At 45.3% G+C, this 71,016-nt stretch overlaps 5 protein-coding genes and 1 pseudogene across 14 annotated transcripts; 3 read left to right on the top strand and 3 right to left on the bottom strand.

The window, feature by feature from the left end:
- The first annotated feature begins 4,702 nt into the window (after window positions 1-4,702).
- On the top strand, window positions 4,703-8,564 carry LOC139836183 (putative disease resistance protein At3g14460). Its single transcript, XM_071826773.1, has one exon. It carries the CDS (start codon window positions 4,839-4,841, stop codon window positions 8,172-8,174), a length of 3,336 nt encoding a protein of 1,111 aa, XP_071682874.1. The 5' UTR covers window positions 4,703-4,838; the 3' UTR covers window positions 8,175-8,564.
- A 5,105-nt stretch (window positions 8,565-13,669) lies between these two features.
- On the bottom strand, window positions 13,670-15,858 carry LOC139835858 (uncharacterized). Its single transcript, XM_071825741.1, is given in 5 exon segments — window positions 13,670-14,007; window positions 14,082-14,838; window positions 14,840-15,058; window positions 15,159-15,219; window positions 15,647-15,858. Coding segments are annotated over 4 exon segments (1,026 nt in total). The 3' UTR covers window positions 13,670-14,007; window positions 14,082-14,304.
- Window positions 15,859-16,848: 990 nt separating this feature from the next.
- On the top strand, window positions 16,849-24,307 carry LOC127337057 (uncharacterized; annotated as a pseudogene).
- Window positions 24,308-33,476: 9,169 nt separating this feature from the next.
- On the top strand, window positions 33,477-46,378 carry LOC127337056 (uncharacterized). Its single transcript, XM_051363941.2, has 3 exons — window positions 33,477-33,896; window positions 34,140-34,419; window positions 41,784-46,378. Exons 1-3 carry the CDS (start codon window positions 33,593-33,595, stop codon window positions 45,964-45,966), a joined length of 4,767 nt encoding a protein of 1,588 aa, XP_051219901.1. The 5' UTR covers window positions 33,477-33,592; the 3' UTR covers window positions 45,967-46,378.
- Window positions 35,046-48,877, bottom strand: LOC127337059 (transcription factor GTE7). Of its 10 annotated transcripts, XR_007873639.2 has the most exons (10): window positions 47,697-48,877; window positions 47,437-47,605; window positions 47,267-47,362; window positions 46,657-46,760; window positions 46,476-46,568; window positions 40,303-40,654; window positions 39,089-40,229; window positions 38,166-38,212; window positions 37,872-38,029; window positions 36,683-37,284 (listed from the first exon to the last, which is right to left on the bottom strand). XR_007873639.2 is itself a non-coding variant. In XM_051363943.2 (3 exons), exons 1-3 carry the CDS (start codon window positions 48,792-48,794, stop codon window positions 47,298-47,300), a joined length of 1,332 nt encoding a protein of 443 aa, XP_051219903.1. In that variant the 5' UTR covers window positions 48,795-48,876; the 3' UTR covers window positions 47,056-47,297. The 10 variants fall into 10 exon arrangements, 1 of the variants encoding a protein (XP_051219903.1); XR_007873642.2 differs by adding an exon at window positions 35,046-35,512 and having other exon boundaries at window positions 37,115-37,284; window positions 37,872-40,229; XR_007873644.2 differs by adding an exon at window positions 35,046-35,497 and having other exon boundaries at window positions 37,115-37,284; window positions 37,872-40,229.
- Window positions 48,878-52,442: 3,565 nt separating this feature from the next.
- LOC127337065 (polyamine oxidase 3) lies at window positions 52,443-56,970 on the bottom strand. The gene is made up of 10 exons (XM_051363950.2): window positions 56,812-56,970; window positions 54,873-54,985; window positions 54,683-54,771; window positions 54,456-54,569; window positions 54,281-54,368; window positions 54,107-54,192; window positions 53,922-54,024; window positions 53,717-53,814; window positions 53,200-53,629; window positions 52,443-53,111 (listed from the first exon to the last, which is right to left on the bottom strand). Exons 1-10 carry the CDS (start codon window positions 56,822-56,824, stop codon window positions 52,794-52,796), a joined length of 1,452 nt encoding a protein of 483 aa, XP_051219910.1. The 5' UTR covers window positions 56,825-56,970; the 3' UTR covers window positions 52,443-52,793.
- Window positions 56,971-71,016: the final 14,046 nt, after the last annotated feature.

Raw genomic sequence — 71,016 nt, 5'->3', positions numbered from 1 at the left:
GATGAATAGGCGACTAACATTTTTTTAGTATTTTTCAATATAGGATTGGCAGAAAGGTAAATTCTCTAGATATGCAACTAGGCGAATTTTCCTTATATGACAAGAAAGCAAGTAAATCAAGATAGAAGTAGTAAATGATAGAAATAACATCAACGGAGAGACGATGATACATTATTATGATTCATATTGTTCCTTTTGAGAAAAAGTACATCTATGTTGGAGTGGTGTGGCTCCACAAAGGACTCACCATATTCTCTGGTGAACAAACCACAAAGGTTAGTCCACGCTCCAATATGCGGTGGCCTTGGAGGCGGCAACCAAATCCTTTACAAGAAGGATGGGGCAATGCCCAAAACTCAATTGCATGCTCCCATTGATGACCATGAAGCTTCAGAAAAACATTAGCGAGCTTCGGGGTGACTTCTTCTGTCTAGAGTTACAAGAACCCAATAATTACAAGTTCCTTAATGGAGTGGGTGGGAAAATAAAATTCCTTTGGTGGAAGTATAGATCTAGGTATTCTCCCTTGATTGCTAAGAGGGTGACAAGATTGAGTGGCTAGGGAGGGAGATCTACTGATTTTGAGCTCAACAATAATGGAGGGGGGGGGGGGGGGAGGGGGGGGGGGTGAGTGGAAGTCGTTGTCTTCACTTGGGGAAGAAGGGCCCATTTGTAGGTCCCCAAAGTGCGTACAAGCATGTGCTAGATGTAGCTTTTGCATGAAAGCCCACTTCTCGTATCTCATCTTCTTTCTCATCCAACTCATCACAATTATATTTTAAATCAGTGTAGCCTGCTTACATTACATTACCTTATTGTACTTGCTCTGAGTGCTACTAGGTCCACTTACATCATTTTTCTAATTTACCATCTTTCTCTTCCGTGACTTCCCTTTCCACGAAAAAATAGTATTCTTACTACACTCTTTTATTCCTTTTTCTCGTTACGTTATAAGGTAGAATGAGGTTTTAGTTTTTAAATATTCATTGCATCCTTCAAAAAGTATCCCGGTGATGAAAGGGTGGGCACCCCATTGTTCCAATAAAATGGTAGAAGGAGCACGAGCAATAGAAACTTTGTGTTGGCTCGGCACATCCATCTATGTATGGAAAGATGGGGCTATAGCTAATATTTTTCATATCCGAAACTAACAACTATTGCTTGGCATGTGATGAGCTGACCCAAACACATGTGACCGTCTCTCTTCCCTCGTTTTCCCTCTCTCTTTACACTTTCTTTCTTTCCTTTCTCTTGTGAAGGAGCGGCCTCCTCTGTAGGGTACAACTTTAATTTTAAGGCTACTACTTTTGTAACGTAGGAACATCCGACATGTGGGGTAGTAAGTTGAAGCATACCGTTGGACATGTCCTAAGCTTGCCAAAATAAAGTTCCTATCCTTGTCCAAGTAAAACACTGTTAAGTTTCTATAGGCAATGTCTTGTTTAAACGAGGGAAGCAAATCAAGTGACTCACGAGATAGCTAGGTCTTGTTTTTCGAGTAAATTTTTTTGTAATTGGGTCGATGGGCCCTCTAGCTTTCTTTTAGATAAACTCATAAAAGATGTAACTCTTGTTTGAAATTAGTAAAGCTCACAACAAAGCTCGCAGCAGAGTCCCGTTGCTTCCCTAAAAAACACTGTTAAATTTCTAGCCTTTTCCAAATGCCATGTTGACTCAGTGGGTTAGTTCCGTGCGTGGGATATCAACATGAACCTAACTTCTCTCTTCCCTATTTTGTACATTATGTCGGTCAGATTCTCCCATACCACACTATTAGATCTAGATCTAAAATTTGAAATCTTCATAAACTTTTGAACCACAATTTAAGTATGCAAACTATATCCTCGCAAAAAAAGGTATGCAAACTATATGAATATTTGAGTTCCTAGTGAAAAGAGCTACTAAACCAGACTAATTCTGAAGACATTTTATAATTTTCGAAAAATGACTTCTAAAATTTACGAAATATTTGACAATTTCTTAGAGTTTAGTAATTTGGAAATACTTTTTTTGCATCACCTTTTATCAAGTATTATTGTGTATCATCAAGTTTGATTGTGTTTCAGAATTCAAATTTTAAATTTTATATAAAAATAGGCTTGTTTAATAGATATTGTTGAAAGAAATGAGCAGACTGGTAATCTAATTTTTTTTTCGAAAAAGGGAATATGACCTCTGCATCATATTGATGCACACAACCTTTTATTATAAAGTTTCAGAATTTATCAGGTTAATATCTCAAGGATCACATAGGGTCGATACAAAAATCAACCATCATATTATATATTCCAACATATATGGATCTTTCAAATTTAATCCTAAAATTTAAATCCATGTATTAAAAAATAAGAGAGTACTAGCCATGGGTATGCTATGCATACAATCGACTGGAGTGTACATGCGTGCACGGGAGAACACATGCTGCTCTCCTCTTTCGACGAGTAGTCCACGGCCGAAGCTTTTTCTGCATCATGGCAAGGACGATAATTGTGGGAGATACGTCCCCAAATCCCCCCCTCTCTCTAATTGGCTACGACTGCGCAGCACCATTGACGCGTGGCTCGTTGATTTCGGTCCGGCCAACGCTTAGTGATGCTGTGAGGCATCTTCCACGAGGTGACCCAGACCGGCGCGCCCAACGCGTCCGGTTTTGATCGTTTGGTGGCCGCGTGGACAAGCTCTCGTGTCTGATCGCACGATACGCCTAAGAGCAAGAATAATAGTGTACCCGGCAGCCAGCTAGAGTAGTTTGCTATATTATCTATAGTTAATATGTAGCTAGCAGGTACAATAATAAGCTATAAATTGTAGTACTTTGACAAAATATGGTTCACATTTTAGTCTCACAAAGTGCCTAGGAGCACGTGCTAGAGCTGGCTCGAGCCCACTTCCCTTCTCTCTCCTAATCTCTCTTCCAACTAAGCAAAAATGTAATATTTTATCTGTTATAGCCAGCTGACTGTACCTTATTGTACTTGCTCTAACGCGGCTATTTAAAAAGGTGCCACATGGCTCGTCTTCCTTGGGCGATCTTGCGCCATGGCAGGCCTCGACGAGCAGCAATGCCGGGCGGGAGAATGCGCGGGAAAGTTCCCGTGCGCACCGCCTGCATGCGCGAAAAGGCACTAGGGCACACGCTCACGCCCAAGTTTCCCGCCAAGTCCGACGGCCATAAAAGGCGCCGCGCGGGGCCTCGCAGAGCTCACGGCCGCCTCCGGCACCCTGTCTCCCTCTTTCTTCTCCGGCGCCCTCTCCTCCTCCATCACCATGCCGGGCAACCTGCATACCACGTGGGCGAAGCTCTCACTCGCCGCACGCGCTAGGTTTCCGCAATGGCGGAGGAGGAGCGGCAGGACGCGCGCTGGGTCGCCGACGACGAGGCGATCTGCGTCATGGCCGTGGGGGGCGACGAAGGAGGCAGAGGACGCGGAGCAGATGGAGGGGAACATGGGTGGCTGGTACGAGGCCGCCGAAGGCTGGTACGAGACCGCGGAGGAGGCGCACGACCCCAGGAGGACCGCGGCCGAGGAGGAGGCGGACGCTGTCCACCACCGTGAGATGGCGCAGCTCAATGCCGCCATCGAGGAGCGTCTCACCGAGCTCACGCACGACAGCAGGGAGCACGAGGCCTCTGTCCGGGCCGGTCGCCGCTGTTTAGACGACCTTATCGAGCGGAAGAACGAGCTCATTGCCCAGGAGGCTGCCCGCCGCCTCCTCCTCCAGATGCCCTCACCCGACCGGTGCGCCCACGAGGTGGGTGTGGAGGCGGAGCTAGGCCGGCACGCAAGAGCGTCAGCGTCGCCAGTAGGGGAACAAGGAGGCCCGGGACGCTGGCCTCGTCCCCTCGAGGCACGGGAAGCTGTGGAACGCGCCGCCGCGCACGAGCGCAAGCTGAGTGGCAAGCGGACCATCACGCCGAAGGAGGCCGAGCGCGCCCGCGCCCTCGCAACAAGGACGGACAGGAGGAGGGTGGCCACGGAGGAACACCGGCGGGCCACCAAGCTGGTAAGCTGGAGTGGAATCCTCACGCATAGAGGCCACCGGCGTCGAGTGAAATCCACGACGGCGACGACAAGTCCTGGGTAGCTAGACTATGTAGTAGTATTAAGAAATATGTAATCTTTTTTATTTTCATACAAAATAAAATTATCATCCTATGACACACGGGCCAGGCAAGGACAAGGGGAGAACGCGAGCCTCGGCGTTCGTGGCCATGCAAACGAGGCCCAGATTTGAGTCGGTTTTAGATTGTCCCGGACGCCGCGGGCAATCGATTTTTACGATACGTCCGTGCGCTGGGCATCCGGATGCGCAGACGTGGGATGGGTCGCCCGAGACGGCTCGATGGGTCCTGTGGCCGCCGACGAGGTCGTTCACCTGATTCACCTAGAGTGCCCTCCATCTAGACTACCATGACGTGCCGTCTCCGTCCACTAAATAAGTAAACAGTCCCGTCGTGGTTCTAATACTAGCTAATTCAAGCAGTTTTTTCTTATTGCAGCACCAATGACGCTATTACAGATGCGGTACCTGTTGTAATTGGTGACTCATGTAGCAGAAAAAGAAGGAGAGGGGATGAGGATTCAACACAAATCATTGCGTCGAACACACAAACCCCTTGGGATAAGGATATATTATCCAGTAGGATACAAAAAATTGCCAGTCAATTACAAGACATCCGAGGGGACCTGGGCGAGTTTCTCAAGCTACACGGATCGGACTTAGCTTCCAGCTCAAATCACCATCCGACTACGGACTTTGATCAGCACCTAAGGACATCAAGTATTGTTCCAAGAAAAGTTTATGGAAGAGTTGCAGAAAAGGACTACATTGTAAAGATGATAACAGAAGAAATATCTGATGGAGTAGTTGTTCTTCCTATTGTAGGAATTGCAGGTGTTGGGAAAACAACTCTTGCTCAACTTGTATACAATGATACAAATGCTCAATTTGACCAAAGGATATGGGTTTGGGTGTCTCACAACTTCGACGAAGTGAGACTGACAAGGGACATATTAGACTCTTTTTCTGGAGAAAGGCATCCAGAAATAAACTGCTTTGCCAAGCTTCAGGAAATGTTGAGGAGTTATGCGAACTCAAAGAGATTTTTACTTATTTTAGATAATGTATGGGATGGCATGAACAAAGTACTGGCTCCTCTAGTATCAAGTCATGTGAATGGTAATGTTATTCTAGTCACAACTAGAAATATGTCTGTTGCACAAAGCTTAGGCACTCTCAAACCGGTCAAGTTAGATGCTCTGGCAAATGATGACTTTTGGTTATTGTTCAAATCACATGCATTTGGTTATGAGAACTATGATGAGCATCAAAGTATAAGTAATATCGGGCGGAAAATAGCTGAGAAGTTAAGGGGCAGCCCATTAGCAGCTGTATCTACGGGAGATCTATTAAGGAAGAAACTTAACACTGCTCATTGGAGAGACATTCTGACGAATGAAGACTGGAAATCCATGCAGCTCAGTAGAGGAATCATGTCTGCTCTAAAGCTTAGCTATGATCAACTTCCCTACCATTTACAACTGTGTTTCTCGTATTGTTCTATATTCCCTTACAGTTATCAGTTTCTTGGTGAGGAGTTGGTCAGTTTTTGGATAGCACAGAGATTTGTAAAGTGCAACAACTCTAGTCAGAGTGTGCAGGGGATAGGACGGTGCTATCTGATTGATTTGGTTAACCTGGGCTTCCTTCAAGAAGTTAAAAGAGAAGAATCCTATCTAGGTAGTCAAACTCTATATGCTCTGTGCGGAATCATGTATGATTTTGCGATGATGGTTTCAAAGGTGGACTGTGCAAGTATAGATGGTCTGCAGTGCAATAAAATGCCTCAAACTCTACGGCATTTGTCAATAGTTACTGAATCTGCATACAACAAAGATCTGGCTGGGAACATTCCTGGTAATAAGAATTTTGAAGAAAATCTGAGAAGTGTAGTTATATCAGTTAGAAAATTGAGGACATTGGTGTTACTTGGGCACTATGACTCTTGCTTCTTACTATTGTTCCAAGAGATATTTCAAAATGCACATAATTTACGTGTTCTGCACATGTCTGCAACATCCACTGATTTTCTAAAACGTGGTTATGATGAGGTGGATGGAGCTATCCCGCAAGTTTTGAGTAAGCTGTACCATCTTCAAGTACTAAACGTCGGCTCATACACTGATCCTACCATATATAACCAGATTAATAATCTTGTTAGCCTGCAACATCTTATTGTACACAAGGGAGTGTACTCTTCCATTGGTAGCATTGCAGCATTCCAGGAGCCAGATGGTTATAAGTTTCAAATTTCTAGTGGCTTTGAGATAGCACAACTCCAATCAACAGACGAGTTTGTACAGCATTGGATGCATGTTAAAACTCTGGAAGAGGCTTGTGAGGCAGTACTGAGAAACTGCGAACTGTCAGAAAAGCTGATCTTGTTCTGTAAGGAAACTTATGCAGACATAGGCATGGAGCTTGTGTGTCCCCATCCGGGCATAAAGGATCTCCAGATATCTGGGTTATTCAGCAATACCTTTGCCGCCTTCCAGACGGTGCATATAGGTGGTTGTGCAGAATGGAGAATACTTCCATCTCTGGGAAGGTTTCCGTTTCTGACAAAGCTGAAGTTGAGCGGCCTGGTAGAAATAAAAGAAGTGCTGGTTCCTTCACTGGAGGAGCTAGTTTTAGATCGAATGCCAAAGTTGGAGATATGTTCATGCACTTCTGTGGAGGGTCTGAACACTAGATTAAGAGCACTGCAGATTGAGGAATGTAAAGCACTGAAGGAGTTTGATCTGTTCGAGAGCGGTGATAAATTCAGAATGGAGCAGAGGCCATGGTTGCCTGGTCTTAGGGAACTCGTTCTCAGTGATTGCCCTCATTTGAGTGTGTCGAAGCCTCTTCCACCTTCAACCATCTCATGTGAGTTACATATCAGTGGAGTTTCAATACTTCCAAGTATGAAGGGATTATCCAGTGAAAAGTTATATATTGGTAATTTGTCTGAGGAAGAGGATTTAGAAGATGAAATTGATGTACCTTCCAATGATTTGACAATACTGAATGACCAAATTTTGGCATTCGATAATCTCAGAAACCTCAAATCGATGAGAATAGCAGGCTGCAGAAATCTAATGTCTTTTTCGTTGGAAGGTTTTAGTCATCTCGTCTCTTTAAAGAGTTTGGAAATAAGCATGTGCAGTCAACTTTTCTGTTCAGATATGATGTCAGATGCTACCCTAGAAGATTTGACAGCTGCGAATTGGAAGGCCTTCCCGTGTCTAGAAAGTCTCAGTATAGAGTCATCTGGAATAGGAGGGAAGTGGCTATCTCTATTGCTACGACATGCACCTGACCTAGAGGAATTGTATTTAGCGGGTATATATGACTTATCATCAGGGGAGGAAGATGACGCATTGACAGGGTTAGCTCAAGAGGGGCTCGTGCACATTCCATTAAATCTGACCTCCTCTCTCAAGAAGCTAACTTGTAAGGTCTGCCGTCATCTAACATTTAACTGCAGCGAGGAAGGCTTCTCTGGATTTACCTCCCTTCAGGAGCTAATCATTTCGTGGGGATGCGCCGAGCTGTTCTCGTGTTTGCTGCATAAAGACGGAAATGATCTCACCAGCCTTAAGGAGTTGGTGATAGAGTGGTCCCCAGGTTTGGAATCTCTACAGCTGCACTCATGCACGGCACTAGAAGAACTGACAATTAAATACTGTGGGGGACTCACCACACTTGAGGGCATGGAATCCCTTGGCAGGCTCAGGCATTTGGCAGTATCCAGCTGCCCTGGCTTGGGTCCATGTTTGGAGGGCTTTTCAAGGCAGGGATGTGAGCTGTTCCCTCAGCTGGAAACACTCGAGACCGATGATCCGTCTGTTCTTACCATGTCATTCTGCAACCACCTCACATCCCTACAAGAGCTCAAAATTAATCATTGCCCTATTCTACTATTAGATCTTCCTGCGAGGCTGCACCTCCTTACTTCCCTCAAGAGGTTGAAACTATATAATTGTCGGGGAATCTTAAGGCTTCCAGAAACAGGCCTCCCACTTTCGCTGGAAGAACTGGAAATCGAGCATTGCAGCAAGGAGCTAGCTGATCAATGCACGCGTCTAGAAACGAGCAAGCTAAGGGTCAAAAATTTTCGATGCTGGTAGGTTTTATGAAGCCTTCCCAAAATTGTCTTCTTAAACATGTACATGCACGCATGCTCTGCAAGCTATATACATGTACTTCTGACATCGGAAATCGGAATGCTAGCTCTTGTGTGATAAACAAGACCAGACGGATATGTTGGGGTTGACTAAACCCACGTGTCCCAGTTGGAAAAAAAAAGAGGGAGGCTAAACACATGTCTCGATCAGCCAGAAGAACTCCCAGACAGGATGGCCTCACCAGCAAACACCCAGTCTGCGCATAAATTGTTGTTAGAACCGAATATGCAAACATGCAACCTGTTTTGTCTGTCACTGGTTACTAGTTTCCTCTGCTGTGATAGGAGTGACGTAAATATGTCGATAAGATGTGTATGTATTAGGCCATTTTGGTACTGTTTTTTTTTTCGAAATGGGTGTACCCCGGCTTCTGCATCATGACGATGCACACGGTCATTTATTAAAAAATGAGTTCCAAAAGGTATTGTTTACAACTCACGCATAACCGAAAATTAATACAAGAATCAACCATCAAAAAAATGACACGCTAGGACTACAACTCAACATAGTCTACTAGTATGCCGCCAACCAGCCTGGCACAAGATATCCTGAGCGACCGCCAGGAGCCGTGTGCAACCAGAAACCATGGTATCCCGCAAGCCCTCCGGAGACAGTAGAGCCCACAGCTGGACCCAATGGGAGACCATATGAATAACCTGCAAGAAATGAAAAGATGCTTTTTAATTAAAAATTATATCATTTCTGACCCTCCAATAGACCAACATAAAGCAGAAACCCCAATCCGGATAAAAGCCTTAGATTGTCTATCTACTCCATTTAACCAATTACCAAACATATTGGTAATGTTGGTGGGAGGTGGAAGATCATAAGTGAAATTAACAGTACGCCATAAGAGTTTAGCTAACGGACATTCAATAAAAAGGTGTTGAATAGTCTCATGCTCCCCACAGAAGACACAATTCGTACACCCATTCCAATTACGTTTAGCTAGATTATCTTTAGTTAACAAGACTTTATTACTCAAGAACCACATGAAAATCTTAATCTTAAGCGGTATTTTAACCTTCCATAGATACTTTCGCAAAAAAGGTGTATGGTCACACATGAGATCTTCGTACATGGACTTGACAGTAAACACCTTGTTAGAAGTCAAATTCCAAATAAAACGATCCTCTTCATCATTCAACGTAACCATCATGAGTTTACGACATAATTGTAACCATGAACTCCATTTACTACCATTCAACACTCTTCGGAAGGTAATATTTAACGGTGGTTGAGCAATTACCTGCGCGACAGTGACATTTTTATGGTGTACAATGTTATACAAAGACGGATACTGATGAGCCAAAGAAGTAGTTCCCAACCAGATATCGTCCCAGAAGCGGATGGTCATACCATTCAACCTCTTGAAAAAAACTCCTGTTTAACCTCCATCAATCCTTTCCAAAAAGGTGAATCATTGGGCTTGGCTTCTACCTCTGACAACGTCTTATGTCCCAGGTATTTGTTATGTAGCAATTCTTGCCACACCCCATCTTCATTAAGAATTTTAAAAAGCCATTTACTCAATAAGCATATGTTCTTGATTTCGTGTACCTCAATACCCAAACCCCCCTGATCTTTGGGACGACACACAATATTCCATTTTGTGAGGCGATATTTCTTTTTGTTGTCATCGGACTGCCAAAAGAACCTGGATCTATAGAAGTCCAAACGTTTTCTTACCCCAACAGGTATTTGTAGGAAAGACAACATAAACATCGGTAAGCTAGTTAATACTGAATTAATAAGAACCAACCTATCACCATAGGATAGTAACTTCCCTTTCCAGCATGCTAATTTACTCTCAAACCGTGTTTCTACCGGATACCAATCCGAGTTCTTGAGTTTTTTGAAATGAATTGGAATACCTAAGTATCTAAAGGGGAGTTGTCCAGCATCACATCCAAAGATGTGTTTATACTGAGCCTCTTCCTCCTTTGCCTTTCCAAAACAAAAAATCTCACTCTTATGAAAATTAATCTTAAGCCCCGATAACTCTTCAAAGAGGCATAAAATTAGTTTCATATTAACCGCTTTATCAAGATCATGCTCTAGAAAAATGATAGTATCATCTGCGTATTGTAATATAGAGAGCCCTCCCTCAACTAAATGTGGAATTAACCCCCCAACTTGACCATCCTCTTTAGCTTTTTCAATTAATATGGCAAGCATATCCACTACAATATTAAACAGCATTGGGGATAAAGGGTCCCCTTGCCTTAGACCTTTCTTCGTTTGAAAATAATGACCAATGTCATCATTCACTTTTACACCAACACTTCCTCCTTGAACAAACTGTTGTACTAAATTTCCTCATTCTGGAGCAAAGCCCTTCATCCTCAAAGTTTGTTGCAAAAAAGGCCATTTAACCTTATCGTAAGCTTTCTCAAAATCAATTTTAAATAAAACACCATCCAATTTTTTAGAATGAAGCTCATGGATAGTTTCATGAAGAATAACAACTCCTTCCAAAATGTTTCTACCTGGCATAAAAGCAGATTGGGTTGGTTTAATGACTCTTGGGGCAATCCCCGAGATACGATTAGTGCCAACTTTGGTAAATATCTTGAAACAAACATTAAACAAGCAAATAGGTCTGTATTGTTGAATTTGAACAACATTCTCCTTCTTAGGTAACAAAGTAATCACACCAAAATTCAGTTTGTAAAGGGGCAAATCCCCATTACTAAACTGAGAAAACAAAGCCATCAAATCCTTTTTTATTACTTCCCAAAATTTTTGATAAAACTCAGCTGGAAAGCCATCTGGTCCAGGAGCTTTATTCAGTTCCATTTGAGAAATTGCCTCAAAAACCTCCTTTTCAGTAAAAGGTGCCGTCAAAATCTCATTCTCCAATGGTGAAATATGTGTAATATCCTGAAATTCCTCTGGAACTAGAGAAATATTGGTTGGTGCCGGCGCACCAAACAATTTTTTGTAGAATTCAGTAATATACACCTTCAAATTGTCTTCCCCAACAATAGTTCCCTCTTGCTGTTCTAATTGAAAAAAATTCTTTTTTTGATGCTTGCCATTTGCTATTAGATAGAAATACTTTGTATTATTTCCCCCTTCTTGAATATGTTTAACTTTCGCTCTTTGTGCCCATTTAGACTCCTCTTCTCTTCTTAATTTATTCAAATTATCGTTGGCTTTTTTGAATTCCTCCCTTTCATTTGTATTCAGCAAAGTTGTTTCCGCTTTCAAATCAAGCCTCTCAATAATATTTAAAAGTCTCTCTTTTTCTTTTTTATACTTGCCACTTTGATTTTTTGCCCAACCCTTGAGGAATCTTCTTAAGTGTCTTAACTTATTTAACCAAATCTCCATTGGGGTAACTCCACCTATCGCTGAATTTCACTCCTTTACTATCATGTCAAAAAAAAACCCTCTTGTCGCAACCAATGTAGCTCAAAAGAGAATTTTGCTTGGTTACCCAGGTGTGCTTTCACCACTGAGTCAATAAGTATTGGAGTATGATCAGACTCAACTCTAGTTAAAGCTCTTACCGTGACCAAAGGAAATTTCTGTTCCCACGATATAGATGCTAGAACTCTATCTAGCTTCTCATATGTAGGTTCTTCTCTCCTACTTGCCCACGTATATTGTCTTCCTGTTAGAGCAATTTCCTTTAAATTCAAATGCTCAATGATTGCATTAAAAATAAAGGGCCAACGCGCTTTGAAATTAGCATTATTCTTTTCCTCCCTGGTTCGTATAATATTGAAATCACCCCCTACCAACATAGGTAATGTTTCAGACTCGCAAGTGCGCACCAATTCCAATAAGAATTCTGCATTGTGCATATCTTGGGCAGCCCCATAGACCATAGACCGGCACCAGAATCCATTCGAAACCATCTCTCTTACATTTAATATGCATCTTAACACAGAAATCTCCTGTGGTAACTTTTAAAACTTGTAGGTTTTCAGAGTTTATTCCCACTAGAATACCCCCTGAACGACCATGCGGTGGCAAACAAAACCATGAGAAATTATACCCCGCAGCTAATTGATTCAAAAAAGGAATAGAGAAATTAGATCTTCCAGTCTCCAATAAGGCTATGAAATCTAACTTATGCTCCCTAATCGCCTCTTTCACAAACAAATGCTTCGCAGTGTCACCAAAACCCCCTGAATTCCAATTAATTCCTTTTATATTCTGCATCATGAAAATTGTTTTTTAATTCTTTTCCTAGAACTTTTACGAATATTACTTGTATCATAAACTTTCCTCTGTCTAGTTTTCTTTGCCTTGACCACTGGTTTGAGATGTTCCAATTGATCATCAAAATCCAATGGGATGTCATCATCCTCACATAAATCCTCACACAGGGTGGATACTTTTGACAATACAAGAGTCTCCAGCCCTTCCTCTCTTTTTTCAATTTCACTCTCATTTTTCTTTAAAATAGTTAAAATTCTCTCCTCTTCCACCATTTTAATCCCTCTAATAGACCGAGCAATCTCAGCTTTAGAAGCTCCTAATGACACACCTAACCTATCAGCTCTCTTAACTATGTCAACATCCGAAATATTAATGATGGAGTACTTGGAGTTTGTACACTTATCTGTATTGAGAGTATCATCAAGTAGCTACACATTCTTCATAGCCTTCTCCATTAGAGGCATATCCGCATTAGATTGGCCACCCAACCTAGTACTTGACCTCAACCCAGCCGAAGGCTTCGGAATACCCCCAAACGCAATAACCTCCTCTGTAGACGGACAATGTGCCATAGTGTCATTTTCTAAAAATGTCAGCGAGCAAGGAGGTGCAAAAATAGGCGACTCACCATCAGGTTTCGGAGATGAGGCAATCCCCATCACTCCCTGAAGACCTACCCCTTGTTCATTTGTTACATTTATCTTCATATTATCCATCATATCCTCCCTGATATTCTTGGTACTGTATATCCTATTGGGTTCATTTTTCTTCGTTTTGGGTATTTGTGATGCTGGCAATTAAGCAAACATATTGCAGTTAAACAACCAAGTTGTTCTTGGTTCTTCAGGGAGGACACAATTTTGCTACTGACGTGGAGATTGGAGTCATTCTGTCACTGGTAGTTTTCTTTGTCCACTTGAGGTCGCCGATTATATCAAGCTCTTCGAGCCCACGTTCATCTTGCTGGAGCAGTGGTCAGTTGTGTGAAATACAAGCTGAATTCTCATTAAATTTAAGAAATTAGAGGCCAGGATAAGTTACCCGAGTGAACGTTTAGATCAACGCGGAAGTACAAGCATCAATATTTGTTCTCAATTTGTGGAGAACAAACTTATCACCTCGTCCCACACTGTCATTTTTTCGATAAAGGACGCTTTATTACTCGAAGTTTGAAACATTACACCCAGTCTCTGCATAACTAAGATGCACACTGTCGTTTAAGAATCCGTTTAAGAATCCAGTATCCAACCAGAATCCAGTATCCAACCAAAAAGGAGTACACAAATAAATGAAAGGAAAAAAGCTAACTAGTTGACAGCTCCATTGACTTCTATCCTACGGCTAGCCACCTATGTTGAGAAATAAACTATCGCATGACTCAGTACACTCTAATTTTGACCTATATATACATTGTCCAGCTTAGCTACCAGAGCCATCCACTAGGAACTACGTTAACTAAATCCAACCCAACACGCACATCCCAGAAACAAGTACCCATATTACCCAACTACTCAAATCTACTGTCAGAACAACCTTCTCTACACCAGAGAACGAGCATTGCTAGCTTCCGACGCGCTGTCCCCTGAGCTCCCTGACCCCGATCCTGCAAACAAAGCCAAATGAGAAATGATGCAAGACCTTCAGTTCATGACAAATAAACCGGGGTTTTGACAGTACCACTGGATGATGAGGAGCCGCTGCCTGACCCAACAGAGGCACTCACGACCTCAGAACCCTTCTCGATCTCCATTGATTGGTAAGTCGCAGTTGGCATCTCATCATCAATATCTACATACTCATCCACCTGCTCAGCCACTACACTCGTCTTATCAGGATTGTCGATCTCCTGTAAATAATAACAAGCAAAACAACACACATGAGAGTCCAGTTTGCATATCCACTAATGCAAACAAGAAAAATACATGTTGTTTTCTACGGCCACTACCACAACATCAGCATTGTCAACCAATGTAGGCACAGCACCATTCACAGCTTCAGCACCAGCAGTATCACCAACCTCAGCACTGCCCCCATTCATCACCGCACCTCGTCGGCTCTTGTTGAGTGCACTGTTAAAGTTGGTGACGAATCGATCAAGCTCCCACTGCGTCTCGAGGTCCATTTCGTCGATATCCAGCTGAATCGCATCCCCAAGCAGCTCCGGATTGCTGGCACTCCTCTTCTGCACAATCTGCATCACATTAGGCATCTTCTTTTCAGGCAAGCTCTCCAGCCCCACCTTAAGCATGTTCTTCTCCTCCGAGCTCACCCCCCTCTTCGGCACGTTGGCCTTTGGTTTCCGCTCCTTCCCCGCTCTCGGCTTCACCTGTGCCGGCCGGTACCACCGTAGTGGCAGTTCCGCCGGCACCGACACTGGTATAGGCGGCGCTAGGCGCTCGCATTCTTCCTAGAAACAAGAGAACTCCGCCATGTACCATCTTCTGGAACGAGACAAGGAGGTTGCCGGAGAAGGTGTGGACGTCACGCCCGGTGGGGTTGTACCGCAGCCACTGCGAGTCTGGTGTGAGGGCTAGGTGCGGGGAGGGGGGTGGGGGCACAGGCGCGAATGTGGCGCAGTTCTGGCCCCAATGGTGGAGCGGCCGGTGCCGGCCGGCGAGGATGGCGGGGGCGGGGGACGGGGAGGGGTTCGCGTGCTGGAGTTGGTATTGAACGGCTGTGAATCCGGCCTGCGGCAGGGGGCTGAGGGGATAGTGGTCGCCTGGTCGGTGGGGATCTCTGACATGTGGGCCATACCTGGCCAACGGGCCGGGCTTTGGCTACATTGATGTTGTTGTGGTCGGATATTTTCGCTCCACTGAAATGACCGTGGGACTTTGTTGCTTCAATGAAGCAATTGCAAGACTTTGGCGGGATAAAAATGTGTTAGAGCATCTCTAACTGATACCACCCTAAACTCGTACGGACGGGTTAACCGCATCGCTCGTTTTTGCATCAGAAACTGAAGCGGCAGAACAGACCCCCCATCTGAACCCTAAACTTGATTTCTTATAAATTTGGCGCAAGGTTGAAACTAGACCATCCACGATTCATTTACAAACAAATGCAAAATAATATTCCTAAAAACCGCAATTAAGCTAGCGCATGATTCATCACTACATCATCGGAACTTGGGGTGTCTTCTTCGGCAACGGCGGCAGCGGAGAAGCTTCACTCGTCCTCGTTGTCGGTGTCGTTGTCGGAGAAGTCCAACTCATCATCGGAGTAGTAAACGATGATGTAACCGTGACGCGCGTTTCGCCCTCCGGATGCCGCGCGCCTCCTCCTCATTGGTGTCGCAGGCCCGCTTGGACTTCTCCCACACGTCAATGATGACTGTCGTGAGGGAGTTGTGCCGTGCCATCACGAGGTGGTGCGCCTCCCGAGCGGCCTCTTCAGCCTCGTCCGGGCTCGACTCGAGCACGATCGATGAGAGTGGGGGAAGCCCGCGCGACATCGGCAACCGAACCCATTCCGCCGCCTATCGACGATGGCCCCGCCATGCCGTCATGCATTCTTAGGAGTAGGCCAACCCACGAGGGGAGGGCGAGTTGCGACAGGAGAGCGCATTGCGCCCATGCGCTTGCCCGGAAATGCGTGCGGCACGCTCGGCTAGCGTCTTCAACGCTCGCCTCGCCGACCCGAAGCCGCGGCCGTGTTCCGGATTAGTGTGGGTGCCTCGCGCCGAATTGGGTGCCGCCATCGGGGATGGAGAGGAGGCTACCGGTGGTGGCGATTTGGTTTTGGCGGACGGAGGCGCAATCAATCGGGGTTGGGGTGACGGCGGTAGCAAGAGGAGGAAGAGGAGAAAATGGATGCGGGTGCCATATCAAACGTGGAACCCTGCTTATATAAGGTGCGAGGACTACTTTTTTGAGCTAAAACCTGAAAAACATGATGCGAGATGGAATGGGTACTGCGTGCAACCGGGGTCGAGATTATTCTCGGGTGCTCTCAACAATATCTATACGATCTTGTTTGGTACAAGAGTTTTTGTTAGGATTAGTCCAAATAGTATTCAGTATTAATGATCCTCTACCGTTATCTAAATCCCACAAAATTCCATCCCCAATTTACTAGGTAGAATAGCATTGAAGATTAAGAAAAATACACTAAAATTTGTAAAAAAAAGTGAGGTTAAGTGAAGATTAAACTCACTCGATACTCTAGGAATAAGCGGGCTTGGGTGCCGAAATGGTTGTCCACCATTAGAAAGGCTCAAACCTGGTCCCTCACTCCTTTTTCTTCTGTGTTAAAATATTGAGAGAAGTTCATTTTACCCCTAAACTTGTTATAGAGTTTAGAATACAACCTTTAACTTTTCTTTGGTGCCGAAATTTTTTTTTTAAAATTGTCACCGGGGGGAGAGAGTCCCCACCTGAATTTCATTGAATGCCGAAATGGCTGTCCACCGTTAGAAAGGCTCAAACGTCTCACTCCTTTTTCTTCGGTGTTAAAATATTTTCCCCGCTGCGCGCTCACAAGGTGAAAAAGGGGGAAAGTCGCCGCTGCATTGTATATTGCTCTTCTCTGCTCGGCTGTTGCGTTCTTCCCTCCACTGACCATCGCCGGAGAAGCGAACTCAACTGCTTCGCCCGATCTGATGGAGTCCGCGATTGAATGGCTGGCGGACACAATCCTTGCTACCCTCCAAATCGGCAAGCTGGGTGCGTGGATCCGCCGAGCCGGGCTTGCCGATGACACCGAGAAGCTCAGGCGCGAGGTGGAGCGAGTTGAGTTGTTGGTCCGTGCCGCCAGGAGTGGGGCGCCCGGGAACGCGCCGCCGGCCCGATCTCTAGCTCGCCTCAGGGAGTTGCTCTATGAAGCCGACGACGTGGTCGACGACCTCGACTACTGCAGGCTCCAACAGCAGGTCCAAGGAGGTACGCCCGCTATCTCTGTAGATCCATCCGAGTGTTCTGATTTGGGTAGACTGCGACAGGAACAGGGAGCTGATTATATGCCCCAAAACAGTTTGGGCTCGAATCATATGCCCACTTTACCATGGCAATGGATAGTGTAGCCTATTTTTCGCTGTAACTTTGTTGAGATGCATTATTTGAACAAATATTGCAACTGTCTCCAGATAGTATCGGAGAAGACCAAACTGCCACTGGACAAAACATCAGCTCTTCTGCTCTTATTTCTGCCCCGGGTAACTCAACTACCCAAAAAATACAAATGTCATCCTACAACCCCAAATGACGGGTCACATGATCATCTTTCATTCTTTTTCACCGATGCACCCAATAGCAGTGAAACAAAAATAGGCCAAAATGTCATTCAATAGTCAATTATCTGGAAAAAAAAGCACGAGGGGGCACTGGATGCTGTGTCGTGCAAGTGTTATGTTGGGTTGAAGCAACATGTAGCATGTGTACGTCTTTATTTCTCTCTTTCGGTTTGGTTCGGGTGAGCTGAGTTGCTCATTTGCCCAGGGGTATTTAGGTTTTTCCTCCTGTTCCTTAAGTTTTGTTATGATGAAGTATTATTTATATTCAAATAGGGTATTGTTTAAAAAGTGGCAAAGAAATTTATGGCATATTAACAGTTATCATGGAAATGCCCAGCTAATATTTGCTTTACCCAGTCAAAATTACAAATGGAAAGCGGCATATGATCAAAGATCCAAAGTCCAAACTTTTGTGGCTGCATATGATCAAATCGCTGGTAGCTCCCCCTACCATACACGCAGCATGGCACCCTCACCAACGATTTTTTTTTTCCGTCGAGTCATCTGAATGTCTTCTACTCTTCTCCTTCACACTCTACTTTCTCACCGTCTACCTCCCTCAAAAATTTTGAGGTTTGCAATTAGGTTTTTGGATATAGAATTCAAATGTTACTGGTAGCTAGGTCAAACATGATCATACTAATTTGTCTTTTCCTCTGAAGTTACATGGGACGATACTGAAGGGATGCATGAAGAAGCACAAGTAGCTCAGAGATCAAGGGGCAATGATGCTGATATATCTAGTAGCAGTCGTGGCAAGAAACAATCCAAGGCATGGGATGATTTTGATATTACAGAAGACACCGGAAAGCCTGTGAAAGCCAAGTGTAAACACTATCAACAAGTGGTTGAGTGCAGGACTGACAAATGGACATCAGTTTTGCACAACCATGTCAAGAGTGAGGGTTATAAAAAGAAACTTGGAGCAACTGACCAGACACCAAACCCTTCAAGGTACATTTTTTTGTATCGTATGTTTTCCCCCGGATCCTAAATTACTCATATTTGTGCACCTCTTTTTAGTGTTAAAGTTTGTTTGTATGTATCTAATATATGCCCCACTGTTATTTTAATAACAGAATATATTTTATCACTCGCATGGATGTCCACCTAACATTCAAAATTCATTTTGTCATAAAAAGATATGGATAGTTTTTAAATTGTTTGTAGATACAAAACATTTCTATAGCCAGTAATCATGGAAAATTTGGTGCCAAAATGTGACTATATTCATCTTGCACAAAAAAGACAAACCTGTACAGCTTGAAGAGTGCAGAGTGTACGTGTTCAGGTTGCACAAACTTTTCTTTTTTTGTACAGAATGCATATTGTCATATACTTGTTTTTTATACCAATTTTCTCTAAGATACATGTGATGGTGTGGTATATATCTGAATTTCACATTTTTTACAACATTTTGAAATGGAAATGAAAACTTGTATTTTGTATGGTGGAGAAATAATTGCATTTCTAATAGGCAATCTAAATCTCTTTCATATTGCAGCACCAATGATTCTACTGAAAATGCTGCCCCTATTGTAACTGGTGATTCATTTGGCAGAAAAAGGAGAAGAGATGAGGATTTGGCACAAATCACCGCAACTAGCATACACAGTTGGCACAAGGCTGAATTTTCCAACAGGATACAGGAAATAACTTGTCAGTTACAAGACATCCGAGAGGACGTGAGCGACACTCTAAAGATGAATGGATCATCCTATGATGCAAGTTCAAACCACTGCCGCGGTACAGGCAAAGACGATGTGTGCGCAACATCAAGTCTTAATCAGCAAAAAATATATGGAAGAGATTCAGAAAAGAACACCATCATAAAGACGATTACAGCTGAGAAACATGAAAGTATATCTGTACTTTCTATTGTAGGCATTGGAGGAGTTGGCAAGACAGCTCTCACACAACTCATATACAATGATCCACTAGTGAAAGAACAGTTTGAGCGGATATGGTTATCGGTGTCTAACAACTTGGACGAAGTAAGACTTACCAGAGAGATTTTAGACTTCGTTTCTCAAGAAAGACATGAAGGTATAAGAAGCTTTGCAAAGCTTCAGGAGATCTTGCAGATACACATGGAGTTCCAATCAAAAAGGTTTCTGCTCATTTTAGATGATGTCTGGGAAAACCTAGATGCTTACCTATGGAACAAACTGTTGTCTCCAATGATGTCAAGTAATGTGAAGGGTAATGTTATTGTAGTCACAACTAGAAATTTTTATGTTGCAAAAAGGATAGGCACACTCGAACCAATCAATTTATGTGCTTTGGCAAATGATGATTTTTGGTTATTGTTCAAATCATGTGCATTTGGCGATGAGAACTATGAAGGGCATCAAAGTCTAAGCATCATCGGACATCAAGTAGCAGAGAAGTTAATGGGGAACCCGTTAGCAGCTGTATCTACTGGAGAACTATTGAGAAAGCAACTCACCATTGATCATTGGAGTAACATTTTGAAGAATGAACATTGGAAATCCCTACAACTAAGTAGAGGCATCATGTCCGCTTTAAAGTTTAGCTATGATCAACTACCCTACTATCTACAACAATGTTTCTCATACATTTCTATATTTCCTTGCAATCATCAGTTTCTTGGTGATGAGTTGGTCCGCATTTGGATTTCACAAGGATTTGTGAAGTGCAACGATTCGGGTGAGAAACTGGAGGAGACAGGACAGTGTTATCTGACTGATTTGGTGAACCTAGGCTTCTTTCAGCAAGTTGAAAGCAAAGACAGGAGAGTCCTTTTTCAAGCTGAAATTTTTTCCATGAGACTCATGAATCCAGTTGCAAGAGAAGAGTCATTTACAGGCAATCAAACTTGCTATGCTATGGGTGGCCTTATGCATGATCTTGCGCGGATTGTTTCAAGAAGTGAATGTGCAGTTATAGATGATCTACAGTGCAATGAAATGTTGCCAACTGTACAACATTTGTCTGTGGTAACTGATTCTGCATACTGCAAAGATCAAAATGGAAGCATACCTCGTAATTACAAGTTTGAAGAAAATCTGCGAAATACAGTTACATCAGTAAGAAGATTGAGGACCCTGGTATTAATTGGGCAGTATGACTCTTTCTTCTTCCAATCCTTTCAAGATATATTAAGAAAGGCACAGAATTTGCGTCTCACGTAAATGTCTGCATCATCTTCTGATTTCAATTCCTTCATGTGCACTTTGATAAATCCTACCCATCTTCGCTATCTGAAGGCCCTTAAGCCGGGGATGGTTTTACCTCAAGTTTTGAGCAAGTTATTCCATCTTCAAGTATTAGATATGGGCTCATCCACTTATCCAACTATATCTAATGGTATCAATAATCTTGTTAGCCTGCGGCATATTGTTGCACAAGGACTGTCGGCCATTGCTGGGATTGGTAACATGACATCCCTTCTGGAACTACATGATTTTAGGGTCCAAAATTCGAAGCTTTCGAGATAACACAACTTCAATCCATGAACAAGCTTCTACAACTTGGTATCTCACAACTTGACAATGTTACCACTACGTATGAGGCTGCTGGAGCAAAATTGAGGGACAAAATACACTTAAAAAACTGTGCTTGTCGTGGAAGTATACTTATCACAGTGACATAGCAAGAGAGGTGCTTGATGGTCTTGAACCACATCAAGGCTTAAAGCATCTGCGGATATTTGGGTACAATGGTGCTACCTCCCCAACTTGGCTTGCCACCAATATCGCAGTTACCTCTTTACAGACACTTCATCTAGAGGATTGTGGAGAATGGCAAATACTTCCATCTCTAGAAATGCTTCCGTTTCTTACGAAGTTGAAGTTGTGCAAAATGCAGAAAGTAACAGAAGCAACATTTCCTTCATTGGCGGAGCTGATTTTAATTGAAATGCCAAAGTTGGAGAAATGTTCCTGCACTTCTATGTCGGATTTGAACTCTAGTTTAAGAGTACTGCAAATCAAGATGTGCCGTGCACTGAAGGTGTTTGATTTGTTTGAGAATTGCAATAATTTCGGCAGCAAAATGAAGTCATGGCTGCCCGGTCTTAGAAAGCTAATTATCTACGATTGTCCTCATTTGCAAGTAATGCACCCTCTTCCACCTTCAACCAACTGTTATGAATTATTTATCAGCAGAGTTTCAACATTTCCAAAGATGGAGAGATCATCCAGAGAAACATTAGAAATTGGGTGTCTATTTGCCTCTCATGATGTGCCTTCTTATGAGATGAGGGCATTGGATGACAGAAGATTAGCATTCCATAATCTAAGGGACCTTAAATACTTGTGCATCACATATTTCAGAAATCTGATGTCTATTCCATTCAAAGGATTTAGTCAGCTAGTCTCCTTAAAGAGTTTGAAAATAAGCGATTGTGAAAAGCTTTTTTCTTCAGATATACCAGAGTATACCTATGAAGATGTGGTAGCTGCAAATTGCATTGCCCTCCCTTATCTTGAACATCTCCACATTCATTCATGTGGTATAACGGGGAAGTGGCTTTCTCTGATGCTGCGACATGCGCCGGCTCTATTGGTATTGAAATTAGGGGCCTGCCCACAGATAACCCAGTTATCAATAGAAGAGGAAGAAAACAGTCAGTCAAATCTTATCTCAACCCTGCAAGCTTCGTCATCAGGAAATCGAGACTATGCATTGGCAAGCTCAGTTCCAGAAGGGCTCTTGCGCATTCCATTAACTCTACTCTCTACTCTCCAAGAGATGGACATTGCAGTATTCCCTCATTTAACATTTAAGCGTAGCATGGGAGGCTTATCTGGATTTACCTCCCTTGAGAAGCTAACAATTTGGTATTGCCCCGAGCTCCTCTCATCTTTGGTGCATATTGTCAGAACTGATGGCCAGATGAATGGAAGATGTCTCCTCCCTCAATCACTTGGTCATCTTGTGATTGGCGATTATTCCGGAGTAATGCTGCAGCCATGCTTTCCAAGGAATCTTACCTGCCTCAAAATTTTTCAAATATGGAGCAATGAAAGTTTGGAATCTCTACAGCTGCATTCATGCACGGCACTGGAGGAGTTGAATATTTTGTGATGTCCCTCGCTCACCTCACTAGAGGGCATCCAGTCCGTTAGGCATTTGAGCGTATTCAGCTCACCCAGTTTGCCTCCATATTTGGAGCATTTTTCCAGGCAAGGTTATGCTTTGTACCCTCAACTGGAAAAACTTGTGACTGATGACCCATGTATCCTTACCACACCGTTCTGCAAGCAGCTCACATCCCTACAACGCTTAGAACTACGGACTTGCGAGAGTAAAGCAATACGGTTGACAGATGAGCAAGAGAGAGCGCTTCTGCTCGTCACGTCCCTGCAAGAGCTCCAATTCTGGAAATGCAGTTATCTCATGGATCTTCCTGGGGAGCTGCGCAGACTTCCTTTCCTCAAGAAGTTGGAGATTGGGAATTGTCAGCGCATACTGTGGCTGCCAGAAAAGGGCCTCCCACCATCACTGGAAGAACTGAATGTAAGCTGTCATGGCGGTTGCAGCAAGATGCTGGCTGCACAAAGTAGGGCGCTAGCAACAAGCAAGCTAAAGGTCAAAATTGATGGGAAATATGTGAATTAATTGCTGGTTGGCTTGTTAAGCAAACATTTCTATCAGCACAACACATCTCGCTGAGTTGTTTTAAGGTATATGATTTTACTATGGATCAGGATCCTCACAGAGTTTACTATTTAACATAAATTCAGTTTAGTGTCATGCTGAAGTATACATGGTTGCTGCTGCAGGGTCTGTCTTCTGTATAGTGGAATAATAAGCTGGTGCATCTCTGTTTTTCATGGATCACAAGCTTATGTTCAGAAGACCAACGCCTAAATGCATATGAAAAGCAATAGAGTTCAACAGGACTTGAACTCTTGAAGAATGGGCTTCCTCTCATATCAACTGAATGCAGTCAACGGGTAAACCAATCTGTTCCATTTTTTGTTCTGCATCTCATCCTATGAGCTCAAGTGCATGACTAATTTTCGTTTCCCTTTACTGAAGAAGGAACTGTGTAAGATGAATTTTGATCGCTCGTTACAAGTTGGTGTCTTGGAGCTCACCAAAGGATTCCTTGCTACATCATGCAGATGCTTTTCCGTGGGTAGAGAAAAACACTTTTCTCTACCCGTCAGGCCAGAGATGCCTCGTCAGAAGAATAAGCTATTCGAATATGCAATCCTGCAACATGTTGCGTTTTATTGCTTATTTTATCAGGGTACACCGTAGTATATCATATGCTTTTAACGCATTTAAGCTTCGGGAGGACTGTAATTTCATCACCGAATACTGGAGTCTCAGCAGCCACGTTGGGAGACTAATGTTTTCGAAGACGATGCATTTGACTCGGGTATCTACTATCTAGGGCAGGCGACGGAGAGAAAGCCGAGAGGGCAGAAGAGGATCGGTTACGAGCTTCCAGCTTACGACACGGACAGGTCGTTGCTTGGGTCCTCTACTAAAAAGATCTGGCCATTCTTAGTTCGTTAAATGACAGGGTACAGCTGAATGCTCATCAAGTCATGATGCTATCGAATCCCAATGCTGAAGCACGAACAAGTTCACTCATATCCTATCGACTGCACCTGCGTCGTTGGCTGATGACAAAAGAACAGATCAGCTCGTCGTCGTCGGTGCGCTTTGACATAAACAGAACTTTAACTGCACATATTAACCTTTTGCCCTCTTCTATATATGTCTATCTGAACTTTTGTCTGACGCAACTATCTGACACCGCCTAGGGTGTTCCTTAGGGCATCTCCAGCGGCGCGACGCAAACGGACGCTGAGCGACCGTTTTCGTCCGCCGTGACCGGAAATGCGTCTGGCACCACCTCCAGCGGGGCGATGCAAAGTGACCGGGCCGTCCGCGGAGACGCAAACCTGACCCAATTACCAATTATGCGTCAGGTTTGCGTCTCCGCGGACGCTCGGCGGTCGCGGAAACTGTCCGCGTTGGGTGCATCCGGGCTCGGTCGGCAGTGAGAAGGTAAACAAAAGATATTTTTTATTACTATTGATTGGCCAAAAGGACCATCTTTATAGAGATGGTTAGTCGAGTTAACCTAAAACTACAACGGCCGTACCTACTCGCCGTCGCGCGGCCTACACCGGCCTCGGTTACTCACAGTCGCGCGGCCTACTACTGGCCGCCGGAAGGGCTGGCGCCGTCGTCGAAGCGGGAGCGCTTCGCGCACGCGCGTCACGCACGCCGGTGAACGGACATCTCGTCCTGCCGTCTGCGCCGTTCGAGGGCCTCGGCCAGGGAGCTGTCCGATAGGGCCTCCGCCTGGGCGAACGCCACCTGGGTAGCCGCCGCCAACGCCGCCGCCTGGGCCTCCTCCTCCTTCGCCGCCGCCTGGACCGCCGCGTCCTCGTTCGCTGGGCGGCCGCCGGACAGCCGCCACCGCGTCCTCGTTCGCCTGGGCCGCCGCCTGGATCGTCGCCATGTCGGCGGGGGCCCTGTCCCTAGCCGCCTCCGCCACCGCTTCGTCTCTGGCGGCGATGGCGGCCTCCAGCTCCCGGTTCTCCTGCTCGACCCGCGCGGGAGAAGGGCCCTACGCTGGAGCGATTCTAGGTCGGAGCACATTAACCCCCGAGCCATGGCCATCGCATAGCTGTGGGCTTCCTCCTCCGCCACCCAAGCTCGACGGCGCCGGGCGTCCCCGCCCGGGACTCGAAAGACGCGAGCGTAACTCGCTGGTCGCCAGCGCACTCGAAGCGGCTGGGCAAGGGGGGGGTCGTTGTTCGCGATGTCGTGGATGACGGCGTCCGCCGGAGGGGCCGCGATTGCCGCCCGCGCCTCCGCGAGCTCGGCCCTGGCATCGGCGAGCTCGGCCATGGCGTTGGCGATCTCCGCCCTGGTCGCCGCGAGGCGCCCTTCCGCGCGCTCTGCCGCCTCCGCCACCGCCTCCGCAACCTCCGCCTCCGCCGCCTCCAGGTCCAGCTACTGGGCCTCAACGTCGGCGGCGGCTACCTCCTCCTCCTCCTCCGGGAGGAGCTGGCGGCACATGTGAACAACGTGCTCCCACTTAATGTGGTCGGCCATGGATGGATGGATTAGCTTGAGGTGTGCCCGTCGTCCCCGCCGGTGTCCACCATATATAGCCACGGCGGGGCGGGAAACGGCGTTCGCGCGCAGGTCGTTTACCGCGCGCGTGAAACGCCAGCGAACCTTACCAATGTATTGGGCACGCGCGGGAACGAACGTCGTCGCGCGGGAACAGTTAATCGTCGGCGGCAGTCCTCGATGGGACGTAAAACGCCATTAGCGAGCTTGACGCTGTCCCCGGTTAAAAAATGTGTCCACACCGCTGGAGGTACCCCAGACGCAAACGGTCGCCTTGGGCCACATTGCGTCCGCGGGCCGACGCAAACGGACATTTCGGACGTCCGAAATGCGTCGGCCCTTGCCCTTAGAGGAAGGGCGGCACCAAAATACTGCACCCTCATATAAAAGTGGCGGGGGGGGGGGGGGCCTTGTTGGGCCGTTCACGGCCCAAGAAGTCGCGGCGGCCATCAACTCTCTCGACCGTGCGAGCGCTCCAGGTCCTGATGGGCTTGGGCCCAGTTTCTACCGTGCCGCTTGGAGCAGCGTCGGGCAGGCCCTCCTTCGCCTTTTTGAACAATTCCACTCCCGCGCAGCTGATCTCCTTCGCATCAACATGGCGCACATCGCCCTTCTCCCCAAGCTCGTCGGCGTCCTTGCCTCTGCCTCGTTCTGGCCGGTGTCCTTGCAGAATTGCTCCATCAAAAGCATTTGCAAGGCTCTCACCTCACGGCTGCAGGGGCGGATCGGCGCCATCATCGACGTGGATCAGACTGGCTTCCTCTCCGGCCGGAACATATCGGAGAATTTCGTCTACGCCACCGAGCTCGTTCAGACATGCTACCGCCGCCGCGTCTCGTGTATCGTCCTCAAGCTGGACTTCGCCAAGGCCTTCGATTCGGTCAGCTGGGCCAGTCTGCGGTGAATCATGCTCGCCCGCGGCTTCCCCGTCCTTTGGTGCGACTGGATGGACGACATTTTCTCTTCCCCGCGCTTCGCCGTCCTTCTCAATGGCGTTCCAGGGAAGTGGGTCCGCTGCATGTGCGGGCTGCGGCAGGGCGACCCCCTCTCTCCATACCTCTTCCTCATCACGGCGGATGTTCTCCAACATCTAATCCGCCGCGACGATGTGCTCCAGCACCCTCTCATGGACGGAGCTCCGTGCCCCGTGCTCCAGTACGCCGACGACACGCTGATTATGCTCCAAGCTGAGGTTGGAGCGGCGCAACAGCTTCATCATCTTCTTCGCCGATTCGAGCACGCCACCGGTCTGTCCATCAACTACTCGAAGAGCACCATCGTCCCCATGCATGTGGCGCCCGAGGTCATCGACGGTATCAGGGAGTTGCTCCAATGCCGCGTCGAGGGTTTTTCCTAGACGTATCTGGGGCTGCCCCTCTCTGCTGAAAAGCTCCGCCTCGCCGCGTTTGCTCCGCTCATCTCGAAAGCGAACAAGTACCTCTCGGGCTGAAGGGCTCTCCTCCTCTCCTCTGTGGTTGGTCCTCCTGAACGTCGTCCTCGACGCTCTCCCCACATTTACCATGGGCGCCATGTTGCTGCCCCTTGGTGTGGTCGTCGCTCTCGATCGTCTTCGACGTGCCTTCCTTTGGGCAAGATCGGACCACGTGTCCGGAGCCCAGTGTCTCGTTGCATGGGACCTGGTGTGCAGGGCTAAAGAGGAGGGAGGCCTGGGCGTGCGCTCTCTGCCAGAGCAGAACGCTTGTCTCCAGATCAAGCTCCTTCATCGGCTTCACTCCGCGCCGAGCGCGTCTTGGCCACGTTGGGTTTGGGCCGCTGTCGGTGACGCGTCGCTGGACTCGTTGGGACGCAATGCCCTCCTCAGCGGCTCCCACTGGGCCTCCCTCCTTCGGCTTCTCCCGCTCTACCGCAGCATCTCGCGGGTTAGGCTCGGCGACGGAGCCTGCACCGCTTTCTGGTTGGACACTTGTTCGTCGGCAGGCCCTCTTGCAACGGCGATGCCCGAGCCGTTCTCCCATTGCACGTCTCCGTGTGCCACGGTTCGCCAGATGGTCACCAGCGGGCTCGACAACAGCCAGGTGCCTCGCCTCTCCGTCACCGTCGCTGCTCAACGGGGCGCGCTTCAACTCATGCTCCACGGCATCCAGCTCGGCGGCTCTCCAGACTGACGCTCTCTCCCTCTCTGTGCCAAAGGTGACGACGCCCTGCGCACCTCCGACCTCTACAAACTCTGCGTCTTTGGAGGTGTGCGGGACGCCAACTTCGAGTTCGTCTGGCAGAATCGGGCGCCGTCCAGAGTACGCTTCTTCGGATGGCTCCTTGTCCGGGGCGCATCCAGTGCCGTGCTAACCTCCATTGAAAAGGGATCTTGGACCCGCCGGCGAGCGGCTGCCCTCTCTGCCCTGCTCCTCTGGAGACCGCCACCCATATCATGTTCGGCTGCCCCTTTGCTCAGCGATTTTGGTCCGCCATGGGTGCTCGTCCGGACCCCGATCTTCCTATGGCCGACGCTGCTCGGTGCGCGCTCCCTCCATCTGCGCCATCGGCCACTACTGCTACGCTGCGCCTCTGAAAGATCATATCTCATTTTATATGTGTTTTGGTGTTGATGACAATGATAATATATGAATATTTCGGTTTATAAGATTTGTAGGTTATTACATTCTCTAGATGCTTAAAGAGTGAAGAGTATACAAGATATTGGAAGAAAAAGGAAAGAGAAGAAGAAAGAAAGAAAAGAGAAGGAGAAGAGAAAGAGAAAAGCAAAGGAGAGAAGAAGGAGCGGGGGTCCTGGGCGGTACCGCCGGCCTGGCCGCGGCCGGAGGCTCCGGCCTTGGTACCGCCCATGGTACTGGGCGGGCGGCGAGCAGCACTGGATGTTTCCAGGGGGGTTGGGGCACCCGGCGGTACCACGGCCGGTACCCCGGGCCGGAGGCTCCGGCCTCCCCCCCCGGACCGGGCCCTCCTGGCCACGTGGCCGCCCCGGCGGCCTCGCGCGCGCGGCTAAGTCCGGTAGTACCGGCCCAAACTCGCCGGTACTACCGGCCACCCCTCCCCTGCTCTCCAACGGCCGAATCAGCTGCCCCTTTTTAAGGGCTTCTTCTCCATTGAGCTAGGGTTGCTCATTCCCCTTCTAAAAAAGAGATACACCATTGTTGAGCCACCAAGAACTTCAAATCCATCGGATCTACTTCCTCAACCACCCAAATCCCTTGTGCTTTGGAGAATCGACGGAGAAGACCCCGATCTACATCCTCACCGAAGCGTTTTTCATTTCCCCCTCTTATGCTTGAGGGCCCCCTTGCTAGTGTTCCTCTTTGGATCCCTAGTGGTTGTTGTTGATGTATGCTTGTTGATTTGTTGTGTTGTAACAGATTTGGGAGCCTCCAATTTGGTTGTGGATGTGTGCCCCAAGAACCTTGTAAAGGCCCGGTTTCCGCCTCGAGGAAATCCCTTAGTGGAAGTGGGCTAGGCCTTCGTGGCGTTGCTCACCGGAGATCTGAGTGAAGCCTTCGTGGCTGTTGGTTTGGCTTTCGTAGCAACCACACTCCTCCAAACGTAGACGTACCTTCTTGCAAAGGAAGGGAACTACGGGAATCATCTCCGTGTCATCGCGTGCTCCACTCTCGGTTACCTCTATCCCACTCTATCTCTATATTGCTTAGATATATCTTGCTTAGTTGTTAGCCTTGTCATATAGGTAAATTCACCTAGTTGCATATCTAGAGAATTTACCATTTGTGTCAAGCCTAAATTGAAAAAGAACTAAAAATTGGTTAGCACCTATTCACCCCCCCCCCCCTCTAGGTGCGGCATACGATCCTTTCAGCCTCCTCTGCCTCTGGCACATGTGGAAACACAGGAACGGAGTCATCTTCGAGCAGCTCCCTCCCTCTCGCTACTTCGCAAACGTTGCAGGGATGATGCCGCTCTCTGGCGCGCTAGGCTTTCCCTGGAGAAGCGTGCTGACGTCGAGTTGTGGCCTGTGGCTCACCTACTTCCTCCCTGAACGGTCGTAGTTCTGGCATGCTTTGTAATTGGTCCTTAAGCTCACTCCCTCGTTGCGTCGGGTGATGTCTCCCTCCCTCATGTAAAATGATGTCAAAAACAAAACGGGGCTCCACCCCGATCTCTTGATGAAATGGAAAATTTAGGCTAGAGCTCTTCGCTCTCCCCGGTGAACTGTTAAAAAAACTGATATAAAATGCTTTGGAAAGCTAACTTAGCTTGCCAAAACATCTTTTTTCGATAAAAGGAATATATTCATATCAAAAGATATTAATTGTACCCAGCCTAACGCAATACTCTAACGACAGTACGGATGCAAACAGCCAAAAACGAAAAAGAAAACTAAGAAAAGAAAAAGTCCCGCTATGGTATTCCAGTCCTAGCAGCAACAATACATCCACCATCAAGACAACACCTGAACTCCAGGCTCTCCATAAGCGACGGCTCCAAGAAGGAAACAATGCACAAGCGCTGTCGTCGCCCGATCAAAATATCTTAATTTTTCACCCTGAAGATAGTCCACACTCTCAAAACAATGCCTCCAACAAGGTCATTGCTAGACACAACCAATTAAAACCATACCTTGGATTTTCACCCTGAGAGGTAGGACTCTGAACTCCACCTGTGTTCCCGCCCCCACTTGCATATCACTGCTGCGAAAACCCAGAGCACCAAGCAAATCCCTCAACAACACAAAGACTTGAACCTCCATTGCTAGCACTTCCATCCTGCCATCATGGTATTCTCCGCTTCTAACTTCGCCATGGACCAGAATGTCTCCATATAACAAGAAAGAATATAGCTTCGCGCCACTCCCTCCAGAACCAAACGGTCGGAATAAAAGTATGGGTGCGCACGACCGAATACCTCCTGATCCAGCAAACTTCAGGCAGAATATGCGATATTACATTCGCCAGCGGAGTCTTCCGAACCCCCCGCTCCGGTCAGATCAAGAAGTGCTAACATTAGGAAGATCTTCATCTTCACACAAGAGGGATCCTAGGACCGCAACATTTATTCATCTGAACCAGCAGTCCCCTCACCACCGGCCAATTACCAACGAGCAGAAGAAGAAGGCTGACCTCCAAGCGCGAGCCCAGAGATTAGCCCGAACGATACACACAGCGATGAACGGGATCGAACCTAATATGGGAAATCGAGCCACCACGGGACCGTGCGCGCCGCCTCTGCCTGCGCACTGCCTCGCTGCCGTGCGCCGCACTCGACGGCGCCATTGCCACACGCCCTGGTGTCCACCTGCGCAGCCATGGCGTCAACCCTCCCGTGCGAAGAAGGATCGATAGTCGCACCTTCCTGCCCTTCGTCGTCGACATCCAGGTTTGGCCGCCACCGCCAGCGTCGGCGGCGGCAGCGGCCATCGAGGAGGAGGATGGGATCTCGGGCGGATATGGTTTCTGGGGGCCTTCGGAGCCGCCCTCGCGTGAGCGGCCCGGGAGACGCGCGGGCGGATCGCCGGCGGGCGGCGGCGGAGACGATCGGCCGGCTGCTGGTTCGTTCCGCGCCGCGCGGACGAGACCTCCTGTGCTCGCCAAAACATCTTATGTTAGGAGAAAAAGTAGTTAGACATTTGTTCTTGCTCCTCGAAAAGTTGCTTCACTCTCGTGTTCCCCGAAGGACCTAGTGCTTGCATTAATTTGGCGGTGGGTGTACATTTTGCAGATAAACGGATACTAGAACTTTTCCTTACAGTTTTTACAGGTTCATAGCATGTGCCCCATTTTATTTACAAAAGGAATTTCATTTGAAACATGAAAATACAAATCAAAATAATGAAAGCACTTTCAGGTACCAAAACCCTGCTCGCACTTTGGCTGGAACCAAACGTGTCCTCCGTGCACTACTAGGGTGCTCCTTATCCCGAGTTTCAAAACGGTACACAAGTTTTGTTTATAAGTTCCATATTTTTTTGTCATAATCATGCATATAGCATTGATACTTATGCATACCAATTATCAAGAAAAAAAAAGAGAAACATGCATCTTGTTACAATGAAATAGTACCTTAACCTGTACTCAGCTACTTGGTCTTTTTACCTAAGTTAGATACTTCCAAACCAAGTTTCAAACTCGGCACACCTACACCTGCATACATCCTCTACTTGCAAAACTATATTTCTTAATTTTCCAATTTCGTTTAGTATTTGTTTCAGTTTACTGTTCATGTGGGATCAGGAATACCAGGTTCTTTTTTTTTCATCCTCTCTGGGTCTGTTTAACACGAAACACAAACCAAGCAAGCAGCATGAGGATCAGTAATGTAACTGTAGACCTCGCCTCTTTTATCGTTTATGGATTCTCAACGCTGGGTGTGTGCATCTACCGATGCAGGGGACATGGATTTTCCTCCTTGTAAGAAAGAAAGGTAATCTGCACTTTGTTCTGCCTTTGACTCTTGCTCGGTGGACGTGCTTTCTTCGAAGTTGGGATGACAACGACAGGGGTTGAGGTACGGGTCGACTGGTTGTGCTATTAGCACACCACGTCGCGAAAACGAAATGTTCGGCTCCGGCTCCGGCTCCGGTTCCGGTTCTGGGTTCGGTTCTGCTTATGTTCTTGGCTTTGTGATAGAGATTGAACATTGAAGACGAGGATGCAAGCTTTCTAATTGTATATGTGTCTATGTTTTATTATTAGCCCACTTGCGTGCGTGCTGGATGATGGTGCCTTTGACAGTTTGACTCTCCTGTCGCGCCCCCAGAGACCCGAAATGGAATTGCTCAGGTTCAGTTCGGTTCCGGTTCCGGACGCGCTCACAGGTCGTTGTCGCTGGGGAGGCTTGTCTTTCGGAGAGTAAAATGATCGCATCATGTCTCTGAGAATAAAACTATATATTCCGTTGGCTCCATTCCTTTTCTCTCCACAATTGGTCTCCAAGCTCAGAGCTTCAAGCTAAACCCCATTTCACCACCGCACGTACAGAGAAGCAAGCAATGGAGCTCCTGGTCAAAATGGCGAGCTTGATCTCCGACGCCTGCCGTGACGCGGAGAGGCTGCCGGTTGCTCTGATCTCGTGCGGCGTCGTGCAAGCCGCGGCAGCGCTCTGCCTCCTCATCTCCAGACCTCCCGGAGGCATATTTCTTCACCACGGTAAGGCGCCCTTCTACTTGTACTACGGCATCCTCATCGCCGTGTTCGTCTTTGGGCTCTTGGAGGCGTCGGCCGGCTTCTGGGTGTCAAACGATGTGAACGGACGGCGTGCAGCCGGGAAGACGATCCTGTGGGTATCCATCCTGCCCCTCGTCGTCGTCGCTGCACTAGGAGGCTTCATCATCCTGCACTGAGATAGTTCCAGCCGCCATTTTGTAGTGTACAAAGTATGTAAGTTGTTAGTATATGGAATAATTGGTGTTCGTTGTGGGGGCGGAGGATCATTGGGGCGTTGAGGGGGAATGTTATGTGTACTGTGTGTATTAGATCTGGACTATTTGTATCAGAAATAGTATTAGACCAGGAGTATTGAAGGTTTGGTCTGTGCTTTTTTCTTGTATATATACATTATTATATTGATTGTATTTTCTCATCCCACCGAAAACCACGTCGGAAACAGAGGAGAAAGGACAGCACCTTGTTGCAAACTGAGAGGTAATGTCATCGTCTGGTTGATCTGGCTCGGGATGGTCGACGGTAATGATGGGCTAATCCTATGGGATGAAAAGCTCAACTAGCAGATAGGATGGACCAATTCTATAGGCCGAAAAGCTTCGGAATACTGGAGGCCCAACTCACCAAAGCTAGCCTGTTACGCCCTCCACTCCAGTGAAAGCAAAAGTGCTTTTATTCTCTTCTTCCTCTCCAGGGAGAATAAATGCTCCCCTTTCCGCAAGCTTGGATGGAGTTCATCCCCGCTTGTCTGCTCCCCTTTCCATACGCTGAATTCTCATTTTCTCCTGCCGGATCTGATGGAGGCGGCGGAAGACGCTTCGCTGGAACCCGCGATTGCATGGCTGGTGCAGACCATCCTCGCCACCCTCCTGGTCGACAAATTGGATACATGGATTCGCCAAGCTGGGTTTGGCGATGACATCGAGAGGCTCAAGTCGGAGATCAGGAGAGTCGGGATGGTGATCTCTGCTGTCAAGGGGAGGGCGATCGGTAACGAGCCGCTGGCTCAATCTCTCGCTATTCTCAAGGAGCTGCTCTACGACGCCGACGACGTGGTTGACGAACTCGACTACTACAGGCTGCAACAGCAAGTCCAAGGAGGTAAGCCGTAAGCGCTGTCAGTAGGTCCAATTTAAGTGTGATAATATCAGTTTGGAGATTTTATCGTCATTCAAAAGAAAGTTAGATTTTACTAGTCTCTCCAATTCATAAAAAGTGTCAAAAAAATTATGCTAAATTAGTGTACTACTAAAATGTTGACACTTTTAATGGATCAGAGGAAGTACGTGCTACTGGATATAACCTTGCTTTTGTGGTGCATGATTCGTGTTTCGTTTGACACAGTTACAAGGGACGAGTCCGAAGGTATGCATGGAGTTGAGCGAGTCGATGAGATATCGAGGGATGCTGATACACCAAATAGCAGTGTTGGCAAATTACGGTCTGTGGTATGGCAACACTTCAAGATCACAGAAAAATATAACGGAAAGCCCGTAAAATCAGTATGTAGATATTGTGCCAAAGAGTTCACATGCGAGACGAAGAACGGAACATCATCTATGAGCAAGCATATCAACAAGATTTGCAAGAAGAAACCTAGAGTGCTTCCAGCAAACCTTTCAAGGTACCTACAAGAATTTATACCTTATGCACATTTCTAGAAGTATTTTATATAGATCTGCTGGTGTCACTTTGATCTTGCAATCTCATACTACATCATTAGTACTTTGAAGACACCGATATACCTAGGTTCAAGGGCCCCTCTTGGTAACACCACTAGTACATAATTGGGCTAGCTTGCACTACAACACTGCTCTAACACCATTAGTACTAATGATGCTGATATAACGAATAGCAGTGTTGAAAATTACGGTTTGTGGTACGGCAACACTTTAAGATCACAGAAAAAGATAACGGAAAGCCCATAAAATCAGTATGTAGATATTGTGCCAAAGAGTTCACATGCCAGACGAAGAACGGAACATCGTCTATGAGCAAGCATATCGACAAGATTTACAAAAAGAAACCTAGAGTGCTTCCACCAAACCTTTCAAGGCACCTACAAGAATTTATACCTTTACGCATATTTCTAGAAGTCTTCTATATAGATCTATTTGTGTCACAGCCGGTTAACTATCGATCTTGCAATCTCATACATACGCCATTAATTAGTACTTTGAAGACATCGATATACTTCAACAAGACGATGATCATCACTATGACATCAATATATGTCATAAATTCACGGAAGAACAAGAATGATCATCACTATATCTTACGTCATAAGTTCATCACACATAAAATTAAGAATATGACATCCACGTCACAAGTTTTGCTAGTATGAGATAAGAAGTAGCAGTGTTATAGAGGATCATAAGTCAAGATATAACTATCTAACAAACTAATCACGGACCATATTGACTAGATAATCATGACCAATGGAGCTCTTCTTCTGTCTATATCATCTTCACTCTTCCACTTACTGAGCGAATGGGTGCCTCCTTTGATGTCATCATGGAAGGATTTTCTCCCTCTGGATAGATCATTGAGACTCACATACCTTTCATGCGGCTCGTCTTCTCATAGGGTAATGTCTTCCATTTTCGTGGAAGGGAGCTCTCCTTTTCACAGGCACTCCAATACCATCTGTGGCCCGGTGCTCATGTGCTTTGAAGCCAACCAACTTGTGCTTGACCTTTAACCTATGAGGTTGTTTCCTACGTCCCCGTATGAGAATGTGCTTTCTTATAACCCTTTTTTGTTCAAGAAATTTTCGTTCATAAAATAAATTTATTAAAAGGATTTATCTAAAAAGATCATCTAAACTTACTATTGACAATGATACATGGGGTCAACCTATATTACTACAACCTAGGGTCTTGTACCCAATCTAGCCCGCTACGGCTAAGGCCTCAGGGTCCCACTTTGGGACTCCACCGACCTAACAAAGTAACAAGGAATGTTGTAAAAGGAAAAACATTCAAATGAAGATGTACCATATTGAATATACTAGTTGAATGCCCGTGCGTTGCTACGGATTCTCTTATTGTTTTTCTTTATGCGATAAATCACAAAACGTATAAGGTTGCATCATTCACCCTTCTTTCATGACAACCTCTTGGCTTTAGATTTTTCACCAATGAGCTTCCTAGTCACCAGCCTACCAACATCTCACTCTGGACAACAGTAATAGTGGTGGTTTTCAATCCGAGTTATAAATATCCAACAATTTTATATAATATTTTCGCAAGGTTCAAAATCCCCGGATGAGACTATTATTATCGTCTCAATTTGTTCACTCATCTTATTTATGAAAGGCAACCATTTATTAAACAAATAAAAGAACTTGCTATTAGAGAGGACTTATGGAAATACATAATCATAACATGACTGAGAGGATTCATTCAGTAAGTAATTCACATGAGTTGTTCCTTGCCCAAACTTTACGGCTTCTTAATTCCTCAATTATAGTTGTATTTTTTCAATTATGAACTCGCACAACTCATGATAAAAAATAATAGCATTGTTCATACTAAAAATTTATAGCTAAGGGCTCACATTGTGGACATTAAAACGCATGGCTTGTTAGAAAACATTGTTTTGTGTCTTATACAAACAAGTAGGGACATGCAAGTTAGTGGAATCTAGAGGCGACACTTGAAACGCCCAAACCAAGAATTCCCGCGTGAGAGAAAAAGTAAACTTGGAACACTCATTTCTCAGCACTTTTGTTCCATCAGATTCAGAATACATCTCAATTGCCTATATATTTGTCAAAAGCTCATTCCAATGTGAATAAATCTTATTTTTCTAGGGTTAACTAAATATATGCTAATTCAGTAACGGAACAAAACATACATCTTGTAGCCGAAGAAAAAAGGATTCGGTTAATCCAAATAAATATTGCACTGCGAGGTACTGTTCATCCACGATAAGTATTAACTACACATGGCTGAACAAAACATGTAACCAATGTAAAAATTTGTATCTTGGAAAATGGATGGTGGGAATTATTGTGGTTGTATGAACAATGTGTATGATGCAATCCAGCTCATGCTCTTCCTGTCGACGTCGCACTATTTTAGCTTTCATCATGGGAATCAGAATGTCGTCCTAATTTTCTTCTCTATATAGAAAATCTGCCATCTAGCTTGTTTTATCTATGAGGAACTGGAACATTTTTAATCATGGCACCATTAATCTGGTCTACTTTTCATAGCCCTAATTACTGAAGACATGGAGGAGTTTTCTCAGGTAATGCATGATTAACACATCCATTTGCAGAACTGCACAATAAAAATCAAGATTTCCAATTGTACCTTGAAATTATTGTAATGCTTCTCACATTAGACTGTATAGACCAGTATCTTCCTCGTCGTAAATTCTGGCACTCAAGGGAGGAAGCGCACGGTAGGCCCGTGAGCGCTCGGCCCAAACAGAAGAGGAGTGATGGACGTTGTCTCGCTGGATATGCGGTACATGTAATCATCTGCATATGTATAACATCGGTTAATCGATGACCTCACAGAAGTCGTTTTACAAGATGATAATTCAATAAGAAAACCTATAAGCATGTGCCATGTAAATGAAAAATACATGGAAGGTGGTATAACGAACAAACCAAATCCTCGTGTTCCAAACAGATCCTAAAAAAAAAATATACATCATTGGCAAGTGCACTTCTACTACTTTAGGATATACCGGTCTCTTTCAATCTGATGTTCTCATGATCTACCTTTTTAATAGTTTATTGCTAAGCTCAAGCAAGATTTTTGGGGGGAACTACAAACGCTCTGAATAGCTCAGAGGTGTACAAATGCACATCAAAGAGTGATTTGCTCATCTTAAAAGTGTTACTACATAATAATAACTTTAAAAAACAGATAAATAGATGTAGTGTAAATTGTATTGCCTGCTTGAAGTGCCAAGTAGGAAAAGTAGATGATACTGGAAATAAATCTCTATATTAATTCTCCATGAACATCATATTCACAAACTTTACACCAGTAACCTAATGATGTACTGTATATAAACATGCTAACTTATAGCTATACAGTAACTGAAAGAACACTTTACCTTAACTTCTAAGCCATATCTCAAAGATAGGTAGAAGGAGTGACAATATCACTCAATTTACCTCAGGAGACATGGCAAATAGAAGGAGTGACAATTTTATTCAACTTACTTCGCCAGCCACCTAATGCTGTACTGCATATAAACATGCTAACTTGCAGCTGCACAGTAAATGAAAGAGTGATGCACCTTAACATATAAACCATATCTCAATGATAGGTAGAAGGAGTGACAAAATCAGTCAATTTTCCTCAGCAGATTTGGCAGATAGAAGGAGCGACATTTTAATCAACTTACTCAGTAGACAAGGTAACCGCATCAAACCAGTGATCGCATTTTAAGGCCTGTAGAAGTGTTTGTTGACATGTATCAAAATCGGAGAGAAGGTCAGTTTAACACCGGCCTTCCTTAAAGGTTGAAATACATGTTTAACTTTAGGATCACAGAGCTTCCATAAGCATAAGTTCTTACTGGGTCTATCAGGGAAAGAAATTTTAATTGACTTGGTATAGTTCCTCAAAGTACTTTAAGCCTGAATCATATTTTAGTTTTCATGGTTGTACATACTTAATAAGAAATGTACCTGTAGAGTACAGTCGGAGCATCATGAATTTTGTGTAATGTATATTGATATCTTAGACATGTAAAAGGTGTTGCTTCCCATGTAGGCCAAAATGGCTGCTCTGTAAATATTGTAACTACGTATTTTCTTCAATCCATGAAGCAGCAGGAGGCTTCTGCAGTGAATATCTGAAAAAGAGATGCACCTACTGTTCCTGTTTTTAAATCACCCACATACATGGAGTACTATTTTACATGACATGCGTACATATGTTCCTCAACACGGCAGTATCTTGACTTACACGTGATGCAAAATCTCTGCAGTTTTTAAGTTGACCAGAAATTAAAGATAATAGTATCCCTCCCTCCTCACGGTTGGTGCTGACTGTTGAGTGGTATCCAATTCATATCAATCTAAAATCTTGCAATTGAAAGAAACTCAAAATTTTGACCCCTAAATGAACTCACTCATTTGGCGTAATCGACATCTATACCACAACCTTCATACAATCACTCAGGCTTAGTCCTGATCCTCCTTTATCCATGGCATCTAGATTTCCGTGTTTTTCGAAACTAAGCACACATGTTTGACTATACCAATATGTTCTCATAAATGTAAACAAATATCATATGAGAATAATCTCAAAAGAGAACCACACCTTTTCTTCACTGTTGTTATTTCCAATTGAAGCATATTCCAGTGATAAAGACCGTGACTTTGGTGTCTAGTGAGATGTTTCACCAGAAAATTGGCCTGGAAGGTTTGAACCTTTAGATCCCACTGAAACAGTTCGCAAGATAAGCTCTCTCTTGGGCAACAACCTAAAGCACAGAAGAAATATTAATGTAATCTCGACATATTAATAGTGTTTAAGTATATATACGATTATTGACTTGCTAGGATATATAGCTATAGGTGAATTCACATAAATGGGTCCCTTGTTAAGACGTACAACATTTGTCGACAGTCTGATTGTTGGAAAAAGAACTTTACCACTGTAGTTGGTAGGATATGCCAATAATACCTCACCCATGTTAGGAACAAGAGAAGAACCCTTCATTAAACTTTATCCAACTTTCAATTGGTGGTAGCAATCCATAAATTCAACTATTTATCTCTATTTAACACGGGCAAATGCAGTTGTGCATTAAGTTTTTCATGAAAAAAGTAGGAACTAAGGAGCAGTCGTGCATTAAGTTTTTCAAGAAAAATACATGTCCGAGTTGCAGAAAAAAACGAAGCATTGGACGGAATAAATCATGTTGTTCTGTACTGACCTTGTGAAGTAGAATGTGCAACTGGCAGGCCATGCGTAGTTTAACTCCAGTAAATTCAGAGAGGAAAGACATATTTGTAGATGCAAAAATTGCATACTGATGGAAATAGATAATAATATGAATCAAATTGCTAGTAAGAACATTATTTTTTACCTTCAGGCATAATTGTAGAAGTAATAATAGCTCACTACCAGATATATGGTTTAAGAGAACAATCGTATAATTTTAGCATATAGTGCCCTTATAGCAGTAAAATCAGTTCAGTCCCAATTATGTTGAAGCTTATATATACTGAAATTGAAGTCAAAATAACCTTCAGAATAGAAAACTTCTTAATTCTTATCTTTTGTTGGCGGACTTCGATCAGGAATTCAGGATGCACAATCATGTATGCAGCTGCATAACGGCACTGTACCCGCCTTAATTCACTTTTGCCCTGTAAAGGTTGTGTTAGTCCGTGACTACTTGCACGTCCATACAACGTCAAACTTCAGAGCACATGTCGCACCACCAAATCCAGCCCTGTTGCAAGCAAGGCCAAATCAACGCCCAAAAATGAAGAACAAACACAGTTACAGAAGAAGAAACAACTCACAGTCGACGGGAGGGTGGAGGCTAAGGCCAAGGACCTCGAACTCTTGTAGGGCAGCTAGTGCTCGCAGAGTTGGAGTCGAGGGCCGAGCGCGTCACAATCTTCGACATGGGGGCGTCGGGTCTGTCCTTCCAGCGCAGCCCCGCCCCTATCCACCGGAGGGCGCCACGCGAGCCTTCTGCTCAGAACCAAGAGGGAAGAGGCTGAGCTCTCCGCCTCTCCGTGAGGTGCACCCTGGGAGAGGCCGAGCTCTCCGGTCGGTCCTCGTCTGTCGGCCCACGAGCCTTCGTGCAGCACCGTCCTCCTTCCACGCGCACAGGCTCAGCACATGTTGCACCTCGCCCCACCGAGGTTCCTATGCCCCGTCGCCGCGGTGCAGAAACGGCAGGAGCGAGAGGAGAATTAAGGAGGGATCCGCTGTCATTACTGTGAGCGCAGAGTGCAAGGAATGTAACTTTAACCTAATTGATTATGTTTCCGCTATCATTGCAAGGAATCTTTTCTAATTAATTAATTGCTATCGTGATTGAAGATACCATAATTGTTTCGTGAGGTTTGACTTGCTGTCAAATAGATCGGACGAACCGGAGCCTGTAAATTGAATTGAACGGTCGGGATGCTTCTAATCTCCTTCACCAAACGCGTTGTACAACGTACGACCAACTCCAATATAATAGTAAAGATGGAAGGAGATAAAGTCAAGATTTTTCATACAAGGCACGAAGATCTTCACGTACTAGACAAAGACTCTCATGACCTACGCCTATTAAAGGAGAAGATGGTGACGTGAAAAGTGATTATCCATTCATCTACGCATTACACATTTTCATTGCCCACACACCGACCCACCCATCCACCCACACACACACGCATATGTGAAGGATCAAAGGATTATCGGCAAATACCACGGCACCTTGATCTAACCCCATTTATTACATTTGTTTAGTTGTTTTATTGTTTGTTGTGTTTTAATTTGAAAACAATCTCAACGAACATATTTATTTGCATGTTATATTTAATAAATGGTTGTGTTTTTGAAACCCTATAAAAAAAGTTTGGGAGCGGCGTTTGGGGGACGCGACTGGGAAGCGACGTCCCCCAAACGCTCGATTCGACACCGTTTGGGACGCTTTTAGAGACACGGCTGGAGATACTCTTAAAGTGCCCCACTTTGGAACGGGTGTACTCAAGAGGATTTCCCCTAACTGTCTTGCCCCTCATACAAAACATCATGGTACCAAGGGTATTGTTCACCGAAGGAATCTCCTTAGGAACCATCACAGTGAGTCTGATGGAGGCATGGAGCATCTCCAGATCCCCGGCAGTTCGCGTGATTCAGCTAGAGACTAGAATGCACTCCATCGTGACGGAGCTGGGCTCCCATGACGCGCCGTCTCCATCCACTACATAAACTACATAAGTAGTTTAATAAACAGTCCTGTCGTGGTTCTAATAGCTAATTCACGTTGTTTTTCTTATTGCAGGGCTGATGACGCTATTACAAATTCTGTACCTGTTGTAATTGGTGATTCATGTAGCAGAAAAAGAAGGAGAGTTGAGGAGGATTCAACACAAATCATTGCATCGAATACACAAACCCCTTGGGACAAGGATATATTATCCAGTAGGATACAAAAAATTGCCAGTCAATTACAAGACATCCGAGGGGACCTGGGCGAGTTTCTCAAGCTACAAGGATCGGACTTAGCTTCCAATTCAAATCACCATCCGAGTACAGACTTAGATCAGCGCCTAAGGACATCAAGTCTTCTTCCAAGAAAAGTTTATGGAAGAGATGCAGAAAAAGACTGCATTGTAAAGATGGTAACAGAAGAAAGATCAGATGGCGTAGCTGTTCTGCCTATTGTAGGCATTGCAGGTGTTGGGAAAACAACTCTTGCTCAACTTGTATACAATGATCCAAATGTGGAACGTCAATTTGACCAAAAGGTATGGGTTTGGGTGTCTCACAATTTTGACGAAGTGAGGCTAACCAGGGAGATGTTGGACTTTGTTTCTCCAGAACGGCACCAAGGATTTCCTAACAAAAATGAAACGTACGAGGGAATAAATAGCTTTGCCAAGCTTCAGGAGGTCTTGAAGGGGCATATGCAGTTCCAGTCAAAAAGGTTTCTACTTATTTTAGATGATGTATCAGATAATATGGATGGCTACCGATGGAACAAAGTATTGGCCCCCTTGAGATCAAGTCATGTGAGGGGTAGTGTGATTCTAGTCACAACTAGAAATTTATCTGTTGCGGAAAGGGTAGGCACACTTGAACCGATCAAGTTAGGTTCTTTGGCAGATAATGATCTTCGGTTGTTGTTCAAGTTACATGCATTTGGTGATGAGAACTATGAAGTACCTAGAAATTTAAGCAGTATTTGGCGGCAAATAGCAGAGAACTTAAAGGGAAACCCATTAGCAGCTGAATCTACAGGAATTTTACTAAGGAAGAAACTTAGCATTGATCATTGGAATGACATCCTTAAGAATGAAGGTTGGAAATCCATGCAACTCTGCACAGGCATTATGCCCTCTTTGAAGCTTAGCTATGACCAACTTCCGTACTATCTACAACAATGTTTTTCATATTGTTCTATATTTCCTGATAGTTATCAGTTTCGTGCCAAGGACTTGGTCCATATTTGGATTTCACAAGGATTTGTGAAGTGTAACCATTCCAGTAAAAGATTGGAGGAGATAGGACAGTTTTACTTGACTGATTTGGTGAACCTTGGCTTCTTTCAGAAAGTCGGAGAAGAGGAAGATGAATCCTCTCTAGGCAGTCAAAGTTCTTATTCTATTTCTGGTCTCATGCATGATTTTGCCAGAATGGTTTCAGGGAATTATTGTGCAACTATAGATGGTCTACTGTGCACTAAAATGTTGCCAACTATACAGCATATATCAATAATAACTGATTCTGCATACAGCGAAGATTGGCTTGGGCACATACGTCGGAATAACAAGTTTGAAGATAACCTGAGAAATACAGTTATATCACTGAGAAAATTGAGGACATTGGTGTTGATTGGCAAATATGACTCTCACTTCTTCCAAGTCTTCCAAGATAAATTCAGAACAGCGTATAATTTACGTTTGCTGCAAGTGTCTGCAACATCTGCTGATTTTAGTTCCCTCGTGTGCAGTTTGGTAGATCCTACACATCTTCGCTATGTAAAACGTGAGGCTTATTATGGTTTGGACAGGGCTCTGCCACTGGTTCTGATCAAGTTTTTTCATCTTCAAGTATTAGATGTAGGATCCAACAACGATCCCGGTGTACCTGATGGCATGAACAATCTTGTTAGCCTGCGGCATCTTGTTGCAGGAAATGGAGTATACTCTTCGGTTGCTAACATTGGTAGCATGACATCACTTCAAGAGCTACGTGATTTTAAGGTTCAACCTCTGTCTGGTAGCTTTGAGATATCACAACTCCAATCCATGAACGAGCTTGTAGAACTTTTGGTGTCTCAACTTGATAATGTTGAAAGTCAAGAGGAGGCTTATAGGGCAGGATTGAGAGACAAAGTACACTTAGCGAAACTGCACTTGTCCTGGAAAGATGCCTTGTCAGACGAGGAATATAGCAGTGACTATAGCTCTGAATCTTCTGAGGAGCTTATGCCAATGGATGATGGTGGCCCAAGTTCTGAACCTTCTATGGGTACAGCGAGAGAAGTGCTTGAGGGTCTTGAACCTCATCCGAACTTAAAGCAACTACGGATATCTGGATATAATGGTGCTGCTTCACCAACTTGGCTAGCCAGCAATATCTCAGTTACTTCCTTGCAGACGCTTTATCTTGATGGTTGTAGAGGATGGAAAATACTTCCATCTCTCCAAAGTCTTCCGTTTATCAGAAAGCTGAAGTTGAGAAAGATGCAGGAAGTTACAGAAGTATTGGTTCCTTTACTGGAGGAGCTAGTTTTAATTAGAATGCCAAAGCTACTGAGATGCTCAAGCACTTCTGTGGAGGGTCTGAGCTCTGTCTTAAAAACACTGAAAATCAGGAAGTGTCAAGAACTGAAGGAATTTGATCTGTTTGAGAACGATGATAAATCGGAAACAAGGCAGAGGTCATGGTTGCCTGGTCTTAGGAAACTCGTTCTCAGTGATTGCCCTCATTTGAAAGTGTCGAGGCCTCTTCCACCTTCAACCACCATTTCTCAGTTACTCATCAGAAGAGTTTCAGCACTTCCAACTTTGAATGGACCATCTAATGAAAAGTTACAGATTGGGTATTCGGGTATGTATGGACATAAGTATATTGATGAATCTTCTGATGAGTTGAGGATACTGGATGACAAAATTTTGGCATTCCAAAATCTGAGAAACCTCAAATCGATGAGCATAGGGGGTTGCCGGAATCTAGCTTCTATTGCGTTCAAAGGGTTCAGCCATTTCGTCTCTTTAAAGAATTTGGAAATAAGCATGTGCAAACAACTTTTATCTTTAGATGTGATGCCAGAGCATACCCTTGAAGATGAGACATCTTTGAATGGCAAGACCTTCCCATCACTTGAAACTCTCAGCATCAAGTCATGTGGAATAACAGGGAAGTGGCTATCTCTGTTGCTGCGACATGCGCCAGACCTAGACGAATTGCATTTAGAGGATATATTACCGATAGGAACGGGAGACTCGTCATTAGGGGAGGAAGATGACGCATTGACAGGTTTAGCTAAAGACGAGAAAGGTGACGCGTTGACAGTGTTAGCTCAAGACGGGCTCGTGCACATTCCATTAAATCTCATCTCCTCTCTCAAGAAGATAACTATTAAGAGCTGCCATCATCTAACATTTAGCTGGAGCGAGAAAGGCTTCTCTGGATTTGCCTCGGAGCTAAACATTTGGGGATGCACCAAGCCGCTCTCGTCTTTGGTGCATAAAGACGGAAATGATCTCGCCAGCCTTAAAAAGTTAATGGTAGAGTGGTCCCCAGATTTGGAATCTCTACAGCTGCACTCATGCACGGCACTGGAAGAATTGGAGATTGGGCACTGTGGATCTCTCACCGCACTACAGGGCTTGCAATCCCTTGGCAACATTAAAAAGTTAGTGGTATACGGGTCCTCAGGTTTGGAATCTCTACAGCTGCACTCATGCACCGCACTGGAAGATCTGACAATCAAATATTGTGAATCACTCATCCAACTAGAGGGCTTGCAATCCCTTGGCAGGCTCAGGCATTTGGCAGTATCTGACTGCCATGGCTTGGGTCCATGTTTGGAGGGCTTTCTAAGGCAGGGATATGAGCTGTTCCCTCAGCTGGAAACGCTCGAGACCCATGATACGTCTATTCTTACCATGTCATTCTGCAACCACCTCACCTCCCTCCGAAGCCTACGACTTAACTTTTTGGAGATATCACCATCAGAGGAGCAAGGGAAAGCGCTTGTGATCCTTACGTCCCTACAAGAGCTCGAATTTTATTGTTGCTCTAGTCTAGTAGATCTTCCTGCGGGGCTGCACCTCCTTCCTTCCCTCAAGAGGTTGAAACTGTTATCTTGTCAGGGAATCTCAAGGCTGCCAGAAACAGGCCTGCCACTTTCGCTGGAAGAACTGTATATATATGAGTGTAGCAATGAGCTAAATGATCAATGCGCGGGTCTAGCAACGAGCAAGCTAAGGGTCAAAATTAATGAATACTGGTAGGTTTTATAAGCCTTCCCAAAGTTCTTAAACCATGTACATGCACGTATGCTCTGCAGCTATATACATGCACTTCTGACATCGGAATGCTAGCTCTTGTGTGATAAACAACACCAGACGGATATGTTGGGGTTGACTAAACTCACGTCTCCCTGCCCCCCAAAAAAAAGAGGGAGACTAAACTCATGTCTCGATCAGCCAGAACTCCCAGAAGACAGGATGGCCACACCAGCAAACACCCAGTCCGCGCATAAATTGTTATTAGAACTGAATATGCAAACCTGCAACCTGTTTTGTCTGTCACTGGTTACTACTAGTTTCATCTGCTGTGATAGGAGTGATGGAGATATGCCGATAAGATGTGTATGTATTATGCCATTTTGGTACTGTATATCCTATTGGGTTCATTTCTCTTTGTTTTCGGTATTTGTGATGCTGGTAAGCAAACATATTGTGCTTAAACAACCAAGTTGTTCTTGGATCTTCAGAGAGCACACAATTTTGCTACTGACCTGGAGACTAAAGTCATTCCGTCACTGGTAGTTTGCTTTGCCCACTTGAAGTCGCCGTTTGCATCAAGCTTTTTTTACCCCAAGTTCAGCTTGCTGGAGCAGTGGTCACTGGTCAGCAGTGTGAAATACAAACAGAATTCTCATTAAATTTAAGAAATTACTAGAGGCTAGGATAAGTTACCTGAGTGAACGGATCAACACAGAATAACAAGCATCAATATCCCATCTCAATTTGTGGAGAACAAACTTATCACCTCGTCCCACACTGTCATGCGGGAATTGGAACTGCATCAATCATTTCGACAATTAACAATTGCTCAACATTTACACTGTTATGCATCAAGAACAAAGCTTCTAGCAACAGTAAATCTCAAGTTACCAATAACAATATGCCAGTTTAAGGCCTTGTCGTTTCAGACAACAAATAGCACAAACACTTGTTTGAGGGATGTGGTTTTGGAGAAAAACAAGCAACATCACTGGGACAAAAATTCACAATCAAGTCAGGGTTGCATGGCTACTGAAACTTATATCTCATTCATATGCCATTCTCATGTCAACACACATCAGCAGACAAAGATGACAACCACATCTCAATATCTTCTTAACCTGATGACAAAGTTATGGCATGCATACCAACGATTGCCTCACTACCCTCCAATTTTGACTTACATATACATTGTCCAGCTGAGCTATCAGATTACCCACAAAGCCAGCCATCCACTAGGAACTATGTTAACTAAATCCAACCCCACATGCACATCCCAGAAACAAGTACCCATATTACCCACCTACTCAAATCTACTGTCAGAACAACCACCTCTACACCAGAGAACGAGCATTGCCAGCTTCCGAGGCGCTTTCCCCTGAGCACCCTGGCCCCGATCCTGCAAACAAAGCCAAATGAGAAATGATGCAAGAACTTCAGTTCATGGCGAATAAGCCGGGGGTTTGACAGTACCACTGGATGATGAGGAGCCGCTGCCCGACCCACCAGAGACACTCACGACCTCAGATCCCTTCTCGATCTCCACTGATTTGTAAGTCGCGGTTGGCATCTCATCCTCAATATCTACATACTCATCCACTTGCTCAGCCATTACAGTCGTCTTCTCAGAATTCTCACCCTCCTGTCAATAACAAAACAGAACAGAGAATCAAAATTTGCATATGCACTAACTGCAAACAATGACAGTGCGTATTGTTTCCTATGGCAATTACCACAACATCAGCATTGTCAACAAATGCAGGCACAGCTTCAGACCCAGCAGCATGGTTGATCTCAGCACTGTCCCCATTTATCATTGCAGATCGTCGGCTCTTGTTGAGCGCCCTGTTAAAGTTGGTGACGAATCGATCAAGCTCCCACTGCGTCTCGATGTCCATTTCGTCGATATCCAGCTCAATCGCATCCCCGAGCAGCTCTGGATTGCCGGCACTCCTCTTCTGCACAATCTGCATCACGTTATGCATCTTCTCTTCAGGCAAGCTCTCCAGCCCCACCTTAAGCATGTTCATCTCCTCCAAGCTCATCTCCCTCTTGTTCGGCTCCCTGGCCTTGGGCATCCGCACCTTCGCCGCCCTCGGATTCGCCTGCGCTGGCGGCAGCTCCACCTTCACCGGCGCAATGCGCTTGCGTTCGTCCTCGAACCAAGCGACGGCTGCCCGGTACATGTCCCCGAACGAGGCGAGGAGGTCGCCGGCGAAGGTGTGGACGCCGTGTTCGACCGGGTTGTACCGCAGCGCGTTGGAGAAGGTGAGACGGACGTCGGCGGCGAAGGCGTGGTGCGAGGGGTGCTTCTTTGCGGCGAGGGTGGCCCTGACGGTGCCGAGGTCCATGGGGTGCTTGATGACGGCGTGGTAGTCGTGCAGGCCCAGGGCCTCCACTTCCACGGGCGAGTTGAACCAGACGCTCCGCTTGTCCTTCTGCAGCTTCGCCAGGATCTGCGCGCACCGCCTCCGCATCGCCTCCCGGAGCTTCGCCGGAGGCGCGGGCGCGGGGAGGTTCTGGTTCTGCTGCTGCCGGTCCAGTTCGCGCTGCCACGTGACGATGCGGGAGAGGAGGGCGCGGACCTGGCCCAGCTCGCCGCTGAGGCGCTGCCGGAGCGCAATTGCGTTGCAGTTGGACAACCCCGTCGAACGGAACGTCAGGTAGCCGTCTTCCGGAGTGGCCAGTGCAGGCGGCGGCGGCGCCTTCGAGGTGTCGGCGCGCGGGAGGGCATGGCGGGCGGAGTTAGGGCTGGGCGTGGTTAGCGCGGCGCGATTCTCGGCCCAGAGGTGGTGCGGTCCGCGCCGGTCGGCGAGGACGGCGGAGGCCATCGCCGGCGAGGGTTTCGCGCGCTGGAATTGGTGGACTCGTCAGTTGGATCCGCGCCGCGAGCGTGCACAGCACTGGACTACTGGAGGGGACGGTGAATTTTTTTTTCCAGGCTGGTGCCTGTTGGTGGGGAGGAAGCATCTGCACCGTTGGTTGGTGGCTGGACGGCTCCAATTCTACCTGAGGCAGGGGAAACAGAGGAGTCTGGCACGGTGGGAATCTCTGACATGTGGGGCATGGTTGCTCAGTGATCCGTGGGGTCGGTTTGGTAGTGAGACTTAGAGCATATACAATAAGTCCTAGTCAGCTGGCTATAAATATTAAAATAATATATTATTGTCTAGTTGGAGGAGAGAGATGGGGAAAGAGAAGAGGAGTGAGCTCTTATACGAAGCCAGAATTCTGCAGCGTCTTTCACAAAGCTATGTGAGAGTGAATGGTGGAACATACACTAATAAAGTAGTATAATTGTATAGCTCACTATTGTACATGTTGGTTCTAAACCCTAAACCCTAAATCCTAAAATGACTATAGACGACATGACACTTGGCTTATAGCCAACAGTTGACTCTACTATTAAACTTGCTCTTACAGTACGGTTGGACCGAATGTGAGAGCTTCCGCGGGAACTTTGACTAGCAGGGTTCGCGCCGCGAATGGCCTAGAGAGCGAACCGAATTTGAGTCAAGCGTATATCCTTGCTTTTAGCTAGTACATCTTCATCTGTTGAAGATGGCAAGTGAGATCGCACCAATGCAAGATGTTATATATCCTTGCTTTTAGCTAGTACATCTTCATCTGTTGCTACCGTGGAACTATGGATTTGCAGCAAAATGTATGTTAGATTATTAAACTGTGCCCTCTCCTTCTATAATTTTTATCGCAGATTTAAATGTATCTATTCACATAATATGTTTAGATACATCTAAATTTATGATAAGAATTATGAAACTGATGGAGTTTATTCACTATTACTATTCCCTATTTGGAATGATCAATGTACTATTTTATGTCTCGCGTTTTGGTCGCACATCCTTGTAGTTTGAAAAAGAAAACGCTATTTTATTGATGATTTATTTTGTTTGTATATTCATAGTATTATGTAGTGATCCATTTTTTTTCAATGTTTAGTGATCCATATGTTATTATTATTACACATAAATCAGTGAAAATACACGTTTTTCTCATGATTCTAGGGTATTTTAGACAATTTCTCAATTTATGACCACACAGCTAGCTAAGTTGCTAGAGAGTAAAACTTAGAACAATAGTTTTCTCTGCACTGCACCAAAGCCAGCTCAAACAAATATGCCTTTAAAACCAGTTTATTGACGGCATGTAAGACGAAGAAGGCAACACGTACGTTCCAATACTGTGCTAGTATCTTAACACTGGACACCGGCCCGGCGGGACGCTTATATAGAGCTCCACTCGCATAACACAAGCAGTACGTAGTTCATGCATCCACAAGGCTAGAACCACAACGGGAGCACAATCATACACATTACCAAGCACCCGACGCAATATATTCTTTCAAACGAGGACGCTGAAGGAAATCAGTCGATCACGTGGCGACCTTCGAGCGGCCCGCTTTGGCCGGCGCCGGGCCGGGCACGAGCCGCTTCTCGCCGAGCACTGCGCCGCCGGAGGAGCCGTCGCCGCTGCTGCCGGCGCACCGCTTACCCTTATCGCTGCCGGCTTGCACCGACAAGGCACCCCTGGTCACATTGCGGTGAGGATGCACCAGAGCCATATTCTCCTCCTCCGCTATCGTGTCCAGCTTCGTCCTCGGGATCCAGTGGCGGCGGCGCTGCCTGATGATCGACGACAGCGGCGAGGACGAGGCGAGCTCCACGGCGAGGCGGGCGACGAGCTGGGCCTTGGCCATGACCAGCGTCAGCAACTGTTAATTAACCTGCAGATAATTAAGCAGACTGCATACGGATAGTCAATTTACACAGTAGCTAAAATATACGCATATGTGTAGTACTGTATATAAGCTTCGTGGTAGCTCATGGGAGGTCGTTAATTTGAGACCAGCCTGTATTTATAGAGCCACACTGCCGCAGATTTGAGAGCGTGTCTTCCACATATCTGTTTTTTGTTTTTACATCGCTTTCCACATATCTACATGGATGGTGACGACTGACCGCTAGAAAATTCGCAACAGATTTCCGAGGGTAGTGCCCGGATGAGTACTCCCATCGCAGGTACTGTTACTGCACGATACCATACGTCGTTTCTCTCAGCATGCGTTGATGGCATATGAGCTGGGAGCTCTGTGACGCGTTGGTCTCAGAGAAGGATGTCTGAATATTTCGGTTTGTGCCTGCTAGCTCAGAGCTTTCCAATTCGTGGTGAGCCTTGTGCATGCATTCGTAGTTCGGCACTGACGACTGGGTGTGCAGCAGAGGCCACAAAACATGAGTGTGTAAATTAATAGCTAGAACTAACTTAGAGTACACGCAAGACACTAGACATCTTTCATGCACCAGCCAATGCAAGATAGCCTATCTCGGCTGGATACCTGGGTCGATGAACATACTATTGTCCTATAAAATCTTTGGACATAATTTTGTTATGTGCTGATATATTTCCCAGCACGCAGCCACCAAATAGTTTTTCATCCAGTTGTGCAAGAATATGCAAACAGGTAGTACAACTGTCAAATTTTCACCTTTACTTTGATTGACACGCGTAGCGATCAAGTGTGTCCGCTATTCCCCATTGAGGAGGGCAGCCGCATGAGGCCAGGCAAGGCTCCTTCCTGGGCTGTCACCGCTTGCCGGCACCAGCAACTCGCCACGCATACGTACAGTACCGTACGCCTCAGCCTATCAGCGACCAGGTATGGGTTCAGATATTGAAACGAGAAGACGTTAGAGAGGCGCCGCTCCTCTCAAATCAGAAAGGTTTGGTTGCTAAATGTTGCTTCGGAAATCTTGGAAATGTCATCATGCCCGCAGGAACAGAAGACCGGAGAAGTTCAGAAATTTTACTTTTTGAAAACATGTTGCGAAGTTCAGAATAATTCACTGATGACCTTATTGCCAAGGCCCATCTGCCAAATAGATCATGCAACATTTTTTCAAAATATCCGATTGGCATTCAGAGAAAAGATCAGGGGAACCCACGGCCTTACGTTCAACAACAGTACATGAAAATTGCAGAAATTTACAACAACAAAAAAGAGGAAAATTCAGAAGCCACAGAACAATGGCACGAAAGGACAGTACACGTACAGTGAATAAAATCAGGTCAAGGAAAGATTTATGTGAGCAAGGTAAAAGCTTAGGCTGTCTTGTAACGCCTGCTGCCCGAAGCCCTGCGATACACGATGTGATCAGGAAGCTTCTGGCTCCTGGACCTGATAGCAACAGCAATACACCGCCCTCTCTATGTCCATTTCAAGTCGCTGCTGCTTACCTTTGCAGGCAGACACTCTTTCTCAGGTCAGGAAATCAACTCACCAGCATCGCACACAGCCAAAGTAAAATGATCCCGGAAATCAACTCACCAGCATCGCACACAGCCAAAGCTGAATTTTGAATTGCAATTGCAATAGGAGTATATATTCAATTAAAATAGGTACCCCTCAGTTCCATAATTCTTATCGGTACTTGGTTCAAATTTTGACGGAAGTAGAACAATGATTTAAACTTCTGAGAGAATCTACCATTATCACCAATATTATGAATGTTAATGTAAATTACAGTGTTCATCACGCATAAACCATCTTTGCCCTACAAAGATGGTCACGTAGGCCGTAACAGGTAGCGCCTAACCAAACTTATAACCGCCATTTATGTTTGAGAGTACACATATACCAACAACGCCCACATTTAACAATATCCAATCATAATTTATTCAGCAAACCACGAGTCACATGACCGCACGCCTCATGCTACAAGGAAGAGCAAGGATAGATTGCTCCCATGCTGTCTTCCTCGAGCAATCACTGGAATGGCCAGCAAACTCGGTGTGCCAGCTCCGACTATAGTTTACAGCCGGGAGATGAGCAGCGGGACGGAGACCGTGGCCGTTTGCTCAGCCATCGGGTGGCACATCTCCAGCATGTCCAGCTCCCGGAACTTCTCCAGAACCCTCATCCGGCACTCTTCGGCAGCCATCTCGCCAGTAGAGAAGGCTCCGTGCACCGTGCCAGTGTACTGGACGCTCGTGGCCTCCCCTGCAAAGAATAAGTTGTCGACGGGGATGCGGAGTTTCTCGTACAGGTCACGGGGCTTGCCCACACCATCAAAGGTGTAGGAACCAAGCGTGTTCTCGTCTGAGCCCCAGTGTGAGACCAGGTAATTAAGCTGCAACAAGATTTAGGCAACATGAACTTTTAAGAATTTGAAGCAGATATCATGATGTTTATATTGAGATTTGTGTTGAAATGCTAACCGGCTCAGCTGCATTAGGTAGGATTTTCTTTAACTGGGAGAAGGCAAACTGGGCAGCAGCCTCATCTGACATCTTTTCAATGTCACAGGCAAGCCGGCCTGCAGGCATGTAAACAAGAACAGGATGGCCCGTCGCCTTGTGAAGGTTGAGGAAATAGCTGCATCCATATGTAGTGGATGAAACTACTCCAAGGAACTCCACATTAGGCCAGAAAACCTCACTGAAGTGGAGAACTATTTTGTTCTCAACTCCAACTGACAGTTCTCTGATTGCTTCCTCCTTCCACTCTGGGAGCCTCGGCTCAAATTTAATGGTGTTGGCTTTAAGAACACCCAAGGGAACAGCAATGACTGCAGCATCCGCAACAAATGTTTTACCACTGCTTACAGTTACCTCCACCCTATTCCAGTGGCGAACAATTTTGACCGCCCTAAAGAAAAGAAAATGGATCAGTACTAACAAATGGTGGACTGGAACATGCATACTCAAAGAGCATTTAGAGGAAAGATGTGCATACCTGTGACCAAGGCGTATATCTAGTCCTTTTGCCAGAGTATTTATAACCGGACGATATCCACGAACCATGAGACCATGGCCGCCAGGAAGCAGCACCTCCTGCACCCCATTGCACAGAATATCGTCAGAAAGAAGGAAGGGTGATATGTATAAAGCATCAGCAAGATATATGGCTATTTAAGTAATGGGTGGGGTGAGAATCCTACCTGGTCCCAGCACTGGAGCGAGATTGCATCCGCATCAGTGGCAAACCAACCCTCCATGCGGCACAAATACCACTGAAGAACGTCATGCGCAATCCCTTCTTGCCTGAAGCGTGCACCATGATGTCAGATACAATAACCAATACCTTTAGGATAACCTATGCACACAGAGATTAGATGGTACGAACCTCAAGTGTGGATTTTTCTCCAGCACAATTGCAATGGCCTTAGCTATAGAAATATCTTCCTTCATTTCTTCCCTTAATTTGCCAGTCTATACAAATAACAAATGTTATAGGAAATCATAAGCCAATAATGTTGCAGAAAATCAATAAGCACCAAGAACCAAGAGATGTTGTTACCTCTTCCAAAATAGCCTCAAATATTTTCCCTATTTCTTCTACAAACTCTTGTGGAACTTGAGAGCCGTTAGTGTCATAAAGGGCATAACTGGAAGAAAATATATCAGGTTAGTTGAAGCATTATAGGGTTTCATCATAAATATCTACATACAGATACTAGATGGCCATTTTTTACCTCTCGAGATCATGGTCAAATAGCACAGAGTCATCTCCACTTGTGCGGTACAGTGGAAGTCCAAGCCTTGAAATGATTGGTGCCAGGGGATTTTCTTCACAAACACCATGAAGCCTGGTGCATACAAAAATTGGAAGTAAGATTCAGAACTGGTACTGAATGAACTTTTGATCATATATAGTTTAAATAACACTGTAAAAGCAGTTCAAAGAAAGAACAGAGCTCACCAAGATGCCCCCAGATCAACAGGAAACCCAAAAGAGTAGTCAGTGTGAACTCGACCACCTATCCGATCACGGGATTCAAGAAGAACCACCTGGAAAGGAATCACATTAGCATTGCTGATGAGATGACAAGTGTCTGCATCAAAAGGCAACACATGAATTGCAACTAAAACATCGGAACAAGAACACAAACCTCAAATGATGCATTTCTGAGCGCATTGGCAGCAGCAATGCCTGCAAACCCACCACCAATAACAATAGCAGATGGTGTGTGTGATTTTTTACTAACATTTTCACCATTTGAGCCTGAAATAAGAAAAAAAAAAAAGGTTTTACCTCAAATTCACAGTGGCAAGCTGAACCAGAAATTTTAAAATTAAGAAATAATCAATTGTGTGTATTGTTTTCACTATCATCTGGCAATGTAGAACTGATTCACCTTAAATTTGTAAAATTAGATATTAACATAGCCCATAAAGTCAACTTTTGGGCATATCTACTAGTAGAAGAAAGGAAGGCAGTAGGCAATGTTTTCTATGACTTCTGTCCATATTGAGAGATTACCTAAACTTCACTCTTATGGTGAGCTTTGTGCGTTATATCTTATGACGATGGATAGGATAAACAAAAGCTTTAAACTTCTGAAGAATTTGCTGTGACTGGAGGATGCTTGTGAGCTGTGAGGTTAACTGAGTACATGTATGTGGAGTTTTAGGGTGTTATTCTAGGTGGAGAGGTGTCCGGCCTTATGGGTGATAATTTGCTTGTATGTGGAAAAGGGGTATTCCAAAAGAAAAAAAAAAACATACCAGTTCATACAAAAATAACATAAAGAAGCCTACCAAGCAGTGAAAGTGCCGATACCGCCTGTTCTTCTCACATCAACCCTCCTCTACCCCCTCCACCATGGAGGGTTAGTAGTGAGGCATGTTCCCTGTCTAAGAACAATGATGGCGAAGTAAGACAGGAATATTATAGATTTTCGCTTACTACCCCCAACAACTTGACCAAGTGTGGACTGGAACTCTAATATTTGTGTTCTGTAGCTACACAGTGGACACTCAGATGTGTAAACATTTTATTGGACAGGCAGCTGCAGATTAAAAGTATATACCTATACCTATACCTACGACCACAGAGATAATTAGTATCTTTTCTGCTGTTAATTGACTGACGTGATGCACGTTCTTATAAATGAGTGGTTGGGCACATGGCACATTGCAATAAATGTGCAATAGGCGGCATGTTTTGAGGCTATTGTTTATGATCGTGTTAGCTTGTAGACCTAGCTTTAGCAAGGATATGCTTCTAACACTAAGACCCAAAAATAAAGATCCGCGTATATGAGGTATGTGAAACTGACAAGAGCACAGCTAAACAAAGCAAATGAAAACATATTTTCAATTGTAGCATTGGATGATAGCAACCCATAGAAAACTAGATCCACTAGCGAATATTCTGAACAATAATATATGCAGACTACGTTCATCGGTGCATCACAATAATGTCGATCAGTATGCATGGGGTGACGACACAAGACTAACCAAAAAACGTCACACACTCCAACGTGATGCAGTTTGGGTAACCTGATTTCAGGTATCTATGTACTATTTTAAGTAGTGTAGGAATCCTGTGTGAACACTACACTCTTCCCAACTAGTTTTCAGTGATAAAAACTAAAGAGAGCATAGGACTCCAAAACTACACATGGGCTTGATATTGCTAACGGGTCAACTGGTCAAAACCTAGAAGCTTCTGAAGTGGTGGGTTCCCTTTGCGTGAGCGTGAGGTGTTGGTCTAGGACAAATGTAAACAGCTAGTATTTCGTATTTTTCTTCCTCCTAACACCGACCAAGGAAATGGCAATCGTAGCTGGATGGTTGATGCCTCTTTCGTCTGGCCCACGACGTCCCTCCCAAGTCCCAACAACCATAAGCGACTACTCAAGTGTCTGGCATACCAAATCAAATTGGAACAACTGGTGCTAGATGGTGGCAAAATTCGATTCCTACACTAATTTTGCATCAGAATCAGATTTTTTTTAAAAAAAAAGCATCAGATCCCCCAATAATGCCTAATCAAGGAAAACAGCAGTACATACGAAATCTGGCGAGAGGAACCAGGGAACTTACTGTTGTTGGCCATTTGTTCAGCTCTGTTCTCCTCCTCCTTCAGAAATTACTACTGGGATTGGGTTCCCCTCCTCCTTCAGAAATTACTACTGGGATTGGGTTCTCCTCCTTGACGTTTACTACTACTACTGGAATTAGAATTTGAGTGGCGATTTGACAGGGGCTGCGGCGAGAAATGCAGCAGGAAGATGAGGAGGCAGGCGACGTAGTGGTTGGAGTTGGAGTTCAGTCCCAGATTCACGAAACAGTTCATGCAGTCTCGCGCAGCCGAATGGCGGAATCCCTGGGGAAATTCGCGGTTCTCCGATCTCGATCTCACTCCAGCGCCGGGACACCCATGAAACTTTGAGGCGATCCGGGTTGTGTTCTGGACCAGCTCCCACGCACGAGGCAGCACTGCGAAATCAGGTAAATAGAAGGGATCAGTAATATGCTTAGATTGGACAAAATACGCTTTCGGCCACAGGAAGCGGTCTAAAAATCGGGAGAGGAACTCCGGCGATCTCGGGCAATCTGGGCGCAGCCAAATCGCCACGGAACCGGGAAATCCCCCACCAGAAACCACCCAATCGAGCCGAGGTGATCGAGCAAATTTGGCTCCTAGGACGGGCCAAAAACAAGAGTCCGTCCGTTTCCGAACTACAGAACCATGGCGAGATCCTCGGGGAAATCGCGAAACCCACCTGGAAACTGGGCGGTCGGCCGGAGCAAGGAGATCTGCAGATCAAAATCGGCGGCGGAGGGGATTCGGCTGGATTTTTATGGGAGGGGATTCCAGTAGGTGGGTGGAGACAGAGAGGCTTTGTGCTTCTTCCTGGGGCGATTTTGGATTGGGGGAGCTTTTTCCTTCTTCCTTTTGGGCTCGGGTCTGGCTGGGGAAGGTGCTTTGCTCTTGGTTGTTGTTGGGCTCTCCTCTCCAGGTGGCGTCCCTTTATATATAGCCTCGTTCCGGGATACGTGCACCGCCCGGTGACCGGACGCGCGACACGGAGGTGACGTACCCACGTATCGCGCACGTTCGCTCGGGGATGGACGGCCCGGATCTGTGAGTTGCGGCCCGGACGTGCACGACCACTTCTTTCTGCGATGCACACCATGTGGCTCGAGCACCAAATTACACGTGGGAATATTATTAACCTTGCGCTTTCTGTGTTGTTCATTCGTGCTCTTTTCAAAAGGGTGCATGCACTGTTACACTTGAATGAATGCTTACAAGTCTTCAGCAAAAGTGTGTTGATCAATCATATCATCGTTATTGAGGTGGATGATCGAATTAAGAGAATTTCAAATACCTTTGGGGTTAATTAGTCCAACTTGTACATGTTTGGTCTTTCACGATTTTTCCGCCGAAGTTTTGAGACGACGGCGTCAAGTTGGATCACGTCTAAATCCCTCGTGTACGTCATGTCAAAGTGAACTAGAACGGGATTTAGGTGGAATCACACTTTCGTGGGCGAATTTACTAGGCAGTCTTCTGTAGCCTCGAGCCTACCCTCCGGTTTTAGTGAGAACCCGTCAAATATGTATTACTCAAGCATGATTCATGATAAAAGATCAAAATTTCATTAGTAATAGAAGCAAATAACCGTTAAAAATGGAGCTAAACTGGATACTTTAACGACCTAAAGCCTTATGTGGTATGTGTTGTGCATCTCAGTTTCGAAATTCTGTTGTAGATTGGGTTGTATTGTCATTTGAAACCATGTTCTGAATATTTTGAGCATATCACACTTTTATCTTGAATTCCCCACTGCCCACTTTACATCTCTAGTCAAGATGCAAATAGGGAGTTAGAGATGACATTTTGGAGGGTATATGGTACAACTTAGTTTGTCTAGATCTTTCGTCATTTTTCTTGATCTAACATACTAGCGTGGTCGTGGCCACTTTATGAATAGAAGTCGAATCCAGTCGACAACTGAAAAAACAACCGTAGTTCACTTTACCGATCAACATTGCATTCTCCATATTTTTACATGAAGTGTAAGTCTTTTTACAATGCTAAATTAGCTTTCTAAAAAACCTTGCATTTCCAAGGAGTAACATTGCATTAAAAAAAGCTTTCTAATGGATCGAGCCTTCACTTGGTCCAACAATATGCAGAATCCAACAGTAGGCATAATCCAACAATGGAAAAAATTGATAGAGCCTTCATGAACATATATTGGGATCAAACCTTCCCAAACTCCTCCATTTCATCCCTCACTCATTTTGTATCGCATCACGTCCCTATTATCGCCTCCATCTCAACCTCTGTACTGCGTCCCGCCTTTTTTAGGTTTGAAAACAATTGGGCATCCCAAGCCTCCTGCCACCAAACAGTCAACGGCCTTTGGGCCTCCATGAGCTTTCGACCAACGCAGGCCAAAGCTTGGTCGCAAAACTCAAACAAACTAGGTTCACGCTCAAAGAAATGGCAAAGGACGATCTTGCCTAATCACATGATCGAGGCCAAATGAAAAATGTAATCTTTCACTCATCGACTTAATCGTAGAACATAGACTGGAGACTGCGGGCCTATAATCATAGCACAATTTAACATTTCTTCGATGTTAGGGTTAAGTGTTATTGGTGACGGGGTTGTGATAGTGGTGATACATTGTTATACATAGGATGAATGCATAGAAGTCTCCAACAAAAAAAGTGTTGCAAAAGTGTGTTGAACAATCGTATCACCGTTATTGGGGTGGGCGAACGAACTAAGAGAATTTTTAATACCTTTGGAGTTTAATTAATCATGCTTGTACATGTTTGGTCGTCCATGTTTTTAGCTGGAATTTTGAGATAATGGTCAAGATTAAGGTGTCAAGTCGGATCACGTCTAAATCCCGTGTACGGGTCATTTAACTTTTCTACTGCAAATTTAAAGACAAAAGTTGCAATACACATGTCAAAGTGAACTAGAAATGGGATTTAGGTGAAATTGCACTTTCATGGGCGAATTTACTAGGTAGTCTTTTATATTCTCGAGCCTACCTTCCGTTCTTAGCGAGAAACCATCAAATATGTATGCCTCAAGCATGGTTGATGATGAAAGATCAAAATTTCATTGGTAATAGAAGCAAAGAACTATTGAAAATGGAGCTAAATTGAATACCCTAACGACCTAAGCCTTATGTGGTAGGTTACAAGGCTAATTGTGCATCTCAGTTTCGAAATCCCGTTGTTGATTGGATTGTATTGTCATTTGAAACTATGTTATGAGTCTTTTGAGCCTACCCGCCTTCATCTTGAATTCCCCACTACCCACTTACATCTCTAGTCGATATGCAAAAAGGGAGTTAGAGATGACAATTTGGAGGGTCTTTGGTGTAACTTAGTTTGTCTAGATCTTTTGTTTCCATTTTTGGACATGGTGCTTTTGTTCTTGGGTGCATATGCCCCTTTATTTAAAATACATTTTAAACATATTAAAAAATATCAAAAAGATTCAAAACAAAATGTTGCGTGTACATCTCAACAACATACATCTTCATGAAGTCATTTTAGGAAAAAGTGAATTATTATATGGCTTGTGAAAAAAGACAAAATCGATGCTAAAATAAGGCTTTTTACTAGGCATTTATTTGTATTTTTTTTCACAGGCCACAAAAATTATCAATTTAGTATGAAACTATAAGTGATGACACAGAATGTGGAGATATCTAGGTGATGACATAGAATGTGGAGATACACGGGCTAAAACATTTCTCTTAATTTTTTAATATTTCGAAATTCAGATTTTGGGTAAAGGCAACATATATATGCACTTAAATCAAAAGTGTATTTCCGTTTTTCTCAATCTTACATATACTAGCATTGCTAGTTTATGAATAGAAGTGAATCCCGTCGAAAACTGAGAGAACAACCGTAGTTCACTTCACTGAATAACATTGCATTCTCCACATTCTTACATCAAATGTAACGGAAACTCAATTTGGCTCCGAGATGCATATGCTCCCTGTAAAAGAAAAACATTTTTTGAAGTGTCTAAATTTTTTGATAAAAAAATTCTACATGTATCTGTTCGTTTCACGAAAAACCGGTACTTTTTGTGGTCTATGTAAAAAAGAGAAAACATTTTTTGTGAAAACTCTTATTTTTAGCACCAAATTTTATCTTTTTACACACGCCACATGACAGTTGAATTTTCATGAAACGACTTTGTGAGCATGTAGCACGTGAAGATGTATGTGCGTATTTTTAACATTTCAAAATTTTAAGATGCATTTCAAAATAAAGGGAGCATATGCACCCATGTGCCAAAACATCACTCCCCAAATGTAAGTCTTTTACAGAGCTAAATTAGCATTCTAAAAGGCATGCATTTCGAAAGATTAATATTACACACTCACTAGAGTGTGATCGCGTACATGTGAGTCTACATCGTCCTTGTAATCGAAAAGGACGGATCCTGTCGCCTCGTTTTCGGCCCTGGCCTGCGGGTAAGCAGCGCGTCCTTTTCGTGCATTCACCGGCCGTGTACGTGTACCCGCGGGTTCGATCGAGGCCCCGCGCGCGTGGGCATGTCCACGTTCACGTCCTGCTCGACCGCTCGTTGAAACTGGCGCCATGCAGCCTGTCCACAACGGCCGAGCGAGACACCCTACAACCTTGTTTTCAAGATTCTACACCACACAAATTAACACAATGACCCGCGTGTCAATGAGCACGAGTGGATTATTTATATGCACTAAAGATCCCTGTCTTCGGCCTTAGCTCGTTCTCAAATGCCCCAGGCGCATGTCCATCTCGCTTACAAAATTACGACAGTACACACATGTGTCACCATGTATTTGGATAACACATATCCATATAGTGTTGCTACTGGCTAGTCACATGACTCAAATTTCATGGAAATCCAGTTGATCGATCCGATCCATCCATTTGTGGAATGTATCACGCGGAGACGAACTGCCTCCATAAATATATAGATGAGAGTGGATTGTCTTTGCGATTCTGGCATCTCACTTTCTGAACTAACAACAACATACGGTGTTAAAGCGAATCTTTTTTCGTTGTCCGTTGTTGCCATCCCACCGAAACGCTCGAGCTGGACTGCTCCTGGCCGCGAGCTGCCCCACGAGCTCCCGTTGACCCGGACTGCCGCTGCCCCCTCTCACATCTCTCAAATCCTGGCTACATCCATCGGCCGCCGTCGGGCGGGGGCGCCGCCTAGAGGTGTCGAGGTCGCCGTTGGGTGGGGGCGCCATCGTGTTCCTCCGCGCCTCCACGCCTGCTTTGCGTCGTGCTCCGTCGACGGGACCTCGAGGGACTGGTGCCGTCCCGCCAGCCTGCCATGCCCTCTGTCGGCTCCCGCGCGCCGGCCTGCCGCGCCGCCCTTGCCGGCTCCCGCGCGCCGGCCTGCCGCACCGCCCTTGCCGGCAGCGCCCCGCGCGCCGTGGACCGCCCGATTGGAGAGCGACCGGTTGGAGCCGCCACCCGATCCGCTCCGCGCCCTCCTCTGGCTACATCCGGGGCGGAGCCGCTCGTGGGCAGAAACGCTCGGTAGGAGCGCCCGCGGTTCCCGGTCGCCGGCCCTCAGCTAGCTCAAGGGTCGGGCGGGGAGGCAGGGTGAGTTGCGCCGCCGTGCCGCCCCTAATGGCGGCAGGAATCCCGGGGTAGGGCTCGTGTGCTGGGAGATGGGGAACCTGGCCGACGGCCGACGCGCATGCTGGAGGGGGTTTCGGCGGCGGTCGGCGGCTAGACTGTGGGGCGGCGCTCGAGGCCAGCGGAAGTGGAGCTCGTGGCCGGAACGGGAGGTTGGGGAATGGGGTTCGATTTGGGAACGAGGAAGCCGACCAGAGCCGGAAGGTTGGGAGTTGGATTTTCCTTTTTAGCCAGGGCATCCAGGACTACCATCGGGCGCTACACACGACAACAGCCAAGGCGTTAACGGATATACGGATGGCGTTAGACACGTGTTAAGCAGCTAGGGGATGCTCACGTACCCCCTGATCACCAGGCTTCATCCGATATATAGATATAGGGCTTGAGTGCTTGACTGCTCACCGGAAGCATGACAATGGATATCTATGACCGGTGTATCCGCTGGGTAAAAATCCTATTAGAAGTATGGGTATGAAACAAAAAAGATCTATGAAAATATAACTGAAAAATATCAATGCCCATCGAGTAGAGCAGGTACGGGTATGTGATTCTAGCATCCATACCCGCATACCCATTCACCCTCCAAAATTTGGGAAGTGGTAATGATCTAACGTGCTTAATTTTCCCCTATTCACACATCCACGTAGCTAAGTTGAACCTCACATTTTCCGGTCCCACAATCGGTGGCATGTTAGTTAGGATTAGAAACCCAATTTAAGATCACTTCACCTCCCGATGTTTGATGTTTATGGGCAAGTGCTACTGTTTATGAGAATATGTTCTAGTTCATAATTGTGTGTTGATATTTATAATGTGTAGTTTTTATAAATTATGGTTACATGTTGTTATTTACAACTAACTTTTTGTCAATTGCATGTGTTATAAAAGCAGATATTTTTACAGTATTCATTTACTGGACGGATGATGGGTATGGAAAAAACTTCTACCCGTTGACGGTATGGGCAGGGTGGCTGGTAAGATTGAGAGTGACGTGTACGATTATGGGTGGCTCCAGCCGTACCCATACCATGAGGGTGCCATCCCTCAGTAACTTTTTCAAATATAGCGAGTAAATTTCCTTTTTCTTGTACGACAAAAGTTAGCATGAAGTCTGTGGTTAAGAGAGTCGTCCCGTGAGGCCGGCCATGAAGGGCGATTAGGTAATTCGAGTGTGATCGTATTGTCCACAAATGAGTGCACTTTCGTGTATAAAGTCAAACCTTTAACATTTTAAAGTTTAACCATGGTTATATAAAAGTCACTAAAATTTATGTCAACAAATAATAATTATTATATTCATGATATAATATATTTTTATCACATGGTTATTCTCGGTATAATAAATTTTATTATACTTTTATGTAAACTTGGTCAAGGTTTAAAGTAGTTCGATTCTTCATGAAAGCTGAAAGTACACTGTTTCGTGGATGGGGGGAGTACTTGCTTTTAGGTCAGCATCATCCTTGGTTAACGTTTCGGGTATATATTACGGGGAGAAAGAGGAGGTGATCTAAAAAATACCAATATAGTGTTTTGTACCTTTCTTTGACGATATCACCGGTCCGCCATGCATTCGGTGGCCTTGGGGCCTTGGAGGCCCTCCTGCCGGTGAGAGGTTTTGTTCTTTTCTTTTGGTATTTGAAGTGTCTTATTCAGAATGGTGCGGAGCCGACTACGTCCTGAAGTCAGAACAAGGTCCTCCCTTCCCTATAATTAGTCGAAAGGTTCGCCTAGCGCCTATGGAGCACGTGTGGAGTTGTCTTCTCGACAAATCTCCTAGAATCCGGTGTTCGTGTCAATTCGTATGGTTACAAGTCCGCGTTTTCCGATCTATGCTGGTTCTCATTTTTATGATGTTTCTGCTTTGATGTGCTAGGGACCAATACCGCACTGCGTACCCATATACTGATATACGCAGTGAGTATAATTTTTTATCCATATATACATATGGGTATAAAATTTTACCCACACCATAACCAACGGGTAACCGTACGAATTGTGCATCTAAAGTGTCTTCTTCAGATACAAGTGTACACGTACCCTGCTTATGCGGGTATGGTACTGCGGGTACCCGTGCCCACGGGTAAAATGCCGTAGTCTTCGCTAGATAATTTAAAGACCTATTTGTAATTTTAGAGTTCTTATTATACACAAGTAGACTTTTCAACAGCAACAAAAAGTCAGCGTCGTCCTTGTCACGGAGAAAGAAAAATCACAGCATCTCGTTTTCGGCCTGGCCTGCGTCAAGAGCGGGTCCTTTTCGCGCGCTCACCGACCGGGCACGTGTACATGATCGAGGCCCCGCGCGCGCGACGCACATGAGCACGTCCATTGATCACGTCGCGCTCCATCGTTGAAGCTGGCGGCATCATGATGCAAGCCGTCCAAAACGGCCGAGGACGACACGCCAGAAGAGCCATCCATGGTCGCCGCTGCCCCTACGACCTTGATCTGAAAATTCAGCGCCACAGACGATCGCATCAACGCGGGTGTAGAATGAGCACGAGGGGATTGTATACGCACTAAAAATCCCTGTCTTCGGCGCTCGTTCTCAAAGGGGCCACATCCTTTGCCTCATGCCCTCATCCATGTCCATCTCAGTTGAACCAGCACAAACACATATGTCACTCACCATGTGTTCGGATAACGGGATAAGAGCTATATATTCAAAATTTCACGGAAGTTCAGTTGATCGATCCCATCCATCCATCCATCCATCCGTTGGAGCAACTCTAGCCGATCCACATAATGTGAATTTGAAAAAAAAAATTATATACCGAAAACGGAAACACTACCTCAAAATTCCTAACACGTGGGGCATGCTTGTTTCTTTTCCTATTTCCATCATGTCTATCTTCTTCCTCCCGTGAGCACGAGGTGTTTGTGCACCCACCCATGTTCTCGCTGGCCGCCCACCCTCGCCAGTGCTCCCATGGGAAACGTGGCCATGTAGGTGCTTCCATGGAGGCAACCCATCAAGCCACGATTTTCCTAGAAATTGGTAACAACCGAATCTCCTCGCCGGAAATCAAGTCTCCTCGTCGTGGAACCAAGCTCAGAGCATCGCCGGCGTGGCACGGGAGCATTGGCTCGCTTCCAGTTCTCCTCAAATCGGTACCAAAAAAACTGGTTCTACGGAGTAGGCAGGCGAGTTAATGCGGGACGACGGACTGAATTCCTCTGTGGCATGCCATCAACATTGCTTCTTCTTCTTCTTCAGTCAAGCAACAAGGTAAGACAAGCGCTTCGAGGATCAATCGACTCTTTATTTTTTCTATTTTTTTTGTGCTTGTTATTTTCGTTGCCTAAGTTGTTCGCGCCTCATTTGTAAACTCGGCAATAAAAAGCTTTATTAATTTAACATTATGCTCTTTGAGCGTCCATTCAAAAAAAAATTAATCCAAAACACTGAAAATTATTGTGCGGCTTTTATGGTTTTCCGAGATCTATTTGGTGCATCTTTTTTAACTGATAGTGGACATATTCTTTACAAGTAGTAGAGTTGCTCTTCGTAGATATATCACGAAGAGGAACTGCTTCCATGTACTACCTCTAGACCTATTGAATCCAAGCGAGTTTACTCACACCGTAAGCTAGTTTTGGCTCCCCTCAAAGACGATTTAATCTGACCGGAGAGAGTATAAGGGATTAATAATAGATCACTCTTGTGCTTGTAAGGAATATGTCCGTCCGGTCACATCAACGAAACTATCGCAGGACGATGACGCGGTAATTGGGATGGCTAGCTTGCCGTCAGTTTCCACTTTCCACACGCAATTTTGAGTGCTTGGCTACACGCCTTACACGCATCGGTGCACCTGATCAGCGAATGCGATGCGAACTGGTGTTGTTGCCGTCGCTGTAATTGGGAACGCTCGACGAACGTGATCGAGTCTAGTCGAGTGTGCCGCTTGCAAGAAATCCGGTGAAGCAAGCTGCACGTACGTACGGCGATCACCGACACGGATGGATCGAGGGGACCGTGTCCAGCTTCACGTGACCTTGCGTTGCGTGCGTACGGAGGTAAAGTTGCGCGGTGACCCGGGAACACAAGAGTAGTAGGTTCGTGCGTTCCGTGGCGACGCTGCCTCCACATGAGTCGCGCTGGAAGCAGTCGCTCGCGTGCGTAGGCTCGTAGTACATGCATGGTTAGTTTTTTTTGAAACTTATATGAGGCTTTTTTTTTTTGAAACTTACATGCATGGTTAGTTAGCATGGAGCCATGGACACCTCGCAAGAACTGCTGTAGTTATGCTCTATAGCAGCATGGTTGGTTGTGACGGCGGATGCTTTGCTACCACCATCATCCGAGCTATCTATGGAAGATGCTCTAAATAATACGTTCCGTTCTGTCTGGCCCCATCTTGCTAGCTGCTTGTGACATAGCAATAGTGAAGTTTGGCCACTTTCTTTTCAAAGTTATTACTGATAACTAAAGAGGCAAATATTCGGGAGTGATGTTTTGGCACCCGGGAGCATATGCTCCCGGTTTTTAAACTTCGTTTTAAATACACTTTCAAAATGTTGAAAAAATTGAACACGAAATTTAGTGGGTACATCTCAAAATTTTACATGTTCACAAAGTGGTTCCACAGAAAACCGACATTTTAAGTGTTATCTGCAAAAAAGACAAATTTTGATGTAGAAAAAGGTTGTGTATGAGACGTTTTGTTTGTCTTTTTTACACAAGTCACAAAAAATATCGGTTTTCGCAAAACTTGATGTGCGCACGTAAAATGTCGATACGTAAGCGAGAAATTTTTTGTTCGAATTTTTTGACATTTTAAAATGTTTTTTCCGGTGGCAGGAGCATATGCTCCCATGTGCCGAATTGAATTTCCCCAAATATTCAGGGCATCTTCAGTGGGCTGACCCAAAATAACGACCCAATCGATCCGTTTTTGTTCTTTTGGATCGGCACACGGACAAATTGGTGGTGCATGTTCGGTCTTCTAAGCTAGGACGTGCAGACCCACACTAGTAGAAAAAGGAGCTTCCATCCTAACTCATTAGTCCCCAAAGATTTTAGCCCAGGACTAATGGGGTCTTTAGTCCCGATTCGGCAGGGAACCGGGACTAAAGCTCTGGGTCCAAGGGCCTCGTCCACGGCTGGTGTACGGCCGAACCTCTGGCCAACCGCGACTAAAGGTTCTCAGGCTTGGCCCGAGAACCTTTAGTCGCGGTTGGCAACACTATAAATACTGCTTACAGCACACTTTGTTTGTGTGTGAGCCACTTAGTGTTTCACTTCTATTCAGAAGGGGTGGTGGGTTTGGCTTTTATCCTCTTATGCACAAGAGGTGTTCGATGAAATGCCCGAGAGCATGATGCCACTTGTGTTCACATAAAACAAACATGATATGAAGTGTCAGAGCCACACTTAAGCTTTCTCATTTATTTTTCCTCCTTGATCGCGGTTAGCAACTTGAACCTTTCATGTGTTATTGATAAATATGCATGTGTATTTCATAGTTAATTTATATTATTTCTAGCTAGTTAGTTTAACAAATGCATGATGGTTAATTATATACTTTATATAATAATAATGCAGATGAATCGGCAATGGAGGTACGGTAACCAACTCTGTGACGAGTTCATTACGGGTTTGAATGATTTCCTCGCTGTGGCTAATGCGAACAAGCAGGGGTGGTTTTGTTATCTGTCCATGTGTTGCCTATAAGAATCAGAAGGGTTACTCTTCCTCAAGAACCGTTCACGTCCACCTGCTTCGGCACGGTTTTATTCCAAGCTATAATTGTTGGACCAAGCATGGAGAAAGAGGGGTTAGAATGGAAGAAAATGAAGAAGGGGATGATGACAACTATCCTGATCATTTCGGTGATACTTTCATGGAGGATGCTGAAGGAGGGGAAGCAGAAGGGGAAGGTGAAGGGGAAGGTGAAGAAGAGGCACGTGATGAGCCCGCTGATGATCTTGGTCGAACCATTGCTGATGCACGGAGTGACTGCGAAACTGAAAAGGAGAGGGAGAATTTGGATCGCATGTTAGAGTATCACAAAAAATCGTTGTACCCAGGATGCGATAATGGTCTGAAAAAGCTGGGCTGCACACGGGATTTGCTGAAACTGAAGGTACAGGAAGGACTATCTGACTCAGGATTTGAAAAGTTGCTGATAATGATGAAGAATATGTTTTCAAAGAATAACGAGTTACCCACCAGTACGTACGAAGCAAAGAAGGTTGTCTGCCCTCTAGGTTTAGAGGTTCAGAAGATACATGCATGCATTAACGACTGCATCCTCTATCACGGTGAATACGAGAATTTGAATGAATGTCTGGTATGCACTGCATTGCGTTATAAGATCAGAGGAAATGACCTTGGTAACCATGTTGAGGGCGAGAAACCCAGGAAGAGGATTCCCGCCAATGTGATGTGTTATGCTCCTATAATACCACGGTTGAAACGTCTGTTCAGGAACAAAGAGCATGCCAAGTTGTTGCGATGGCACAAAGAGGACCGTAAGTCGGACGGGGAGTTGAGACACCCTGCTGATGGAACGCAATGGAGAAAGATCGATAGGGAGTTCAAAGATTTTGCAGGTGACGCAAGGAACTTAAGATTTGGTGTAAGTACAGATGACATGAATCCTTTTGGCGAGCAGAGCTCCAGTCATAGCACCTGGCCCGTGACTTTATGCATCTACAACCTTCCTCCTTGGTTGTGCATGAAGCGGAAATTCATTATGATGCCATTGTTCATCCAAGGCCCGAGGCAACCCGGCAACGACATCGATGTGTACCTAAGGCCATTAGTTGATGAACTTTTACAGTTGTGGGGCAGACTTGGTGTACGTGTGTGGGATGAGCACAAAGAAGAAGAATTTGACCTACGAGCATTGCTTTTCGTAACCATCAATGATTGGCCTGCTCTTAGTAACCTTTCGGGACAGATAAATAAGGGATACAAGGCATGCACATACTGCTTACATGAGACTGAAAGTATATATTTGGATAATTGTAAGAAGAATGTGTACCTGGGGCATCGTCGATTTCTTGCCCGACATCATAACTTAAGAAAGGAAGGCAAGCATTTCAACGGCAAGGCAGATCACCGACCAAAGCCTACGGAATTGATATGGTCAAGGATTTGAAAGTCATCTTTCGAAAGGGTCCTGGCAGACAATCAGTTCCGCAGGGAGTTGACGGGCACGCACCCATGTGGGAAAAAAATCTATATTTTGGGAGCTAGAATATTGGAAAGTCCTAGATGTCCGCTCCGCAATCGACGTGATGCATGTTACGAAGAATATTTGTGTGAAACTGCTAAGTTTCTTGGGCGTGTATGGGAAGATAAATGATACAAAGGAAGCACGGCAGGACCAGCAACGTTTGACAGACCCAGAAGACCGCCATCCGGAACGGTTTTAAGGTTGTGCCAGCTACGCTCTTACCAAAGAAGAGAGGTCATCTTTTTTGAATGCCTAAGCAGTATGAAGGTCCCGTCTGACTTCTCGTCGAATATAAAGGGAATAATAAATATGGCAGAGAAAAAGTTCCAAAACCTGAAGTCTCACGACTGCCACGTGATTATGACGCAATTGCTTCCGATTGCTTTGAGGGGGCTCCTACCGGAAAATGTTCGAGTAGCCATTGTGAAGCTATGTGCATTCCTCAATGCAATCTCTCAGAAGGTAATCAATCCAGAAGATCTACCATGGTTACAGAACGATGTGGTCCAATGTCTTGTCAGTTTCGAGTTGGTGTTCCCACCATCCTTCTTCAATATTATGACGCAGCTCCTGGTTCACCTAGTCGAAGAGATTTTCATTCTCGGTCCTGTATTTCTACACAATATGTTCCCCTTTGAGAGGTTCACAGGAGTATTAAAGAAATATGTTCGTAACCGTGCTAGGCCAGAAGGAAGCATCGCCAAGGGCTTTGGAACAGAGGAGGTAATTGAGTTTTGTGTTGACTATGTTGCTGACCTTAAGCCGATTGGTCTTCCTCAATCGCGGCACGAGGGGAGCCTAAGTGGAAAAGGCACGATCAGAAGGAAATCAACGATATGTATGGACAGTCATTCTATGACTGAAGCATACCACACAGTTCTACAAAATTCCAACTTGGTGGCTCCGTACCTCGAGGAACACAAGAATATTTTACGCTCAAACAACCCGGGGAAGCCTGAATCCTAGATTACAAAGGCCCACATGGAGACTTTCGGCGGTTGGTTGTGAAAACATTTAATAAGTGACAATGATGTTGAAGATCAGTTGTACATGTTGGCCAAGTCACCATCTTTGACTATATCGACTTTCCAAGGGTACGAGATAAATGAGAATACATTTTACACGACCGCCCAAGATAAAAAGAACACCAACCAAAACAGTGGTGTCCGCTTTGATGCAGCAACCGAGAATGGGCAAAATGTCACATATTATGGTTACATAGAGGAGATACTGAAACTTGACTATGGACCTTTCTTTAAGATCCCTTTGTTCCGGTGCAAATGGTTCAAGCTAACAGGAGGTGGGGTAAAGGTGGATGAGCAGTACGGAATGACAATGGTGGATTTCAACAATCTTGGTTACCTTGACGAACCATTCATCCTAGCCAAAGATGTCACTTAGGTTTTCTAAGTGAAGGACATAAGTA

This window comes from Lolium perenne, chromosome 2, assembly GCF_019359855.2.
Source record: "Lolium perenne isolate Kyuss_39 chromosome 2, Kyuss_2.0, whole genome shotgun sequence".
NCBI classification, from domain to species: Eukaryota; Viridiplantae; Streptophyta; class Magnoliopsida; order Poales; family Poaceae; genus Lolium; species Lolium perenne.
The sequence above is the reverse complement of the archived record's forward strand: the minus strand, read 5'-3'. Positions and strand labels throughout refer to the sequence as shown.

Excerpts from the sequence above, each read along its gene's own strand:
- LOC139836183 (XM_071826773.1), top strand. The coding sequence starts at position 4,839 with ATGATAACAGAAGAAATATCTGATGGAGTAGTTGTTCTTCCTATTGTA.
- LOC127337056 (XM_051363941.2), top strand. The coding sequence starts at position 33,593 with ATGGAGGCGGCGGAAGACGCTTCGCTGGAACCCGCGATTGCATGGCTG. Across the intron at positions 33,897-34,139 it reads GCAACAGCAAGTCCAAGGAG|TTACAAGGGACGAGTCCGAA; the intron begins GTAAGCCGTAAG and ends CGTTTGACACAG. Across the intron at positions 34,420-41,783 it reads CTTCCAGCAAACCTTTCAAG|GGCTGATGACGCTATTACAA; the intron begins GTACCTACAAGA and ends TTCTTATTGCAG.
- LOC127337059 (XM_051363943.2), bottom strand. The coding sequence starts at position 48,794 with ATGGCCTCCGCCGTCCTCGCCGACCGGCGCGGACCGCACCACCTCTGG. Across the intron at positions 47,606-47,696 it reads TTGACAATGCTGATGTTGTG|GAGGGTGAGAATTCTGAGAA; the intron begins GTAATTGCCATA and ends TGTTATTGACAG. Across the intron at positions 47,363-47,436 it reads CGGCTCCTCATCATCCAGTG|GATCGGGGCCAGGGTGCTCA; the intron begins GTACTGTCAAAC and ends CTTTGTTTGCAG.
- LOC127337065 (XM_051363950.2), bottom strand. Across the intron at positions 54,369-54,455 it reads TTTGACCATGATCTCGAGAG|TTATGCCCTTTATGACACTA; the intron begins GTAAAAAATGGC and ends ATTTTCTTCCAG. Across the intron at positions 54,193-54,280 it reads TTGAGGCTATTTTGGAAGAG|ACTGGCAAATTAAGGGAAGA; the intron begins GTAACAACATCT and ends TTATTTGTATAG.